This window comes from Peromyscus leucopus, chromosome 9 (genome assembly GCF_004664715.2).
Source record: "Peromyscus leucopus breed LL Stock chromosome 9, UCI_PerLeu_2.1, whole genome shotgun sequence".
NCBI lineage: Eukaryota > Metazoa > Chordata > Mammalia > Rodentia > Cricetidae > Peromyscus > Peromyscus leucopus.
In genome coordinates, this window is record NC_051070.1 from 44,748,216 (window position 1) to 44,820,304 (window position 72,089).

At 40.5% G+C, this 72,089-nt stretch overlaps 1 protein-coding gene across 3 annotated transcripts; it reads left to right on the forward strand.

Moving 5' to 3' along the window:
• Positions 1 to 394: 394 nt before the first annotated feature.
• Akap11 (A-kinase anchoring protein 11) lies at positions 395 to 48,867 on the forward strand. Of its 3 annotated transcripts, none has more exons than XM_028878555.2 (12): positions 395 to 510; positions 12,968 to 13,077; positions 16,353 to 16,469; positions 22,225 to 22,272; positions 23,508 to 23,642; positions 24,945 to 25,212; positions 25,737 to 30,210; positions 32,818 to 32,973; positions 37,582 to 37,668; positions 38,379 to 38,425; positions 41,567 to 41,727; positions 45,174 to 48,867. In XM_028878555.2, the coding sequence occupies exons 2-12, from the start codon at positions 13,018 to 13,020 to the stop codon at positions 45,312 to 45,314; spliced, it is 5,694 nt and encodes a 1,897-aa protein (XP_028734388.1). In that variant the 5' UTR covers positions 395 to 510; positions 12,968 to 13,017; the 3' UTR covers positions 45,315 to 48,867. The 3 variants fall into 3 exon arrangements, with proteins under 3 accessions (XP_028734388.1, XP_028734396.1, XP_028734405.1); XM_028878563.2 differs by having other exon boundaries at positions 37,585 to 37,668; XM_028878572.2 differs by lacking the exon at positions 37,582 to 37,668.
• Positions 48,868 to 72,089: the final 23,222 nt, after the last annotated feature.

The window sequence follows — 72,089 nt, forward strand, 5'->3', positions numbered from 1 at the left end:
GGACAGTCTACGGCCAGAGAGCCAGGCTGGGGTGCTTTGCAGGAGGAGGAAAGGGTTAAGCCGTTCCCAAGGCAACGGACCAGGAAGCGCGCAGGACGTCAGCGGAGAGTTCGTAGGTCAGCTTCGCGTTGAAAGCTCCCACGGGCCGGGAGGTGGGGACAGCTGGCCAATGGCAAGGGCGCCTCGGGGTCACGTGAGAGGCGCCCGGCCGCTTTGCCCTCCAGAGCACGTGGGGAGCTTTTTACCTCCACTCCTTCCCCCCCGCAGCCCCGAGCCCCTGCGCTCCGCCTTGCTCCTTTTGCGCGGGCTCGTCCGCGGGGCCGTTCTCGCGAGAGGTGCGACCGCTCTCGCGAGACTGAGTGGGCGGCGTGGGGAGGCGGCGGCGGTGGCGTCTCCGGCCGGGGCGGGCGAGGGAGGCGCCGCTGCGCTGCGCTGCGGCTCGCGCCACCGGGCGTTGCGGGCCGTGACGGGCGGGTGACATGCCCCGGAGCTGAGCGGCTGCGCCTCCGGGTGAGCGGGGCGGGGAGCTGGGGAGTCCACGGGCCGGGTCCCGACGGCGGGGGGCCGGCCGGCCGGGCGCTGTGGCCTCGCTGCTGCGTTGGGGGCGCGGGCGGGAGGAGGACGGTGCACTTTGTCCGCAGCCGCAGCATCCTTCCCTGTCCAGCGCCGGAGCCCGGCTCCCCGCGCTGCCCCAGACCTCAGGCGCCGCTGTTTGCATCGCTGTCAACGTCGCCCCCCCAGGCTGGCCGAGCCACCGACCTGCGTTGTCAGATAGAAAATGGTCTGTGGCTAAGAAGAAGCCCACAGTGACAGTCTAACCCCCTGGTCTGGCTTGGTGACAGTCCGTTCACTCTGCCTACCCTCTTAAAAAAAAAAAAAAAAACCTATTCGTTGGAGGTGGCTTAGGCTTTAGGCAATTAAGGCATTTCGTGGTGAGCAATACTGCTGAGACACATCGTTGATGGCCTTGGCGCATACTGGAATTAATATTCGCAGTTCTTTTTAGCTTTGCGATTATTCAGTTGCTTCTAAAACGCTTGTTTCCTTTCCGTCTTCCCACCTTGTTAGCAGTGTTATTGATGTTGATACTCAAATTTGCTCCGTATGAAAATACTTAGAACATAGAATATTCAGGAAAGATGGAGTATTTATTTATGCAAAGATGATTTCTTTAAATGTCTATGCTTTTTTTTTTTTTTTTTTTGTAAATGGCAGCCCAGTGCCTGCTATGACTGATGTCATTTCAAATAGTGCCACCTAATCTTTCAAAATACATGAACACTTTCCAAGGAATATTCTGGTTATTCATACTTAATGTGTTCTTCAGGAAGAACTGTGAACCATGGGTCGACAGTGACTTGAACAATTAGTTCTGCTGTCAGTAACTGACTTAGGAGAGAGAAAGGGATGTTGGGGACTTGGGGAAGAAGTGGGTTCCCAAGCCGAGCTGTGACTGATGTAGATAGCGACAATACTGCTCAACTGATCTGCTCAGTTGATCTGAAAAGGAATTGGCAGTGTACTCCATGGCCAGTGGTTTTTCTCAGTTGTATATGCATACTGTAGTCAAAGCCCCAGAACTACAATGAGAGATTTTCTAGCCTGTTCTAGCCTCTGCATTCCAGGGCTAAGTCTAGAAGCAGAAGAAGTCCTCTGGGAGCGATGATGGTACTTTTTTTAATTTTTACTTTAATTCCAAAGATTGAGTGTCTGGGAAAGGAACTCCACCAATTCAAATCATAATGTAGCCGGTTGTTTAAAGGGAAATTTCCAGTTACAACTAGGGAAATTTTAGCCATACACAAAGATTTGAAAAACTTAGGTGAATGGGCAAAGGTGATAACAAAAGTTCTCTCCCACTCATCTGGGCAAAGAGAAAAACTATTTGTTGCTAGTCTTTCTAACTTTATGGCCAGGGTTTCAAACTTTTAGGGCAATGGTTGCTTTGTCTTGTGTTTGAAAGCAGTTGGAGTAACTTTGGATGGAGTAATTACTTATGTAAACTGTTTTTTGTTTTTCTTTCTATGAAGTGGCCCCAGTAGTAAAGAAAATTCAAGCACTCTGAGAGACAGCGTTGAGACAGGTTAAGACACTAGCTTGAGTATTAATTGAGGGCATCCAGACTGGCACTGTTGGCACAGGGGGAAACGTGCTTTACAATTTTAAAAGCAAATGGGGCAGATCCATATATTTTCTTTTTTCTGCTCATCTTTACAGAAAGAAATTAATTGAAAAGAACTTCGTGGAATTAAGCATTTGGAATAGCTGGATTATTGACGGACTTGACAGAAGGAGGAAACTGAGCAATTTTGTGCTAGCCACTGCTTACACAGCATTTTTCCTTTGACCTTCCTTAATGGCTTGAGGACTATTGGGCTGCAAGAATCAAAAAGCCATTTGAATTAGCTTACTTGTAAAAGGCACTTGTCATACTGTTGGAGCATTGCCTCTAGGGCCCAGCTTGTGATTCCAGTTCAGTGGCCTGGGGACCAGAAAGTCTTCAGGTTGAAACTCACCGAGTTTTCTCTTAGTTCTCTGCTTACTACTAGTTGCGTGTTCTATTCCGTTTAAATACCTACGGTCCTTCTCTTGAAGCCTCTTGCTTTGCCAGAGTGTCCATAGCACACCCACCTTTGACTTTGCATCATGGCTTCTAACAGACCTCTTTCAAGTCTCAGTTCCAAATGTCTATAGAGAGTGAATGTTGTGGTCACCAGTTTTCCACTTCCAGCCAAGTTGGTTGTGGGTTTGGGTAGGAAGACGAGGGTAGGTGGGGAGCTATAGGTGTGCCTGGTAGTTTTTAGGACTTCCAACTTTTCAGACTGCTCCAGCAAGGTCTTTAGGACAGGGAAGGCCTATAGACCAGGAGGAAATGGTAGGTCCCTTGGTGTACTGTAGTATCTTGAGTTCTTCCCCAAGCACTGCATTGCACTTGGTCTCAGCTAGGTAGAGATTCAGTGGTCCTTTTTTCAGGACAGATTGTGCTAGTTTGTAAGGTTTGACAGGTTAACACTTTGCATGATGGGCATAATGATAATATGAGAATTGTGGATTCGTGTGTATAAACCTATTAATTTCTTTCTAGATGGCAAATGGTAGGTATGTTGCAGAAGTATGAAGGCTAGTGTCTGTTGCTGACTGATTGGGCTTCTGGAGTATTCAGATATGAGAGTAACCATTTTCCTCCTCAGTCTTAGAACATATTTAGAACTATTTTTTAAAATGGTTTTTAAGAAATAGTCTGTGTTTTAGATTCCACACAGTTGTGGTTCCCCCCTGCCCCCCTCCTTTTTACCTGCCCAGAACCATTGATGGTGATTATTCCTTTACATTCTTGGTTAATCTTACATTCTCTCCTAATCTCTTGATGAGCTTGAAACTCCGGATATATGGATGACTCTTAGCGTAATGTTTCCAGGTTTGATTTTAACTAAACCTGTGTTATTTGCTTTTTGGATAGTGCCATACTGTTGTAAAGCACCATGTTCTGCTTTTCTAAGCTGGAAACCTTAACTTTGTATTTCACACTCTTTATTCTTAATTATTCCTTATACATCCTATCAGTGAATAGCCTCTGTGCAGGCTTATGGGGTTTCTATGAGCCAAGCACCACACCTTTTGCAGAACACATCTATTCACATATTTTTGCTCCTGGCAGCCTGGGGCAGAGTCTTACTTTATCGGTGCTTTTCAGTAACATACTGTTAAGAGTCCAGAAGTTGCAGGTACCCCGATAAAGAGAAATTTGTTCTCCAGGTTAAAATTCTAACATGCTTTTGTTTAGAAATAATCTTGTAGAGGGTTATGTATAACACTACGAACATGACTTTATGGTCATGACAGTATGTTCTCCAGTTAAAAATCTAACATGCTTTTGTGTAGAAATAATCTTGAGAAGGTTATGTATAATATTAAGAACATGACTTTATGGTCCTGACAATATGGTCACATTGACAGCAACATTTAAGGTTTTAGTTTGTATATTTCTTTTTGAAGTTGTATTTACAGTTGCTGTAGAGGGAGTTTGAAATCATTAGCAAACAGTTCATACTTAGTATCTGTCAATGAGGCCCATGTTGATACTTGAAATACCAATGACTGGCTGGGCTCAGACATACTTTAGAAGAGAGGCCAAACCTGGAATGTGGTTGAAAGACCAGTGACATTTTTCTATGGCTGTTTAAGAAAACAAATATGAGTGAACTTCAGACAGTTCTTGCCTAGGTGACCCTGCTCTTTACTGGATGATGTCACTTGTTAGCACATGTCCCTCAATCTCATGTGCTTGAAATTTCCCTTCACCTTACAGTTTGTTCAGTTCAGTACAGAAAGGTTTTGTTTTTGATAAGACCTTTGAGGGATGTGGAGAGATAACCAAGGCCGGGCCTTGGATTGTAAGTGAACTCTTGAGCGCAAGGTTTTCTGCTGTTGTATCTTAGCCACTGTTACTTAGACACTTCAGGAATGGCAGTTGAATGTTGCTGGTACTTAGAGTTAACCCAGGGCCTAGACTTGTGTGCATTTAATTGTAATACCGAGTACCAAGTTAGTGCTATAGTTAGCTTTGCTCTACCAGGTCCGAGTGATGACTTTTGTAGAGTTGATTTTCACAGTGGGGTAGGTACTGCTAGCATCCAGGGGACAACAGATGCACCCTTAAACAAAGACTGGCCTGACCAAAGTGCTAGGAATGAGAACCTTTTGGAGGCAAGAACGAAATGTATCTTGTACAATGGAAGAATGGGTTGACTTAGGAATACAATGTAAAAAGCCAGAAACTGTCAGAAAGCAAGTGTCTTAGTCATTGTTAGGAATGCTCATTCTTCTTAATATAACTGGCTATTGTTTTGGAAGGCAGTTAGGATAGCTGTGGTATTTTTAGATTTAGTAAGTCAAGCTGCAGGTCTGTACCCGAGGGAGAAGCCAACATTTTCACCCTGCCTTGCTGTACATACTATTGTCACAGTTCACTGTGAGGGTGAGCCTTAGCCTCTGTCTCCACCATGAGAGGATGGCATCAACCAGTATCCCACTGCTCATTATTAGTGTTAATTCTGTTTGTGTCCTAGTGGTCACTGTGGGGTTTTTAGCTTTAGCTCAGCACAGCCTTCTCACAATACCATTTCATACATAATGTAGACATCTAATGACTGATTTTTCACTGCTTACCCACCAAATCTTTTGTTCTCTTTGTCGTGCATTTCACTTCTGTGTCTAATCAATTGCTGTTTTTTAAAATTTTTTAAAAGCGGCTATGAACTGAGGAAATATTCTTCTATCAGCAGCGTGTTATCGTTTCAGGCATTCATTGTTACTTCGGTAGGTCCAGGTTCTGTCTGTTACTGTTTTTGTTTGCCTGAAGAATTTCTTTTCATAGTTATTCTCATATGATCAGCTTGGGATGGATCCCCACAGCTCTGATAAGTGACAAGAACTTGATTTTGTCTTAATTTTTGAAAGATATTTTTTATCATGTGTGGCTGTTAACACTTTTCCCTCTGAGTTGTCAGTGCTGATGATCACGGCCCGGCTTCAGGCTGCCTCTGTGTCAGGTCCGCTGTCCTCACTCTGCACTGGGGCTCGCTCTTCCTGATGGCGGGCAAGATTTTCTTTTGTTTCTAGCAATTTGGTCGTGTTTCACTTTTGGATTTTTTTTTTTTTTTTTTTTTTTTTTGGACCTATCACTGATTTCATCAAATTTGGTACATTCTGGACCAGTTCTGGATCATTTTGCCTTCCTTTTTTTGGTTCTGTCTCCTAACTGACTTTTGAGTTGCCAAGTACCTATATATATATTAATTATTATATATATAATACTGCATATATATTAATATATATTAATGCTTAATAAGTTCTGATGTTGTGGGATTGCCTGTTTTTAAATTCCTGTGTTTTGCCTTGATAGTTTGTATTATATTATCTACAATTTTACTTCAGTGTTCAATCTGCTGTTACTGCATCTAGCATGTTTTTCATTTTAAAAATACTTCCCTTGTTTTTATTAATACAGGACTTATACATAGTATCAGAACAGTTTTGTCCATGAATATAATGTGTTAATCATATTCACCCCCATTACCTTATTGTGTCTTCCTCCTCCTCTTGGCAGCTCCTTTCCTCTTTCTAACTAGTCTCTTTCTACTTTGATATTTTTTTTTTGGTGACCCAGTGAGTCTCAGTAGGATTGCTTAAATAATGTAGGTGAGGGGTTATTTTCAGGAGCATAGCACCTCACTAGGGCTATACCACTAAAGGAAATCTCTTTCCCTTAGTACCCATTAACTGTTTGTAGATGGTTGGTAGTGGTGGTGGGACATCTCATGGGGCTGTACTCCACAGTTACTTTCAACTACCTTTAAATCCAGACAGATGTTAATAGGCCCAGTCTTGTATGGGTCTTGTATAGGTGATTGCAGCTGTTTTGAGTTCAGGTGTGCCATGCCAAGTCATGCAGGGAATACAACATTCCACCCTATCCCCATTCTGTGATTTTCTTTGAATTAGATGGACAATGCAGGTCTCCTGAGCCTTGACTGGTCATTTATTCTCATCACTGGCTGTGTTTTAGTCTGTATTTACCACTGCCCATTGCAAAAAGAACTGGTCTAATCAAAGTTGACAGCAGCATTGATCTATGGAGCTAAACAGTAATTTAGAAGATAATTTGGTGGGCATTTGTCATTCAGTAAAGCTACAGCTGTAGTTACCTCACTAGGGCCTGTGACCTCCCAGCCATGGGGGCCTTTTACCAGTTTGCAGTACTAGATGTGAACGCCCTCTTGTTCTAATTAGAAAGCCATTGGTTACTCCCATAGTTTCCCCTATTTCCATCAGTGGGCACATCTTACCTGGCAAGTTAGTAATATACAGATGAATAAGCCTGTTGATGACAGTCTACCCCCAGCAACCTGCATAGCACTTTCCAGCACTATGAGGGCTACCCAGCAGGGAGAAAGCTGTGGTTGTTTGTTTTTGCTCTTTTTGGGGGGCCTGCACCCAGCTCCCAAATAAATCACACACGGAGGCTTATTCTTAATTATGAACATGTAGCCTTAGCTTGGCTTAGTTTCTAGCCAGCTTTTCTTAAATTATCCCATCTACCTTTTGCCTCTGGGCTTTTCCAGTTCTCTAACTTCTGTAAACTTTACTATTACTATTGTGGCTTGCTGTGGAGCTGGGTGGCTGGTCCCTGATATCCTCCTCCTCTGGCTCTTCAATTTTTTTTTCACTCCTCCATCTCTTTTTTTTCTCCTCTCAGATTTCTTCTTCTATACATTCTTTCTGCCTGCCAACCCCGCCTGTCTCTCTCTCCTGCCTTACTATTGGCTGTTCAGCTCTCTATTAGCCCATCAGGTGTTTTAGATAGGCACAGTAACACAGCTTCACAGAGTCAAACAAATGCAACATAAACAAAAGTAACACACCTTAAAATAATATTCCCCAACAGGAAGCGTCTATGTCAGTTCCTGTGATCAGACCATGTGGTGTCTTCAGTAATAGGCTCTTCTGTCTAGTTCTGGTGGACAGCCACTGGAGGTGGCAGTTGCCTGTATTGTTTTGGGGGCCTTAGGGACTTCCCTGACTAACAGCCCATAAGGAGGGATCCCACCCCTGGCACTGGACTTTTAATAACCTGTGCAGGCTGCCTCTTCATACTTAGTTGTTTTTTTGTAAGTTGGCTCACCAAGTGGTGATTAGGCATGTGTATGGCTTTTCATAATCCTTGGTTTTTGTTGATCCTTCACCTCCCCAGCCCCTCCTACCTGCATAATCTACCCACCTGCAGGATTCCCCTTCTTGCATTCTTAGAAGTTCTGTTTTAGTCTTCGGAGCTTGTGTTTCTTCCTTTATCACGATCCTGTTTTCTTCAACATTAGATGTATGGAGCACAGTGTATTAGTCACCCTTAGATGTATGGAGCAGTGTATTGGTCAGTAGAGGAGCAGAACTGATTGGATGTATTTATGTATAGTAAAGGGACTTTATTAGAGTAACTTACATGCTGTGGACTAGCTAGTCCAACAGTGGCTGTCCTAACAGAAAGGCTCAAAATCTGGTAGTTGTTCAGTCTACGATGCCCAGTGTCTTGGCTAGTCTTCTGTCTATGCTGGAATCCTCAAGAATTAGGTTCTCAATACCAGTGAGGAAATACCTCAGCAGCAGGATGGACGAACTTGCGAGTGAGAGTGTGGTCAAGCAGACAAAAAGCCAAAGCTCCCTTCTTCCGTGTCCTTTTATGTAGGCTGCGATTAGAAGGTGTGGCCCAGATTTAGGGTGGGTCTTCTGACCTCACATGATCTGGATTTAAGGTGAGTCTTCTCGCCTCGAATGATCCAAACAAGAGAACCCCTCACAGGTGTGGCCAGCTGCTTGGGTTTGCATTGATTCCAGATGACAACTAAGATCAGCCATCACACACCATTACACTGTGGTTTCACAATGTCTTTCTGCTTGAATTCTCAGCTCTGTTAGTTTTTCAGTGTATCACTTCTAGGTCTGCACTTGACTTGTTGCCTTTTTTCCCTCCCAGTTAGGGACAGATTTTCCTCCTTTGTATGCTCATCTTTTATTGCTGCCCATAGTTGAGTTTTTTGTTATTGCCTGCTTGGTGTGCACTTTTCCAGAGAGCTGGCTGTGGTTGGAGTACAGTTAGATTATTTGGACTCCATGGGGTTGTTTTGTTAGTGGTGATGATTGGATTCCCTAGGTGGGAACTATCTGTTCCTGATGGGTCACAATAAGGACTTCTTTTCCCTACTCTGCTTAGTGAGAGTGTCAACTGTTCCAAGCCCTGTCATTGCATTCTCCTTTAATACTCTGACCTATTGTATGAATGAGCTTTGTCTCCAAAACTCACTGTGACTGCCAGACTGCCTGGCTTTGCTGTCCTGTGTTGTGACCTGGAAGTAGCTGGCAGGCAATGTTTCCTTTCTGAGGTATCAGTCACACCCTGCATTGCTGTTGGCTGATGTTTGAAAACCAGTGTTTCCTATGTATGTTGTACTGTTTTGTTGTAGTCCAGTGGAAAGTTAATTTTTAACACTTGGCCATTTGGTATGTGTTAAAATATATTTTGAGAGTCTTGCCTAGACCAGCGTTGACCTTCTTAGTCCTGTCTCAGCCCTGAACCTAAGATTACATGTGTGTGCAATCATAAGCTTACTTTCTATTTAGCAAGTGTTTGAATCCTGCCATGCTCAAATACAAATTTGAGCTCCTCGAGCTCACAAAAGAGATGTGTGCAAACAGTGGCACCTGAAAATTAAGGGACAAACCACTTGGAAAGCATAAAGGAGATGTTAGATGTTGGGAAGGGGGACAGGGAAAGATGAGAGAGGAGTCAAACTTTCCTCAGAGATCCTTGAAGATGTATGAAGAGTGAGTGTAGGTTAGCTAAATGAGTAGTTTTAGAGCATAACACCAGGAATTGGTAATTTAGGAGCTGTGATCACCAGTATGTTTTGAGGGAATTTGTGGTTCACTATATGGTGTTGATTTGTTGGCTTTTAATGAAATAGAATGGAGAGTGTTTAGAGAAGTTTTATTCAAGTTTTAAGCATACTTTTTATCCTTGGAGACAGGATTTCTCTGTGTAGTCCTGTCTGTCCCAGAGCTCCTTCTATAGACCAGGGTGGCTTCTCTGTATTGGAGTGCTGGGATCAAAGGTGTGCACCTCCACACCTGGCTTAAACACACTTATTTTTATAGTAACTATACTTGGCTTAGTATAGTTTTGTGTTGCTGTAACAAAATACTTGAGGTGAGCTATTTTCTAGAGAGAATAGATTTATTTAGCTTGAAGATTTACAGACTCAAAGTCCCAGATTGAGCAGCTCCAACTTTTCAGCCTCTAGTCCGGGCTTTCTAGATAAATCACAACATAGTAGATAACACCATGGCCCGAGTGTGTGTGTAGAAGAAGAGATTGAATGGTGGGACTGGAAGCCAGAGAGCTGGAAGGAGCTGCTTTAGACCAGCTCATGGAGTGCTTAATCTAGTCGCATGGGAGCTAGAACTGCCATGGAGCAACAGTAATTTATTTGTGAAGGCTGTGCCTCCAGGGCCTAGAGATCCCCAGAGTCACACCTCTTCAGTGTGCCACTGTCTCTACCATACTGATGACCAGCTCTCTAGGATGTAAGCCTCAGGGGCAGGCCATATCCAAACCCTAGCAGAGATGCTTAATTGTAAATGTCTAGTAGAGCATTTAGATAAGAGGAATTGAAACTAAAGCATAGGACTGAAGTGAAACTCTACATTAGGAACTTCATTGTGTGGTTCAAACCACAGGTAATGTACCTTCGGAAAACTAAATAGGAAGAAAACGTGAGGACAAACAAGGATTAAGGAAAAAATAGTATTGATGAAACTGGATCTTCTAAGTATGTGGCTTTAGAAATAATCTGATTTATAGGTTGTGATTTGAGAGCTAGTACGGAGGGTGAGTCATGGTTGCAATTACTGTTGGGAAGGTGTTTTATGCCTGAGTCCTCTGATTATAAAAAAGGTCAAGTTATAGATGGTGTTGAGTTGAACAGTTCTTAAGCTAGAGGTGAGGTAAGAAGGCTTGGGAAGTTGTGTTTTTTTTAATCATTAAGAATTTATGTGCATCTAGAAAAATATAAGATTATTATCCATGATAAAACCACTATCTGTAAGGTATCTACTGTGTGTGTATTTACATTTATGCACACACAGTTACAGATTTTATACTGAATGAAATAATGCATATATGTTGGAACTGGCCTTATTTTTCTTGATAATTTATTATCTTTCCATAAAATCAGATAGATGGCATTTTGTAACATTAAAAAAATCCTCTTTTCAAGACCTTTCCTAGGCTTGTGCAACTGCCTTTAATTTCAAGTCATTTGCAGCATTCTGAAATCTGCTTCTTCACTCATGTGTATTATTCAACCCCACCATTTCCCACAGCTGGGTAATAAGTGACTTTCTTTAAATGAAGGAACTTATAGATTACTTTTAGTTTTTTCTTTGGTTCACTGACTAGTCTTGCACTATTTTGTGAATTTTGCGGAAGCAGGTATGCAGGGAGGTTTTGAGAGGTGAAGTCACAGAGTCAGAGGTGTGTATATTTATTCAGCACTCTGCATCTATCTCTGTTCCGTGTTTTATAGTTGTTTCTCTGATTGTTTTTATGTCTCTTTATGAATTTTATGACTTTTTTCTTCTAAATATGTATGTACAGTTGTTTATTAAATCTGTTTTTCCTGATGCACGCTGCTTTTGTGCCGTTCTTCACGAGATTTACTTTATTAGCAGTGCTGTTTTTTTTTTTTTCCTGTTTCTCGGCTGAGCTCTAGCCACTCCACTTCCAGCTATTTGCTTTCTGCTTGGCTTGTCTCTCATCACGTCTCTATCATATCAACTAAGTTCCCTCTTATTTCTTTACTATCCTCTGATTCCTTGCTTAGAATTCTTCTCTCTTCATCCAGAAGAGGGCATAAGCAGGTGTCGGGTGTGAAGATTGTTATGACAGTTTTTATGTTTGGTCTTGTGCAGCTGTAAACTAGAGTAACCCTCCCTTGCTGTTTTTCTTTGTCTTCCACCTGTCTTTGCATTTCCAAAGGTCTTTTGTTTGTTTGTTTGTTTTCCTCAGAACAGTGCCATGTAATTCCATATTGATTCTCTTTTACATTGCACAGGTAGTCTTTTGGTAGGTATGTGAATTAAGTTAAATACAAAGTGGCATGTTTCTGTGCTCCCTGCCATGATGGTAATGGACTAAATCTCTGAAACTGTAAGCAAGCCCTCAATGGAATGCTTTCTTTTATAACAGTGGTCATGGTGTCTCTTCACAGCAATAAGACAGTGTCTAAGAGAGATGATGTGTGACATACACTCACACCTCAGTTTTATCTCTGTAGTAAAAGTATAGAAATAGAAGATGAAATTAGAACTTTATTAAAATTTAGTCTTTTTAGAATCTGGGGAGGAACTAGAATGAAGTTATGCTGAAGTGAATGACTTAGAAACCTCAAATAGGCATGCCTTGAAGAGATGGGCTTGATTAACTGAAGATACTGAAACTTAAGTAAGCTTTTCTTAAACGTTTATTGCTTTAATTTTTTGTTTTTTGTTATTTACAATTCAGTTCTTAGCTTCTACCCTTTACTGTAATCCAGCATTTCCCCATGAGTCTTTGAATCCTATAGGACCATTGTTTTCTCACTGTCCTTAGTGTGTGACACAAGTAGGCCTTAAATGACTGGACAGGATTCTACACTCAGATGCAGCATTGACTGGCTGCTTGTTGTTCTTAGTTGGCTGAAGTCCCCAAAAGTTTTTATGAAAGCATCATTAAAAAGTTCCGTATTAGGTTTAGAGATTTGTGGGTGAGGTGTGTAATTCTTCTAATCCTTTTCTGAACTCCAGTCATTGGTATACTCTTAAACTTCCAGATAAGGATTTCTGTTTTGTCCATTTGTAGTATAAGTACAAATTTCACATTTGCATTTGTGTAGTTTTCAAACCTTCTCTTGAAGGAATAATAATGCCTACAGCGTTTAGTGTTGCTGCAGGGATAGATGAGTGGCTTGGGCTATGAGAGGGGATTCTTTGTGACAGAGTCCAGGTTTCTAAAGATTCCCAGCAATCTTTGTTGAGATTTTGCAGTTAAGAGGGGCAGTGAGATTGAACGTAATAGCAAACTATAATTATGAGCCTAAAAGGATTTTGTAATACTTTTATATCTCATTAAGGTATCCATTTTCACCTCTTTTTATACTCCTCCCCCCACATAATACACACACACACACACACACACACACACACACACACGCGCGCGCGCATGTGTGTATATATATATGGTTGCTATATATAGTCTCAGTATTTTTGTTCATATTTTTCTTTAAATGCATACATTTAAAGAAATTATTTAGAAAAAATGCTTGCTTGAATCACTGATTAGTAAATAAGTTGTTTTCTTTTAATATGTCTCCTTTAGGTGTTTTGTGGATTTACCCTTCAGCGATTACATACTACAGTAATACCATTATGGCGGCTTTCCAGCCTTTCAGGAACAGTTACATAAAGAATAAAGCATCTGTCCGAAAAGTAAGTCCATAGTATTAGGTTCCTTTCAGTGGTAATTAAAAAAATAGTGGGTTCTTTCATAGTTTTTAAGTGAATCTTAGTATTTAACTTACAGCATTAATATACTATGAAGATGAATGTATATGAAAGTAGTGATGTGAAGTCATGATTATAATGTCAATCTCTGAAATCTTATTTCTCAGAGCACAATGCCTCCTTCCCATTTCTTCACAGACATTTTCCATCTGGTCTTTTTTTTTAGTTAACTATCTTACATTTCTTATATACCTTAAAGGTATATAAGAAATATTAATCACTCATTTATTCAGCATCATGAATTTGAGTGCTTATTGTATGTCAGGGCTCTGCTAGATGTTGAATAATTAGTGAGCAAATGAAAAATTACTTTTCTGTGTGTATGGTGCTGGGGATTGAACCCAAGACCTTGTACATGCTAAATAAATTGCTCTATCACTGAGCTGTATTCCTAGCTTCACATTCTCTTCCTACCTTTTGGCTTTTTATTTTGCTAGAAGGTCTCAGTACATTAGTTAGGCTTGCTTTGAAGTAGCTTTATATGCCAGACAGTACTTGAGCTTGCTGCTGGTCCTGCCTTGTCCTCCTAAGTAGCTAGGATACAACCCTGCATTACAGCAGACTTGGCCATTATTTCTCATCTGAGGGAGAACGACATACTCCTCCTAAAGCAGTTTGGTTAGTCCGTATCTTGACTTTGATTTTTTTTGTCTTTGCTATAACTTTGGGTCATCACTAGAGGAAGAAGAAAGGGGACTAGAGGATGTTGTCTGTTAACAGTGTGCCTGGACTTTAGCCTCTTTTCATGACACTGTTGACCTTGCCCATGAAGACCATCTTTGAGTTCAGGAAGGTGTTTTCCTTTTTTATTTTGATAACTCTTCTCTCTTTTGATAATGCTTATAAAGTGAGAAGATAACTCATTTAAGGTGGATGAAGATGGGTAAAAGCCTCTTAATTACCAATTGTCAGCTTTATGACCTTTATGACTTGTATAATACTCGTTTCCTATGGTGGCAAGTACATTATTTACCCTCACTCATTTATTATTTATTTATATTCCTCTGGATTCACAGGGTTTTTTTCTTATAAACTCTTGAGTTTATATTGATAGTTCAAACTCATATTTGTATTCTTTCCTTTTTGTGTTCACAAATCAGTGTGAAAACCTCTATTTATTAATGAAAACAAAACTAAATATTGGTTGTTTTAAGGCCTACTGAAAAAACCTCAGAACAATAAGCAGCTCATATATTTTCTACTTGGATTCACCGTCTGTTAGCATCTTGCCATACCCATTCTCTTCTCTGTGTACACCTCACATTGCTCTTTATAATTGTGTGGAAATGCTTTTTGGAGCTTGTTTTATATGTTAATGTGATTACCACTCCTAAGAAAACCATTTGTCTGTAACTTCATCTGACGTTTAGTCTGATAAATTCCCCCCAGGTGTCTCAAATATCCTTGTAACTTCTTCTTGTTTCTTACCTAGAGTCTACTCAAGGTTTTTCACATAATGCATTTGAGTATTTTGATTACCACCGTTCTAGACCATTCTGTTGGTTTAGATATACCACATTTTTGGAAAGATCTGAGATAGTTGTCCAGTAGAACATCCCAAGTCGGTTTTTAGTGTAGTTTTCTTCATCAGGAATACCTCAAAGACTTCGTTTTTTCATTGCTCTCTCTCAGGTCAGGAGAAGCATATTGTTGATGTTTTTGAGGAAGTGGTCAGAATTGTAACCATCTGTTGTTGCCAATGTAAATGCAGAATAAATTTGATTAAATGCTTAGCAAGGAAGCTATGTGGTGATAGTTTGAGAAATGTGAGTAGCCTGTCTCCCAAAAGCTTTTAACCCAGCAGATTTAGGATACATTAATAATTCTTTCCAAATCAGTAATTATGTTGAGAGTTACAAAGAGGATTTTCTAATGGAATCAGTTTGTCCATATTTGTCAACTAGTAATCATAGGTAAAAAAGAATGCTGTATTATTGAATGAAGGAGTTACAGTACATTACCATTTCTGTTCTTTTTGATGCCCTGATTATTCCAGATTTAGCCAGTGGGGATTCCTGGTCAATACACTGAACTCTGTGTTCCTTTGAAATTGCCCAATTAGTCTGTGAGTACTCCCTGTAGTCTGGCACAGTTAAATGGTATAGCCTCTTTTGTATGTTCTCTGTCTAGGATCTGGAATCAGACATTTTTTTTTGAGGAGCTCTGGGTATTTTAATTGATGATTGGTATTTAGAAACCAAAATCTGGATATGGGATCTGCTCATTGCTACTTGGGGGTCATTGCTTCCAAGCTCCTTCAGTGGAAAAGGTAGTATATGTGTGTGTATATATATATTTAAAGAAATATGGGCTCTTCTTGATAGGTGAGATTGAAATTTAACATTATGTACTTTTTTCTTGAATTCTTGAATAGTATTATCTTTTAGATAATAGATTTGTATTCAATGAATTTTTTATAGTTAACAACTCTTTGTTGACTTCATGTAAAATGTGAGGAGAGAAAGTGAATGGAATGTAGTTTCCATGATTTGGTTCAGTGGGTAGAAAAGATAAACATATGAATATTGTAATCATAATATGCTATGACATAGGTCAAATGACCTTAATCTGCAAACAGTACAGGAGAAGATTAGACTAAGGGATGGGAAAATCTTCAGTCTTGGCATGGATAGGATTTCTGTGGACAGGAACTGCTGAGTAAGGCGTTCCCACAGACTAGAGGAGCAGGTTACATACCAGCAGAGGAATAACGGTGCCAGAGGGAAGTGAGTGTTGCCTTTCGGTCTGACTGTAGTGTTTATTATTTCCTCCACGTCCTCTTCCTTCCTCAGGTCCTCTCCATTTGTGACAACTGCCTTTCACAGACCTGGAATCTCTTCCCTTATTTTCATCATACAGCTGCCTTAAGACCTCTGGAAAAATCTTATTTTTAGCTACTTTTTTCTTTGTCTCTCAAGGGAAGAATCATGGATGCTAATGTGCTATTTTCTATCTCCTATATCATCTCACTCATTATATGAATTATTTTGTTCTGCTAGTGACTTGGAAATAAGATAGGCAATTTATTAATTTTAGTGTAAGGTAAGTGTAAGTAAATCTGGAGCATAACTGAGTCCAGCAAATAATATAAAAAAGTGCCAAGTGAATTAATTGGAGAATGAGTAGCTATGTAAAACTCAGTATCTGTAAACTCTCTTACATGTCTTAGAATTCACGTGTCTTGTTTGTTTATTCCCCAGAGCTTCAGTGAAGATGTGTTCCAGTCTGTCAAGTCTTTATTACAGAGTGAGAAGGAGCTATGCAGTGTATCAGGAGGAGAGTATTTAAACCAGGATGAACACTCCCATTTAACTGAGGTTTGATATGTGACTTTTGACCCTTTCCTAGTCAAGAACACTGTGTTCTCATGCACCTTCGTAGGACTACAGATTTAAAACATCTGTACATAGTACTAACATAGGTATTAGGAGACACTTGGTTTCTCTGGGGGTGTGACCTCATAGGTTGACCATGCTCCGGTACAAGCCTCATACCGGAGAGTATGATTTTTTTTTTTTTTTTAAAGAGAACACAAGGTTGAGTGGGTAGGGGAGTTGTGGTGAATCTGGGATAAGTTGGGGAGGGTGAATAAGATCAAAATACATTGTGTGAAATTCTTAAATAATTAGTAAAAATGTTATTTAAAAAGAAATGCAAGCTGGGCAGTGGTGGCGCACGCCTTTAATCCCAGCACTTGGGAGGCAGAGCCAAGTGGATCTCTGTGAGTTCGAGGCCAGCCTGGGCTACCAAGTGAGTTCCAGGAAAGGCGCAAAGCTACACAGAGAAACCCTGTCTCGAAAAACCAAAAAAAAAAAAAAAAAAAAAAAAAAAAAAGAAATGCATGTTTTAAATTGTAGCTAACATCATTGACTGACTATTATCAGCCTATTGGTAAGTGCGCAAGTGTTACTGGCCTCTCATTGGCCAGGTAGAGCTAATTCTAAGTAGCAGCTAATGGCTGCTACTGTTTCTTTTATCCTGAAACATGAAAAAAGATACTTATTTCATGTGGTCCCTTTTTTAGTTCTTTTCTTGACTATTTGATTTAAAGTTTAAAGTGGTGGTAAGTTTGTCTTTGGGATTAAGATACTTAACTACTTGGGAATGTGGTGTGTGTGTGTGTGTGTGTGTGTGTGTGTGTGTTTGTGTGTGAGATCTCACATATATATATATATATATATATATATATATATATATATATATATATCTGCAATAGCCAGTGTTTTCATCTCTGTTTGAATTTACTTTATTTAAAGGAGTGATATTTAAAGCATCTGTGTACCATCATCACATGCATATTACAAATTAAGAAATGTGGTATTGAGGCTAAGAGTATAGCTTAGGGGTAGATAGATCATTTGCCTAGCTTGTGCAAAGCCTAGATTAGTACCCCAGATCAGAAAAAAAAAAGTGATATTAGGTCTTCACAACCTAAAATTGGTACTCAGACTTTTGAAATGAGGTTTTTTTTTTTAAATTAAGAAATTTTCTACTCACTCCACATATTATCCACAGATTGCCCCTCCTCCCACCCCCTAGCCCTCTTTTCCAAGCTGCCCCACATCCCCCAAATCGAGGTCTCCCATGGGGAGTCAGCAGAGCCCAGCACACTGAGCCTAGACAGGTCCAAGCTCCTTCCCACTGCACCAAGGCTGTGCAAGGTGTCACACCACAGGCACCGGGTTCCAGAAGCCTGCCCATGCACCAGGGACAGATCCCGATCTCCCTCCTGGGTGCCCCCCAAACAGTTTGAGACAAACAACCATCTTCCATATCCAGAGGGCTTAGTCCAGTCCCATGGGGGCTCCACAGCCACCAGTCCACAGTTAATGGGCTTCCACTAGTGTGGCTGGTCATCTCTGCACATCCTCCCATCATGATCTTGACGACCCTTGCCTGCAGTATCTCTCCTCTCTCTCATCAATTGGATTCCTGGAGCTCAGCCTGGTGCCTGGCTGTGGATCTCTGTATCTGCCTCCATCTGTCACTGGACAAAGGCTCTATGATGACAGTTAGGTTATTTGCTAGGCTGGTCACACCCTCTGGACCATTGCCAGTAGACCAAGATAGGGTCAACCTTGTGGATTCCTGAGAGCCTCCTCAGCACCCTGCCTCTTCCCTATTCCCATGATGTCCTCATCTATCATGGTATCTTCCTTCCTGCCCTCCCACTCTGTCCCATCCCTGTTGCAGCTTGACCCTCCCATTTCCCTTTGTTCTCATCCCCCACTCCTTACCCTCTTACCATGCCCCCACACCCAGTCCACTCATAGATCTCATCCACTTCTCCTTCACAGGGCCATCCATGTGTCCCTCCTAGGGTCTTTCCCTGTTAGCTAGCCTCTCTGGAGTTGTGGGTTGCAGTCTGGCCATCCCTTCCCTCACATTCAGTATCCATTTATGAGTGAGTGTAGCTAGAGTTTTCCTGCCTTGTCCACAGTCAGGACAAATCTTTGTCACCAGCCAGTCCCACAGCTGCTCAGACGCAACCAAGTAAACACAGAGACTTATATTGCTTACAAACTGTATGGCCATGGAAGGCTTCTTGCTAACTGTTCTTGTGGCTTGTGGCTCGTGGCTCGTGGCTCACCGGTGTCTTCACATGCTGCTTGTCATGGCGGCAGCTGGCAGTGTCTCTCCCTGCCTTCCTGTTTCAATTCTCCTCTCTGTTAGTCCCACCTATACTTCCTGCCTGGCCACTGTCCAATCAGTGTTTTATTTATTGACCAATCAGAGCAATTTAACATACAGACCATCCCACAGCAAGTGAGTACATACTGTTTGTCCTTCTGAGTCTGGGTTACCTCACTCAAGATGATATTTTCTAGTTCCATCCATTTGCCTGCAAATTTCATGATATCATTGTTTTTTAGTGTTGAGTTGTACTCCATTGTGTATATGTGCCATATTTTCTTTATCCATTCTTTAGTTGAGGGGCATCTAGGTTGTCTCCAGGTTCTTGCTATTACGAATAATGCTGATATGAACATAGTTGAGCATGTGTCCTAGTGGTAAGATTGAGAATTCCTTGGGTATATGCCCAAGAGGGTATAACTGGGTCTTGAGGAAGACTTATTCCCAATTTTCTGAGAAACCGCCATACTGATTTCCAGAGTGGCTGTACAAGTTTGCATTTCCACCAACAGTGGAGGAGTGTTCCCCTTGTTCCACATCCTCTCCAACATAAGCTGTCTTCAGTGTTTTTGATCTTAGCTATTCTGACAGGTGTAAGATGGTATCTCAGAGTTGTTTTGATTTGCATTTCCCTGATGACTAAGGATGTTGAGCAATTCCTTAAGTGCCTTTCAGCCATTTGAGATTCTTCTGTTGAGAATTCTCTTTTAAGCTCTGTAGCCCATTTTTTAATTGGATTGTTCAGTATTTTGATGGCTAGCTTTTTGAGTTCTTTATATATTTTGGAGATCAGCCCTCTGTCCGATGTGGGGTTGGTAAAGATCTTTTCCCATTCTGTAGGCTGTTTGGTCTTATTGACTGTGTCCTTTGCTCTACAAAAACTTCTCAGTTTCAGGAGGTCCCATTTATTAATTGTCGCTCTCAGTGTCTGTGCTACTGGTGTTATATTTAGGAAGTGGTCTCCTGTGCCAATTCGTTCCAGACTAGTTCCTACTTTCTCTTCTATCAAGTTCAGTGTAACTGGATTTATGTTGAGGTCTTTGATCCACTTGGACATGAGTTTTGTGTATGGCGACAGATATGGATCCATTTGCAATCTAATTCACAGCCTAAAATTGGTGCTCAGACTTTTGAAATGAGTTTTTTGTTTGTTTGTTTTTGTTTGTTTTTGTTTTCAAGATAGGGTTTCTTTGTATAAGAGTCCTGGAACTTACTTTGTAGACCAAGCTGGCCTTGAGCTCACAGAGATCTGGAGTCCTGGAACTTACTTTGTAGACCAGGCTGGCCTTGAGCTCACAGAGATCTGGAGTGCTGGGATTAAAGGTGTGCGCCACTACCGCCTGGCTGAAATGAGTTTTGTTTTCTTGCTTGGTAGTGGGAGGTTCCTATTCCTGAGGGATTCTTTACCTGATGTCATTCCCTAGAAAGAGGAATGAACCTGTTAGGTGAGGAGTGTTCTGTCACCTGACTCCCCCCACTTATGGACTGACTAATTGTGGCACTTTATTTATCTTCCTTGCCTCACTCTTTCACTTTATCTAAGTAGGTCAGAGCCCTCTTATCCACTCAGTTGTTACCATGTGTGACCTCTCACCCTCAGTTTTGAAGCCCATATTCCCTGGTTGTTCCCATGCCCACGTTCCCAGCCTGTTCCTTCATGAGGTCTTTCTTGTCACCCAGAAGAAGCAGACTGACTCCCTTGGTATCTCCAGAACTCAGTGACAGCTGTTTTTCTCTTTTTGTTCAGCAAGGAAACTTGAAAGAAGAGATTTCTGTCCCACTTTAGGGTATGGATATCTCAAATACCTGAGGGTTTTTTTTTGTTTTTGTTTTTTTTTTTTTTTGCTTTCCCCAGTATACTGGTTTATTTTAAGCCAAGTATTTCTGAGTTCCAAGTACTGCTGCAGCTTGGCAGTGGCTGACTTAAAATTTTGTTGTTGTTGTTGTTGTTTTCTTACAGGTATATATTATATATCATATCTATTCCCCTATACCTTAATACTCACACCTTCTCTCTTTACATCCCCTTTTTTTCTGTTAATCCCATTCCTCTAGACAACTTTACTTCTTCCATTTAATAGAGAAATACATGCTTTTATGTGATTGTATAAAATATAGGAACATAAATATCTGTTTGAAAAAAGGAAAGAAATAAATGCCCATGTTTTAGTGAGGGAAGCTATATTGCCTGGAAATGTTATGAAAGATAGGCTTCTACAGGTTAACAGTTTGCCAGATCCCTAGAGGGTGCCTAACACTCCATTGAATTAGTAGCCATAATTAATTAAAGTGCCAGGATAATTTTAGATTCTGATTAGCTTCTGAGTTATTAGAAAGGAATCAGGGTCTTCAGTGTAGTCTTATATTTTAATCATCCCACTTTCCCCCAGTTTGTTAATTGCTATTATTTAAATATTTTGTGTTTCTAGATAATTCACTATTTTTTTTTCCAAAAGGAAAGGTGCTAGTATGATGACAAGGGAATAAATATAACTTTAAAAAAGAACTTTTCAGTTTATATTCTTTGTAGAAAAATTCAAGTACTGGAAATTTTAAAAAGAAAGTGACTATTGTTTATCCTGTGATTTAGGAAGAAGAGTACAGAGGACAGAAGTAAGGAAAATAAGGTCATATGAAAGAAACTTCCAGTTAATCACTGATGACTAGTTTGGTGCAGTGCCTTTCAATTCAGTATTCAATAATTTAAGAATAAGGAAGAAGTTATGGGCATATTACATTTTTTTTTTTTTGTAATTTGTGCTTTTTACTCAATAATGTATTTCCTCCTGCCATTAGAGAGGCCATAGACATTTGAAATCTGTGAACTTGGGTAGGGAGTAGAAGGAGGGTGTTGAGAATGTTGGTAGACTCACACCCAATGAGGAAGGAGCCTGGGGGATCTACACAAGGAAGGTCTCTGAGAAGGCTGCTGCAGCAGCAGGAGTAAAGAGGAGCCAGGCCTAGAAGTCTGAGGAAGAGTCCCATCAGGGGATACAGCTGCGGGAGCCTGAAGCAGTCATGGACAGGGCATGTGCTAGACCTAGAACGGGGCCCTGGGTTTGAATGAAAATGAGGGCAGGCTGCAGACATCTCCTAACCCTGGGAAGCGTGGACACGTGGCCTGACAGTGGACAAGCACTGTGGTGGTGGAGGGAAGAGGAAGGCATGGCAGTGGGGATGAGATGAGTGGGGAAGGCATGGCAGTGGGGATGCTGAGCGATGCTTTGAGGGTATAGTTGCTTTAGTTTGCTAGAGGGAAAGGTGCATGAGGGCTAGATGAAGTTCAAGAGCTATAGTGTGGTGGAAACCTTGCTCACTGGAAACACTGCCTGCCCAATGTACTCAGCATACTTCCTCAGCACGCTGAGACAAGACTTTAAAAAGTAAATTACTAGAGATTTCTTTTTCTTTCTTTCATTCTTTCTTTTTTTGATTCAGGTCACGTTTCTGGGCTTTAATGAAGAAACAGATGCTGCTCATATACAGGTGTGGTCAATTTATTGAATTCACAAAGACTGTGGGAGACTAAAAAATTTTGGAGACTGAAAAATTTAATGCTCAAAATTTACAATAATTTTAAGGTGTCTTTTAAAGTTAAAAGATGACATTTGAAGCTAGGTGTGGTGGTGCATGCCTTTATTTCCAGAATTCAGAAGGCAAAGGCAGGCTGATCTTTGAGTTCAGGGCTAGCCTAGGACCAGGCTGGTCTGTATAGTGTGTTCCAGGCCAGCCAGGGCTACATAGTAAATGCCTCCCTTTTATCCCACACTCCATCTCCCCCAAAACAAAAATGACACTTGAGATCAATGTTTTGAATGTGATCTGTACATTTTCACTTTCAACATTTTTATTAAGGATTCTTTTGTTATTTTTGAGATAAGGTCTTGTCATATATCCTTGATCTGGCCTTGAACTTGTAGAAATCCTCCTACTTCAACTTCCCACATGCTGGGATAACAACTGTGCTGTCTTGCCTGGCTTTTGACAATAATTCTTGCTATGGAAAGGTGCTTTAGGTTCGACTATAAAAATCATTTGTCTGAAAGCTTTAAACCACAGGCTGTTTTCTTGATTCTGTCCATTATCTTGCATGTACCATTTGTATATTTTGATAGTTTTCATAATTTGACTTTAGCAGTAAAAGTTCTTGTATTTTTATTGAAATAGAATTAAATATAAAAGATCAAATTTCTAAAGTCTCAGTTTTTGCACATTTATAAACTTGTGCACATGCTGATAGCCTGTTTCATTTAGGCGTTTATAGAGAGATTGGTATTTGAGGTTGGGGTCAACGAAGGGGAGCTTGACAATTGCGCAGGTCACTGTGAATACAGTTTTTCCTTGTGCTGCTGTAAGAAAACTGGTAACTCTCCATTAGTGCTTCTGGTGAGTATGCCTGCAAACTCTAGTCTGTCTGGATTTTCTTAGCTGAAAGGCAATAGCTTGGACAAAAGGAACAGACAGGGCACACTCTTCAGAACAACATACAGTGTTTAACAGACTTTGCAAGGCTGGTGCAGGAGTGTGTCAACGGTGAGTTAGAGTCCAGACCAGCCTGAGGAGACTATCTGTAGATAAACTGTATATGTGAGCTATTGGGAATTGGTTTATTGACCAGTTTTATGGTTGTTTTTTTTTTAATATGGACAACATTGTGAACACCTCGACAGTGTTACTCTATAATGCTGCTCATTGCTGTCACTGTTACTATTTAAAATTAGGATCTAGCTTCAGTTTCACTGGAACTTCCAGACCTTCTGAATTCGCTCCATTTCTGCAGTCTAAGTGAAAATGAAATCATTTGTATGAAGGATATCAGTAAATCGCCAGATGTAAGCAATAGTCCTCTAAATCAGGTAACTGATGGATCATTTCTAATCAGTTTTTTCAGGTTTTTACTATATTTGCTCAGTAATAGTAAACTTGTAAGTGTTGACGCTTTTCTTGTTATTTTAATTCAGTCTCAAGAAAATGATATTGATCAGAAGTCTAACAGCGCTTTGTCAGCCTTGAAGCATAGAATCATTTTGATCATGACTTATAAACTAACTTCCCACCTGTGAAGTTCTATCAGTGTTATGCAAGCACACACTAATTTTTTAGTGAAATGTTACTGTTCAGATTTCTTTGTATAGCTGGAGTGACTGCTCCTGCTTCATGGCTATCCCATATTTACATGGGTTTCATGCTGCATGTTCTAGCAAATGGACTTAAATTAACTTTCTGGTTAAAGATTTTCCATGCAAAATGGACAATGATGTTGTTTTTCTAAGACAGTCTTTAGTTCATTAGAAGTATTTTTGATATAGTGAGAAAGAAAAATGCTTTGCATCTTATGAAGTATGACATTTAAAATTGTATGAATAGGTTTATAATTGGAGAACTTACTCCAGCTATAAAATGCTCTTTGTTCATCTTGAGGTCTAGTGATTAGAATTACACCTTGTTTCCTGGATCATGTGGTTCACTCAGATATAACTTGCTTTATTTGCTGGAACATAAAGGGTGATTAACTGTTACATTTGTTTTCCCCTTTTTGAAAACAAATCACTTCTCAATGTTTGCATTTAAAAATACAGTGTGCATAGGGAAAACTAATGACTTGTGCTCTTAATCCAAGCTAGAAGCATGATTGGAAGTTTTGATTCCAGAGAAATAATGTTAAAAGATAAGGATAGTTCCTTTTTGGTAGGAGGGAAGGTGATATGGCTGGGAGCTATAAGACAATGGAATAACAAGTAAAATAGATCTGGCTCCTGCTCTCAAGCATTCACAATGTAGTGGGTGAGTTTGGTAAATGATTGAGAAGGACACATTACAAACATATACAGTAATATAGAAAACAATAATTGCCCAAGAGACTTGATTGATAGATTTAAGGAGATAAATTGGGAAGAATTTGAATACATGGGAGAAAAAAAGATTGATAAGGAAAAAAGGTTAAAGTGAGATTTAAATAAAAATAAATATTCTTTTGATAACTTCAGGAAAATTAAAAAAAATCATTAAACATTACAGAATGAAGGAACCTTTCAGGATGCATGCGTTTCTTGCTTCCCCCCACCTCCTGCCCACCGGCTTATTTCTTGGCTTCACTTCCAGGTAATGTTTTATATTTACATTTAAAACTGATTTTATCTTCTTTCATCTCTCCCAAGAGTCATCATTCTGGAATGCTTTGTGTCATGAGAGTGTCACCTACATTACCAGGACTCAGAATTGATTTTATCTTTAGTCTCCTAAGTAAATATGCTGCTGGTATAAGACACACCCTGGACACCCACTTGCATCAGAAGCATCGCCTTGAGACCACTGATGAAGATGATGATGATGATACGAACCAGTCTGTGTCTTCCATAGAGGATGACTTTGTCACTGCTTTTGAGCAGTTAGAGGAGGAGGAGAGTACAAAGCTGTATAATGATGGTGTGTGCCCTTTACTAGACTTTGTCCTAAAAGATGAAAGTTCAGTTTTGAAGATTTAAAGGAGACTTAACAGTTGAAATTTATTTTGAAATTTGATCCAGTTTAAACATTTTAATAATTTTTCTTATTACAGAGGAATAATTTTCCTGTGATATTTAGGTTCATTATTAGCTATATTTTAATTTACTGTTTCTCTTATTATTGTTTAAGCCTTGTTTAGCTTGTAACCTAGTATCTGGAACTTTCTTGTGTTCAAATGTCAAAACAGTTAGCTGGTAGTCACTAGTAATTTTTCTAACATAAATGTCAACTCACTGAGCATTCCAAAGGTCATATTCTTGAAGATACAGGGCAAAATGGGATTGTTTTAGTAAAAGGTGCATTTGCTTCTGGGTGTTACTGGGAATGAAATTTCTGTTAAATACCATAGTATAGGAAACATGATGTAAATATTTTGTATTTAATGTCAGTTTTTTAAAACAAGTTTTCTAGAATAATGTAAGGATTTTATTGTTTTCCCTTAGAAATAAATATTGCTACATTAAGGAGCCGGTGTGATGCTGCCTCTCAGACTACTTCTGGTCACCATTTAGAAACCCATGATTTTAAAGTGCTGGTCAGTTATGGACCACAGAAATCACTGGCTAAGCCTTCATCTTCAGTACATGTTCTGGGATGCAAAGAAACATCTTCTGTGAAAACATCGGTTACAACATCAGTTTCAGAGCCCTGGACCCAAAGGAGTCTCTACAGGTCACCCAGTGCTTCAGAAAAAGGCAGGGACACACAGGAGATACTCTTTCCTTCTTCTCCTGCCCACTCCTCAGAGTCTGAGTGCTCAAGCCCAAGTCCTGTAATTTTTTTGGATGAAGAGGGATATCAAAAAAGTTTAAAAGCAAAACTTGAGCTGCCTGAAATCCCTGTGACAAAAGATGATGTAGAGGATTCAGACTCGGAAGTGAGTGAGTTTTTTGATAGCTTTGATCAGTTTGATGAACTAGAACAAACTTTAGAGACTTCTTGTTCATTTGTGAAAGATCCTGGCATAGGGAAGTCATCTCAGAAGATAGGGCACAAACATGAAAAATCTTGCATGAATCCTCAAAAATTCAAGTTTGAGCGTCCAGCTCTTCCAGCTAATGTTAGAAAGCCAACTCCACGAAAACCTGAATCTCCATATGGTCACCTGTGTGATGCTCCAGATTCCCCTCGTCCAGTGATGGCGTCAGAAGACAGTGGCTTGTTCAGCCCTATTCGAGCCTCTGCTTTTAGTCCCCCTGGAAGCTGTACTCCTGCTGAATGTTTTTGCCAAACAGATATTGGTAGAAATAGGATTAATGAAAATCAGGATCCTATTTATTGCACTTATGAAGATTATGCAAATAATCTTTCATGTGAAGTACTAGGCTCAGTTCTTCATACTCAGTGTGCAAATGCAATGTCAGATATTAATAGTATTAAAAGGGGAGAAAATTATACTGTAGCTTTTAAACATGGAAATTCTGATCAAAAAAATAAATGTAAAAATAAATCTTCAATGATTACAGACAGCGTTCAGAAGTTTGCAGCAGATCTTGTAGGAAAAAGCTTTGGCAGTGCGTTTAAAGACTTACAGAAAGGAGTTTCTTCGTGTACCAATGCATTGTGCCACTTAGCTGTCAAATTGACATCGTCTGTTTTTCAGATGGCATTTAATGAACTTAGAAGGCAATGTGCATTTTCACTGAAAGAACGAGCCATCGGTAGCCTGGCTAGTCTTTTGGTGAGTGAAGCCTTATCAAATGCCTTGAAAGATTTACAGTATGTGAAAAAGCAGATGTTTACAAACACAGTCGCTAGATTTGCTGCGGACCTTGCAGAAGAGCTTGTTTTTGAAGGCATCATGGAAGTGTGTCAGTTTTCATGTCCTCCAACACCTGCATCCCAGCACTGTCCGTCCTTTGACTTTGAAGAAAAGGTCGTAAAGTCCTATGCCAAAGATTTGTCTGAATCTGTAATACAAGAAGCATTCATAGAGCTGTCACAGAGTGATGTGACCTTCACAACGGAGGCAGCAGCTAATATTTCTATGGGTAATGTCAAGTATGTGAGTGCAGAAAGTGTAGTGCCACCTACACAGACCTGCACATTTTCCTCATCCTTTAGCAGCCAAGCAATTATGATGACAAAACCAGTGCAGGAGCATAAGAAGGAGTACACAGTGCAGCAGGCCTTGTTTTGTACTTCGGGAATTGTCACTTCCATACCAGTACCCTTGGCAGGCAGTGCCCTTCTCCCCTATCATATTTCATCGACTTTGTATCAGTCCAAGTCTCACCCGTCATCTGAGCATCGTAAAGCAAATGGTGGCTCTACCCCAGAGCACATCACCACAGAGAGCAGGGAAGAGGAAGTGGATTGTCTCAGCAATAGCCTTCTACCTTCAGTACTCAGTCCATGTAACCAGTATGACTTCAAACCAACCAACGGTGAAACTGACATACAGAGTCCTTCAGAATTAACTAGTGGCCCTGTGATTATTAGCAACTTCTCTGCAGCAATGGTACATACAATAGTCAATGAAACCTTAGAGTCTATGACAACCTTCAAAGCTACAAAAACTGTTGATGCACAGGGAGATTATTTAATTAAAACAAAGGGAAAAGCCTGTCCTCCTTCCCTTTGTGACCAAGCAGCACCACAGCAGAGCAAAGCTAGCAGTAAGGACATGTTTGCTGAGCAGTTATCAAAGTCTATTATTAAACATTCCTTGGATAAAAGCAAATCAATGCTTCCAAGTATAGATAACAAAACAGTTAGTAAGGAATGTGTGCCTGTTCTTGGGGAAGAATCAGAATTGATCTTGGAGGAATCTCCCAAATTCCTTGACTTTGCAGATCACTTACCTCACGGTTCACTCTTGGTCGGAAAGCATTGTGTTCCAGAATGTAAAGATTCTGTGGGTTTGGGATTTTCTTCAGAGACACTGCCACCTTGTCCAGTGATGACAAGTCAGAAATCTGACTTGAAAGAACTTGTGAAGGATAAACCAGTGAAAAGGCATACTTTGACTAATACTGCACTTGAGCCCTTGTCTTTTGGGCAGGAAAGCTCTTTCCGTCACTCACATGCGTTATCATCTGCAGTGCTTACCTGTGCAGATGGTTTACATGTGGAAGATAAACAGAAAATCAGAGACAAAAATGTAATACCTGATACTCCTCCATCAACTCCTTTAGTGCCATCCCAGACTAGTTCTGAATGGGACATCAAAAAGTTAACTAAAAAGCTCAAGGGGGAGTTAGCCAAAGAATTTGCACCAGCAACACCCCCTTCTACACCTCACAACTCCTCTGTTGGTAGTTTGTCAGAGAACGAACAAAATACTATAGAAAAGGAAGAGTTCATGTTGAAACTCATGCGGTCTCTGTCAGAAGAAGTTGAAAGCAGTGAAGGTGAAGAGCACCCCGAAATGGATGTGAAGTCCGAGTACTCGGGGAAGAAGGTTCAGTTTGCAGAAGCATTAGCTACACACATCATTTCTCTTGCAACTGAAATGGCAGCCTCCCATTTAGATCATGAAGTGACTCGAGAAGCCAAGGTTCAAACCCCTCACTTAAATGTGCGGAGTCAAAGAAGTGTGCTGCCTGCTTCTTTAAATCACTCGGAGGAAAACATGCAGACATGCAGCTTTGCAAGTGACATGGCAGCTGATGTCATTGCAGAAGCCGAGAACATTGCAAAAGCTACATGTTGTATGCTTTTCAGGCAGGAGAGGAACAGTTGTCATGTTGATGCTGGCCGAGATAAAGCAGAACAGAAGCTGGGTGTGGAGAATGTCGCACATCCAAGAGAAGTAGATCAGTTTGTTCTTTCATTACCAAGTTGTACGCCAGGTCTGACATGCAGGTATCCCAGTTGTGAAAGTGTGACAGATGAATATGCAGGTCATGTTATCCAAGTGCTGAAACAGGAAGGAGGCAATGGTGAGCTAATCATGGATCAGTATGCCAGTAGACTGGCCTATCGATCTGTGAAGTCCGGAGTGCAAGAAGCAGCTAAGACTGTAAAACTGAAGTGCAGTTCAAAAATGTTCCCTTTGCACAAGTCTTCTGTGAAAATAAACAAAGAACTGTTGATGTCCTCAAATAAAGAACATCACCAGGAAGTAGATAAAAAAAGACAAAGAAAAAGAAGTGGCGGCCATCTTTGCAAATACCAACCATGTGAAAGGACACAGGATCCATGTAGAAACGAACTTTCTGGACTGTACAGTTTTTCAGCCTCTCTTGCTAGCATCATAACAAGAGATGTTAAGAAACAGCTGACAGCACCTACAGTTGACTTGCCACAATCCTCAACAGATTCCTATCTTTTTGAAAAAGCTACATGTATTGATAGGGGTGAGGATATTACTGAACCAGAATTTTTGAAGTCTCATCAACCTTTGCAAAACCATGGATTCTGCCAGAATATAGGCAGCTTAAGTGGACATGGGCATGGAGAGAAAGCTCAAGCTGTAGAACAGTATGCTAAAAAAGTAGTGGATGACACTTTAGAGCTAAGTTTAGGACCTACAGTTTCCCACATTCCAGAGACCACAACATCAGCAGATAGACTCACTTATGCAGAAAAATTGTCACCACTCATGAATGGAGCTTGTAGATACTGTGACCTTAAGGAACTCCATGGTTGTGGCAGAAGCCCCTCTCAGCCCCTTTTAAAGCAGAGTGTGTGTGTAAGTGCTAAGCCAGGCTCACATTCAAAACTTAGTAGCATTCATCAGAAATCGAGAATTTTTCATCTTGATGTGCCTCAGATTCATGTTAATCTTGATAAAAGGGCAGTGCTTGCAGAGAAGATAGTTGCTGAAGCTATTGAAAAAGCAGAGAGAGAGCTGAGCAATACCAGTCTGGCAGCTGATAGTGGAATCGGACAAGATGGCATTAGCTTTGCTGAGAGCCTTACCACGGAAATCATGACATCAGCTATGACAAATGCTGAGCATGTTGTTAGCAGGTAGGTTTCAAATTGTCTTCGAGGTCTTGTGATACAATGAAAAGTTAACCTTTCCTCTGTTCATTTGTGTATGGCTTCATATCCTGGGCATGGTTTTCACAGGAAGTATTTGTTTCCCAGTCTCTTTTGAGGGACATGATCATCCATTTACAGGGCTGAAAGATGAGAGAGTTAGAGGACACAGAACTAAGAAGCAGGTCAAATTTAATAAATGGGTGAATTTTATTCATGAATTTAGACTAGTATATTCACTACCCTTGAGATTAAAGTCTGTTCTGTGCTTGAAGCAGCTTTGTACACATGGCCTTGGACTGTTGTTATTCGTTCTCCCTTATCATAGCAGCTTTATAAGAGGAAGCTAGGTGGAAGTTCCTAAGCCCTCACTCCGGGACCTAGCAGATAACTTTGCTACTCCTCCTTCAGAATATTCATTGTCTTCTTTAGACCTGGCTACTACTATGCCTTGAGTTCTTCCTGTAAGTTTGTTCTTATCAAGGCTCATATTTGTACAGACTCTTCTTTCGACTTGGGTTCCAGTGTCTCTTTTGTCATTTGTGCCAGGCTTCTCTAAGGACTGTTCAAAGTCCATGCGGTTGTTTGGAGTTCTGCTTCACATTTTGTAAAGTTAAAATGATTTAAGGTTGAAGAATGATTGATTCAAATAGATTATTTGCTAAGATATTAACTGAATGGTTTCACTAATGTCCCTTTCCTCATAAATATTTAATTAATGAAAGCAATCATAATAGTAGAATATATAGTTGAATGCCACAAACCCATAATGCTCACCAGGGTGCCATATGAATATCAAATAGGAAAGCATACTATAGAGGAGTTTTAGAACAATAATATATGTAGACTTCATTTTCAGTTACTAAGAGCCCAGTTACCTAGCAGTCATTACGCACCCTCCTTTTAAGTTCCTCCTGTGGATCATTTTCTTAAAAAAAAAAAAAAAAAAGTGGTAGATAAGAGGAAAACGTGTTAAATAAAATAAAGTTGTGGTATAGGATGGCTATGTTTGGAATACTAAACTTAACTGAATTGTTATATCCTAAATACAAAGTGAGAATTGCCTAAAGAGTGGGGAAGGCAGAGACAATTCAGGGATTATTTTAGGTTTTAGGGATATAAAAGAAATTGTGTTCCCTGAGATCTTATATTATAGTAGAATAAGACAAACAGCAGATAAATGAGCTGAATAAGGATAATGGACATGCTAATGTGGACAGGCAGAAGCCCACGAGGCCTCAACCCTACCCAAAGAGCTACGGGAATGCTGAGAGTGGGCCATAGAGTCTTCCCCAGGTAAGAGCTCACCAACTAGTTATCCAGTCCCAAATGGTTAGCCCTGAAACATACAAGGACTCTTATATAGACCAAACAGGCTGAATTTCTGTATTAGGAATATGTATGTCTATCCATCTCCATATATGTATGTAACAAAAGAAGGTCATGAATTTGAAAGAGAACAAGGAGGGGTATATGGGAGGGGTTGGAGGGAGGAAAGGGGAAGGGAGAATTATGTAATTGTATTATAATTTTAAAAATACATGTTGTAAGTTCCTTACTTAAGAAAGGGAGTGTTGTTAGCAGAGATGAGCAAGAACTGTTGGGGCTGGCTTGCATTTTTGAATTAGGTAGCAGAGAAGCAAAACTAATGGAGTTAACACTTAAGCCAAGAACCAAAAGTCAAGATAGAATAAATGATTGGGAATCTAGGGGTGCTGGGATCTAGGCAAAGAGGTGAGAGTGCATGTGTGGGATGCAACAGAGAGCTTGTGTTGCTATAAGTGACTTGGGATTGTAGGTGAGCAAGTGGACCTTATGAGGGGATCATACATCTTGATTGCTTTGAAGCCACAGGAAGGGTCTGATCAGAAAACTGGTAGTTTTTCTCTTCCTGCTGAAAGCATCACTGTTTAGAACTGTGTAGAATATATACATACACAGATGGGGCAACTAGTAGAGTTGCTCTAAATGAGCCTTTTTTTGACTATGTCATAAAAATATGAATGGCCCTTCATTTAAAAAAGTGAAAGACTTTTTTAAAGATAAGGTTCTTACAATATATCCTTGGCTGGCCTAGAACTATGTAGACCAGGCTGGCCTTGAACTCACAGAGATCTGTTGTCTTTACTTTCCAAGTGCTGGGATTAAAGGCCTGTGCCATCCCTTCCTGCTAAGAAAGATGTTATGATTCATTTACTGAAGAGATTTGTCTAGTTTGAATATAGGCTTGGTTGAGACAACTAGAATTTCAAGCTACTTTTCTTGTTCTAAAAGCCAGAAGGAGGCTCCTTCAAATGCAAATGAAAGTGCTGTTTTTACAGGGCAGATGATGCACTTAGACTTTGTAGTAAGGTGTGCTTCTGATATGTGTCCTGTTGAAAATGTGAACCCAGAATGTAGATTAAACGATACATAAGGATGTCTCTCAGGTAGCAGACTTAGTCTCATTATTTTCAGATGCAGTTAAGTGTTCAGAGGATGTTGGTATGACTTGAAATATAATTTCTTAGAGTCATCTTTATCATTTTACTTCCTCATTAGAATCTGCGTTGCTTCAATTATTTTTAAAATTATTACCATATGTTCTGTTCTTAGTTCAAAAGAAGTAGAAGATTTTCAGTCCACTGAGTCATTTGGCAGCCAGCAGCTGAATCTCAGTGTTGGTGAGGACAGTACTGGTAGCTGGTCCAACTTAAGTTTCGAGGATGACCATCCAGATGAAAGCAGCAGTTTTCATCATCTCAGTGAAAGGTAACTCTGATTTTATAGTTAATTATGGGGTAAAGGTCTGCAGACTTCAGCAAAGTGAACAATGGGTTTACATTATTAATATTTGAAAATTCTCAATTTGACAATCTGTTCATACTTCTAACATTTTATTACTTCCAGTTTGCCTTTTTTATTTGATTTTATTTTAATTCTTTTTGAGGGGATGGCTCTCTTAGTGTTCTTAGGCTGGTCTTGAAGTTAAGTTTCTCCCTCAGCCTCTCAGGAGCTGGATTATAGGCTTAAGGAGGACTATATTGCTGTGCCTGGCTTCTGAATGGTTTTGTCACATATTAAGTACAATAGGGAGCAGAGCTAATGTTCTTTGGGTGTGCTAAATGCTGACTTGAAAAATTATTGTGGATACTGGAATTTATTTACGTTTTAAGCTTTCATGGATGTTTTAGGAGTATAATTTATCACTTTAAAGAGCATACTTTCTTTCATTAGTGAGTGAAGAAAAGGACAGTTAGGTAGCTGTACGAGGCATCAAGATAGCCCTATAGTTTTCTTGATGCAAACTAAAATAAATATTATCTTTAGGGGCAGGAAGAAAGGGTCCTTAGACTTGTTCTGCTAGGAACAAAATGGTGATCATTTATGTAACATCTTAGATTGAAAATACAAAAATTGAATCTGATAAAGTAAGTTTTGTATACCTGAAGACATTTACTTCATACGTAAATTTTCTTAATTAACTTTGTAACAGTCATCTTTGAAATATTTTATTATGATATAATTGTTTCTTATATTCCCACCTCTGCCTAGAGGCATTCTTGGTTAGCTTATGAATTCCTATAAAGTATTTACTCACACTAACTGATAATTGAAATAGTAAGTTACATCCATGTTGAACCCTAGGGAGGGAGAGGTTCTCAGCATACTTCTACCAGGAGGTATGAGTGGAAAGGACCGTGTGAGGTTCCTGTTGACAAACCCTTGGAATGTGCTTGCTGGAGAGGCAGGAAGATGGCTTGAAGTTGGAGGAGAGGTTAAGGTGGCCGGCCGAAGGAAAGGAGATAACGGTTAGAGCACACCAGAGCACACCACCTTAGCCTAAGACTTAGAGGCTTGGTTTGGAACTTGGATACACATTTTTTTTTTCTTTTTCTTAGTTACTATGTTCCCTATGCTATGGGAATCATCGATATTTCTTAAAATTTAGATGCAAAAAGTAGTTTTTAAAGTGGGTACAGGGTCACAAATCATCATTTGCCCTATCTGGAATACTATATTAACATTTAAATTTCCTCTCTTCTTTAAGAAAAATAAACTTCTGAGACCTCAGCAGAGCATGACATTGTGCCTGGGAAATCTTGGTCTTTAGTTAAAACTGGGGAGAAGCCAGTGGCCTTAGGAGGATTTGTAGAAAGCCGAGTAACTCAGAGAGGCTTCACTGTTGTGATGTGAGGGGAAGCATTTACTGGGCTCTAGCCTTCGCTCTGCCTGTAGCATTAGTTTATGTATAGTATGAATGACTCAGAAACAAGGCTGAAATGACAGTCTCATAACAGAACCAATACCAAGTCAGGTTGAAGCTGAAATAATTTATACCTAAAATGAGCAGAAGCGTTTAGGTTTAGAAATTATGTGAACTCAGGTAGGGAGCACATCTGGCTTGAGAGAATTTGGTCAGAAAAAGATCTGTGCTTCACTTGTCCACTGTCAGCATCAACTAATGATGCTACATAGTTTTAAGATTTGGGCATGAAGCAGCTCCTAGGCTTCCTGGGTTGATAGTGTGCTTGTTGAACACAGGTTTCCAGAGCCTCTCTTCCAGAGATTGACTCATTGGGCCAGGCAGGGTTCTGAAAATCTGTCCTTGATAAGCACCTCAGTGATTTCAGTGTTTGGAGACCACATTTGAAAGAGGTAGCTTTACAGGTTACATCTTTTAGCGATCTTTGCTGTGGCTCCTGTTCATTCAGGTACATATATCAAGGTGAACTTTCACTCCAAATAGGAAGTTCAGTAAAGAGCAACAATTTTAAAAATTAGATTTTAACAAAGGTTTTGAAAGTATGTGTAATTAACTAACCAGTCACAAAGAGAAGCTGGCCCCTGTATGTGATTTTCTTGTGATTTTTTAATAGCTTGTGACCTTTTTAAAAAGTTATAGTAGAGGCAAATATGTTGTTTTATGTCTGTAACCCTCTGAAGGCTGAGGCAGGAGGATTATAAGTTCAAGGCTAGCCTGGGCAATTTAGCAAGACCCCATCTCAACAAACGAAACCCAATTTAGAGTTGTGAAGTTAAGAGCTCAGTGGTAGAGCACTTTCCTACATTTGCAAGGTTTAGGTTCAGTTCCCAGCACATCACACATACACAATTTATATTTAGATAAGAGAGGAGGCCAGAATTGGACAGCTCTTGAGATAATTTTTATATCAGAATATATAGTAGTCATGATAGGAGTCAAAGCCACAATGAATGATCTCAGTATTTAACTATCACTGCCTTGAGCGTACACCTGCTCTAGAAATAGGCTATGAAAAGACAAAAAGAAAAAAGTGGATCAGGAATAGCATAGGAAGTCCACTAAGAAGAGAAAAACAGCGCCAGGCGGTGGTGGCGCACGCCTTTAATCCCAGCACTCAGGAGGCAGAGGCAAGTGGATCTCTGTGAGTTCGAGGCCAGCCTGGGCTACCAAGTGAGTCCCAGGAAAGGCGCAAAGCTACACAGAGAAACCCTGTCTCGAAAAATCAAAAAAAAAAAAAAAAAAAAAAAAAAAAAAAAAGAAGAAGAAGAAGAGAAGAGAAGAGAAAAACAGGCTTTGCTTTACTTTTATGTTGGCTCAAGGTAGGGTGATCGCTCATACTTTCTGGTTTGCTTGTGTGTGGTATACTCATTCAACAGTAACCCCTTCCATTGGAAGTATTCTACTTAGATGAAATATCACAGTCTTAGAGGGAACTCTATTAGCTAAAAGTATGTACTCTATAGATAACTGACTTCATATCTGAACCACTTTGAAAAATAGGAGCAAGATGAGGCTAGAGAGATTTTGCTCTCTATTCTTTCTGTTACTTAGATGTTACTTCTTATCTAATACTTAAATGATGGATTTTTATTACTGAATAGATTGAAAAATCATTGTTAATAGAATATGGGTAAGAATTGCATGTTTTTCTTTGTTTAGAAAACCATTTTCTTAAAGTAGATAAGGTTTGAAATCATTAATTCTCTCTTTTTTTTGTTTAATGTTGTCTGTTCTGTGCTACTGTATTTTCTGTGTTTTAGTTTGCCTAATGACAGACTGATGGTAACACTTTGGTTATTTTTATGGTTTTATAATGGAATTGTATTCGTTTGAATATATGTTGAAAAGATGGCATAGTTTTACTTTTATTCTTAAATGTAATTTGTCAAAGTTTGATATTGTTAAAGTGAAAATGGGTAAGTAAATTACTTGAGAATACTTAGAAACTACTTAGAATTTTAGGTAATCATGACTTTGGTTACTTTGACAACGCTTACTGATGCAGAAAAAGTGAGTTCATGTTAACCAAAATTTAGGTTTGTATAGATGATAACTTATGGTTGACTAGCTGAGAGTAGGAAGTAAAGCTGCTTATCACTGCAAACTAATGTGCTTACTAATTATTGTAATAATTAGGAATGATTAGAATTTTTAAGTTGCATCTTGAAAATTTTAATCGGAGAAATAGACTATAATTTTGTTTTTGAATATGGTTGCTTTTCCCCCCTCTACAAACAATGCTTTGCTGCAGTTGTAGATACAGTGGTGTCCTCCTTCTTTTGGCTAGGTAATATAAGAAGTTCGAGCTGTGTGTGGCTTTGGTGACCAGCGAACTAGCCAAGCATATTGCTTAAATAAGCCCTGCTTATTCTAGCTTTCTTCTGAAGAAAATATGTGCTGTTTGCCACCTGCTTACTGTGTGTAATGTAAGAAATAAAGACAATTGACATATTATTGTAATGAGCTCTTTAAAATTAGAAGGCAAGGAATGTTTGAGACAGTCTCCCCCACACCTTATCATTGTTTTGTACTATTCAGAATCCCAGAGGACCTCAACTTGTCTCTTTTCCTTTTTAAATTTTGTCCAAATTGAGGAATAGGAAAGTGTATTGGTTTTTTTTTTTCTTGTTCTTGTTTTTTTTATAAATTACATGTTAAGATTTGTCGTGAGATATTAATTTTATCATGCAGTCTTTTGTGATTCTAAAAATTCTGTTGTCCTAATCTGCAAAACAAATGTAAATTTAGAATAATTCCATGATGTTTTGAGGACAATGAAAAGAATCTCTAAGCGGCAGTGGTGGCATACGCCTTCAATCCCAGTGCTTGAGAAGTGGAGGCTGGTGGATCTCTGTGAGTTCAAGGCTGGCCTGGTCTACAGAGCAAATTCCAGGACAGGCTACACAGAGAAACGCTATCTTGGGAAAAAACAAAACCCTAGTCTGCACCCCTGCCAATTACCCTTTATGAAATAGCAGTGACAGTCTCTTGTCCCCTCTAAGGATGCTCCACTCCATTGTGGCAGCTTTAGGACAGAAGCTGTCCCAAAGAAACGCAGGTGGTCTCTCTCACTCTTCATTTTCTAGTTCAGCTCTGTTCTTTTCTCCCTCCAGCAGTAATTGTAACAGCAGTAGCTGGAGCAGTCTTGGTTTAGAAGGAGATTTGTATGAGGACAATTTATCCTTTCCAACATCAGACAGGTTGGTCCAGTTTAGACATTTAAAAACTGATGAGTCTTTCACCACTAATGCATGATGTCATGTTCTTAAGAGAGCCAATATGTATCAACCTGCTTTTCTCCTGAATTTTGACATGATTCTGCTCGATACATTTACATCTAATGAAAATTTCAACTAGCTGAAATATAACTGACATCTAATTGCAAAATGTGTGACTGTTTGCATGGGTTGCTCTGCTTGCTGTTTTTCATTCTACCAATGATTTCATTAAAAACGAGCTTGCTTCCTACAGGATTTCTGTTGTTTTGTTTTCTATAATTTTAATAAGTTTAATTTCATATATAATAAGAGTAGAAAAATTGTTTTAAAACATGTTAAATGGCATTAGTAGAAGCAGTAATACTTCACTATTCACGGCATCTATGATCTTCAAATAGTATATTACTTAAAACCAAATTAGAATATTTCACCTTCATTTGAAGTTGCTTGGTTTTAAATGTCATGATAAGGAAGGGCTTCTGTAGGCACTGTGTGCAATCCAGATTTTAACATGAAATAATGTGAGAAGCAAAGCTTCCTTTTGATTGTCATTTCCTCCTTTCTAAATGTCATATGTCATACTGTAACATTTCATTCCTTACTACTTTTCTGAGAAGTGGTTTTAATCTATTACTAATTAAGCTTCTTCTTTTTTTTTTTTTTAAACTACTTCTGTTATTTTCTTTGAAAAGTGATGGACCAGATGATAGAGATGAAGATCAGGAGGATGATGTGGAAGGTTAGTCACAGTTTGTTTCTCTAAGCCTTTGTTTGTGTAAGTCCTTATGGTTTGTATTTATGCTCCTTATAGATAGATTGGGATTGTTAGTATGAAACACAACAAATCACCCTGTCTCAGAGACAGAAAGTTTGAGGAAGAAGCTTAGGATACATTTTTTTTCTTTTCAAAATTTAAGTCTAAAATCCTTACTGATGTTACAGAATTAATTTATTGTAATTGCAGCATATGTATTACTCTGTGTGTTAGTTACTCTGGCTGTGACCAAGTGCTTGCGGAAAGGGAAGGCGTTTCAGGCAGGCATGGCAGTGGGACCTGGTATCTGGAGGAGGGGCAGACAAGAACCCAGCAGGAGCAGAGGGTCTGCAATCCTCAGAGACCTACCTAGTGACCTGTCTCTGTCAGGCTCCAAGTAATCATGATTTCACAATGTGTCAAAACAGTGCTACTTAGCTGGGACCAGGAGGTCAGTCAAACTATAACTCCTGTGTTTTCTTTAAATTGGTAACTTACAGAATTGCTATTTTTGTCAAACTTACATGAGCTGGAAAGTAAGCGTGGAAAGGCACTTTAAATGTCCTTACCCTCTCCCTCTTCTACTTCTGTGCTCACACACACATATTTGAAGGAAACAGTCCTTCCTTTAGTGAACAGAATTCTTCTTATGCCAACACTAGATATCACTGGCTGCAGAGCTTTGAAAATGGTTTGTGATCTTAACTCGTATACTAAAATACCCAAGTGAGCCTAGAGACTTCATTCACAGCAAACCTGTTTTCAGTGTATTCAGATAGTTTTTGAACTGTGTCTTCCTCATATCTTCCTTTTTTAAAGTATGAAAATGATAATACTCTCTATAAAATAGCACATTTGAATTGAACTAGTGAAATTTTGTTGTTTCATTAGAAGTAGGAAAACTGAGGGTTAGGGATGGCTTAGTGTGTTCTATGTTGAGAGTACAGCCCTGTACCCTTGTGCCAAAATGTAGGCACACTCAGACACTGACAAAATGTTAAATAGAATTTCTTGAGATACAGAGTACAACCCCTGAGTTTGCAGCCAGTTTATCCACAGTGTTCTTTTTCAGCTGACATTGTCAGATTTAAGATTACTGCTATTTAAGAATTTTTAAATTACATTTATTTGTTTTGTATAAGTGCACATGTATGTGTGTGCATAGCTGTGAACACATGAATGCCTCTGTTGATGCTTCTCACATGGAGTCAGTTCTCTCTACCATGTGGGACCTACAGGTCGAACTCAGGTCATCAGGCTTGGCAGCAAGTGCCTTTACCAGCCGAGTCATCCCACTAACCCAGATTATTTATATATATAAAGATTTATCTTTATTTTATGCAAATGGATGTTTTGCCTACATCTGTCTGTGTAGTACCCAAGAAAGCCAGAGGAGAGAATCAGATTTCCCTGGAACTGGAGTTACAGACAGTTAAGAGCTACCATGTAGGTGCTGGGTGTCAAATAGGTCTCCTCTGCAAGAGCAGCCAGTGCTCTTAACTACTAAGTCGCTCCAGCCCTTGTTATAATTTTTAGAGTCAGAGATAGTCTACGTAATGTTTGCTTTACTTTTGCTCATTAATGTGTTGGTCTTTAAAAGTCATATACCTTTCCCTAATAACTCGTCATGAACATAATTATTTCATGAACATGGTTATGCATGTCATGTTATTACTTGGTTACTGTTATTCTTATTTATTACTCAACTAATTTTGCTGAGGAATAATTAAGAGAAGTGGTACAAGTTAATATGAATAAAATAATTCGTTAAAAGAATTAATCAGTGGGCCTGAGAACCTTTTCTGTTATGTGGAAACCAGGAATTAACTGTATGCGGTTGTGTCTTCCTCAGCTCTTTGTTCCATTAGAAGATTGATTGTTTTAGATTTACAGAAAGCCTCAAAATTAGGGAATTAGAGAAAACCTGCTTTTTAAACCTTTTTATTCATTTTGGTTAGAAGGCTTCAGCCCTAACTTCTGTTGAATTTCCCATCAGGCCAGGCAACCAGCAGACCCTAACCAAGGAAACCCAAGCAATGTGGAGAAGCGCTAAGTGACTTAGTTTCCAACCCTAGAAACACTGCAGGGCTTACAGGGGGCCTTAGACACTATTTTGTTCCATAATATATCAGATCTTTAAGACAGACAGACATACAAACCATTTCCTAAATTAATTTTAAATGAAGTTTTATGTTTAGCATACAAAGCAATGGATGGGGTCCATGTTGGTCTCTGAATGTGTGTCTTTGTAGTTTCCTCTTACTCATCCCTGTCTCTCATTGTCCTTCATTTCCTGTGCTTCTCTCTTGTTGGTCCTTCTCCCTACCACAGAACCTTTCTTGTGCTCATGTCACATGACTCCCATTACCCTTGCTGCCCTCCCCCTTGGGATGTTTTCCTTTCTTCTCAGGGGTCTTCCTTCTACTTTCATGACCCACACAAACATACATACATACATGTATGTATGTATGTACATGCGTAATTTTAAATGTTGATTCTGCATATGAAAGAAAACATACACTAGACCTACCTTTGAATGAGACTAACTGGCACAAAGGGAGAGAAAAGATAAATTCCTGAGAATATCATGGATCAGATTTTTACATTAAAAATAAAGGGCCAACACAAATTCTAAAAATGATTTGTAGTGGTTTAGGGTTCCTTGTATACTTTAACAGAAAAATGTCCATCAACAACAAAGAAATCCATCAACATTTCCATTATTAGTACATACTGGCTTGCGACTGTTAGCATGCCTTAAGTACTTCTTGTACTCAGTCATCAGGAGTATTCAACATGATATTGGTTCCATCAGCCAGCTAGGATATCACCTTTGTATTCAAAGCATCATTCTCCTTAAAAAGAAAATAAACTGGAGAGCAGTGACTTTCTGTATTATATTTAAATTCACTTCAAACAGTATTTTACATTTGTCCCATCAGTAAATAATCAAAGTTACTCCTTTGTTTTAGCATTATTTTGTCGTTAAGAAATGCTTTATTTGGTATTATGATATTAATAATATAAAAGTTAAGGAAAGCATTCACTGGAATCTTTAAATTGAAACCAGAGTTTTGAAAGTTGAGTTGATGACTTTCACTTCATATTGTTTAAATTTACTGTTAGATTTGCAGCAAAATGGAAGGACTCTACTAATTACAAACATTGACATGGAGCTGGGAGCAGTAGACCCTCAACTAAGGATTATTCTTCAGTGGCTCGTTGCCTCTGAGGCTGACGTTGCAGAACTTTATTTCCATGACTCTTCAAAGAAGGAGTTTGTATTAGTAAGTACCTCCCTTCTAGAGCGGTTGTGAGGAAATAGTAACACTGTGTAATGATGTTACCATATTGTTGGTTTAGCAGAATGCTTGCTGATTGTACAATATTAATACATAGGCCATGGAGTCTCACAGTTGGGGTTCAGATGTCAACCCTTCCACTTTCTAGTAGGTGTAACCTGGGACAGATGAGTCAGTGAATGCCTCAGTTTTCTTAGACCTACTTTTGAATGAGACTAACTGGCACAAAGGGAGAGAAAAGATAAATTCCTGAGAATACCATGGATCAGATTTTTACATTAAAAATAAAGGGCCAACACAAATTCTAAAAATGATTTGTAGTGGTTTAGGGTTCCTTGTATACTTTAACAGAAAAATGTCCATCAATACATTGTGGGATTAGAGGATATAGAATTTACCTTCTGGTTTGTGAGGATTAATTAAAGTACTATAAAAAGCAAATGCTTGATCTAATGCTCTAACCCTAAAATTTAGATATCAGTAATAAGCAGCTAATGTATTCTTAAGAAAAGATCCAGCTATTCTATTTTACTGATTCATAATTGTACCTAATTAATTAGGTCTTTCTCATCTTCATGCAAATGAGAAGCTAGTATAGTGAAAAACCAATAAAAGATTAGATAATTTCTTGAGTACTTTTTAGTATGTACCAAGCATTGTATTAATAGAGATTTTTAGTTTATAGTTTTAAAAGTGTTTCTCTCCTGGTTTTCCTTATGAAAATTTGTATAATCTTAACATAGGACATAAAACAGTCCAGTGAATAACCAATATAGATCTATCAATAAAGACAGAAAAGGAAAACCCAAGTTACTCTTAGTTTCTGGTTCAGAATTGATGACAGTATTGTTGGAAGATGTCTGAAAGATGTGGACACTCTGACATTGTCTTTTACTTAGACTTTATTGCCTTAAGGATAAATGGGAGATGACATACAATTGTATGTCAGGAAGATATAAACATACTTATATGTCACCAGGAAGTGGTGGCGCATGCCTTTAATCCCAGCCCTTTGGGAGGCAGAGGCAGGTGGATCTCTGTGAGTTCGAAGCCAGCCTGGTCTTCAGAGTGAGTTCCAGGACAGGCACCAAAACTACACAGAGAAACCCTGTCTCGATAAACAAACAAACAAACTTATATAAGTGGCAAAAGAGAAGCTAGATTAAAGACTTACCCTGAAAGACACTGTCAACAACGTGAGAAGACAATGTACATATGGAAGGAAATACTTGAAATTGCCTATCTGGTAAAGTTCTTAGACCTAGCACATACAAAGAACTCCATCTTAAAAATAAAAAGGCACACAGTCTAACTTAAAAATGGACTAAGAGTTATTACTACATGTCTTAGTTAGGGTTTTTATTGCTGTGGTGAAACACCATGACCCAAAGCAAGTTGGGGAGGAAAGGGTTTATTTGGCTTACCCTTCCATATTGCTGTTCACTAATGAAGAAATCCAGGACAGGAACTCTAAACAGGGCAGGAACATGGAGGCAGGAGCTAATGCAGAGGCCATGGAGGCATGGGGCTTCCTGGCTTGCTTCTCCTGGCTTGCTCAGCCTGCTTTCTTATTTATTTATTTAATAAATATTTTAATTTTATAATTAATTTAAATTTACATATCAGCCATGGATTCCCCTGTCCTCCCTTCTCCCATCCCCCAGTCTTCCCCACCCCCAAACCACCCCCCATTCCCACCTCCTCCAAGGCAAGGTCTCCCCTAGAACCCACCCACCATCAGCTCGGCCCTCCCCCATTGATAACTAATTGAGAAAATGCCTTACAGCTGGATCTCATAGAGGCATTTTCTCAAGTGAGGCTCCTTCTTCAGTGATGGCTCTAGTTTGTGTCAAATTGAAACAGAACCAGCCAGTACACTGCATGTCTTTGGAAAATAAAAACATGAAAGGGTGTTTTACTAGTCATTAGGAAAATGCAAATCAAAAGCACTGCACTCTTCACACCCTGTAGGGTAACTATCAAGGTGGGTAATACCAAGTGTGGGAGAATGTAGAGACACTGCATCCTTAATACAGTTCTTGGTGAGAATCTAAAATGGTGAAGCTGTTGTGGAAAACATCTGACAGATCCCCAAAATACAAAGTACAATATTACCATGTTACCCAGCATTCCACTGATCAGTGGTGTGCACTTGAGGGACATGAAAACATATGTGCAGAAAACATATCTACATAAAAACCTGTGCAGAAATGTCCATGGCAACATTATTCATGGTAGGAACAAAGTAAGAATGTATTATAGGCCTATAATCCCAGCACTGGAGGCAGAGGCAGGAGGATTAGTGTATATTTGAGGCCACCCTAGGCTACATAGAGAGTTCTGGCAAGGTAGGGCTACATGTAAGATTCTGTCTCAAAGAAACAAACCAGGAGAAAACAAAAAGAGAATTCTCCACCTGTCCATCAGCTAATGAATAGAGAAGGGGCTTTGGTGGTTAGTACAAAGTAGTAGGGCATTGAGCTATGCTATACCATGGTAAACCCTCAAGATAACTATGCTGAGCAGAAGACCACACACACAATTTACATTTACATTTCTATGAAATGCCCCCAAATACACAAATCTATAAGATACAAAGTAGATGAGTGCTTTATCTGAAGGTGTTAGGGGAGATGAAGAGGAGCTTCTGATGTAGAGGGCTTCCTTCTGGTGTGAGGAGAGAACATTCCAGTATAAATTGTGTGGTAGTTGTCTTCAGTTCATTGGTATACCAAAAACCCATTGCATATGAATTATATCCCACAGCTGTTTAAAGAAAAGAACATTTGCAGTAAAATAGTTTTTCAGAATTTATTTTATAGATATTTTCAAACTTAAGAATTCTTACAGAGTTGAGTAGACAGAAAAGTGAGTGAGGCCATTCTGTTTTGATGTGGTAGACTTTGTTTAAACCCCTGTTTACTCTTTTGCTTGCTTTTTTTGTTGAAGCATTACATTTCTTAAGTTAGAAAGCCATGTTTCCGTTGGGGCTGGAATGTTTTCCAGAATACAAACCACACTACATGGTGTGGAAAGAAAATCCACATCCTTTATTAAGCTTGACATTGTCGTTATTATTTTATGTTCCTATTGAGGGTGTGGCAGATGTATTTAGTTAGGTGAAGAATTTCCTGTAGGCGGTTTGACTCTGCACTCCCTCCCACACAGACTGCGCACTGCCAAGGTTTGTGTTCTGTTTCTAGCAATCCTGAAGTGTCATTCTGTGGAGATGTGTTTATAAAGGGCGAGAAAGGAAAATGTTTAATTTGGGTAAAGGGGTGGTGTTTGAGGAGAAATCTCATAACTGGGAAAGAATATTTCATTGTCAACAGCAGGTTCCCAGTTTTGTTTGAAGATAAAAATGAAAACTCATTGGTATGGCATTGTTTTCTGTTGATGTGTGTTAATGTTTGTTAATCCTTCTTTCTTAGCTTTCAAAACAATTACAAGAGAAAGGATGGAGAGTGGGAGATGTCCTGCAGGCTGTGTTGAAATACTACGAAGTGCTGGAAAAATCTTCAAGGGAGGGAAGATGCAAATCGCTCTTCGATTGGCTTTTGGAAAACGCCTAGAACAACCTCCAGACCAGTGTATTTGAATGTTTGTTTTAGGAAGTAAAGAAACGGATGACTTAGGTTTAGGGTGAAATTCAAATACAGAATATTAACATTTTAATTGAATTGAGAGGAAAGTAAGAAGCCTTTTCAATGCTTTCTGTCATCATACTGTATATGGTTCATACTTTTGTAATCTTTGTCAAAGTATTCTCTTTACTTACTCTTCTGTACGTGTGTTTGTGCTGTGAGGCTGAGAAATGTCTGTGAAGGAGGATCTAACCCTGAGGCTGGGACACTGTCTGACAGCGTTTGTTTGGATCCACATAGTGCTGCTGCTGCTGCAAACAGGGCTGAGGCGGCTGGCCCGGCCCATGTGATGATCTTGTTCCTTTGAAAACAAGTGGCATCTGATGATAAGTCATCTGACATCAAAAAGATATTTTGTTGTTTATTTATTTCTGATAAGTTTGTAATCTTTATGTACTATTCTTTCAGATCAGCTTCCACAGTTCAGCTATTGGTACTTGTAGATTTCCCCAGATATTTAATTTGTTAGCATACTCCTTAGTGATTGAGGATTCTGTGAACACCATAAGTGAGTTTCCCTAGGCTTCCATCAATGATGTTATTTGTTAATGCTGCCAATCATTCTGGAGTGAAAAAGAAAAGGGGGTGGGGAGAGGTGTTGTGAGAGAGTGTGTGTGCAAGAATAAACTGGAACTTTGCCACTAGTTTATTTTCTTTTACTTTAGTAGTTTCTTAGTTAGAAACCCACCGTTAACATTAAATCAGATGTCTAGATATTTATTGTGCAGTAAGAATTTTGTCTTTGATTTATTCCACAAATAAAAATTCAGGTTGTAAAACACATTGAAATTTTAAAAATTAATGTGGAAATACACTTAGAGGAGCCTAATAATGATTTTTCAGTGTTGGATTTTTGAAGAAAAAAAAAAAAAGACCCACTTCCCTAAGAATAATACTCTTTTAGCACAGTAGGTACCCCTCCCTCAATAAAATGGATGTGACTGTGATGTTTCCTCACATCTTCTTTGGCTCCATATTCCCTACTGTGGTTTTAGAAACTGCATGTTGACGTGAGTGAGACGAACCAGGCTCTGTCTCAGTTACGTCTATGAGGTGTGCAAACGCTGTATGCATTTCTTCCACTAATGGATTCTGGAATCAAGGGTAAATCATTTTTTTGTGTGTGGGGTTGTTGATTTTGCTCTATTATTTTCTTTTTCCCCCAAGCTCTGACTTTTCTAGAAGCTGCAGTGAATAGAAGGCATAGCACCTACCAGGACACTTGCATTAATTTGCATTAGTAATTATGGTAGAGAAATGTATTTTACAGAGAAAGCCTCACCTTTGCTTTAACTCCAGAAACAATTTAAGTATTTTGAAACTACATTATGAACTTTAGTTTTTCTCAATTTAACATAGAGACGCAGGGCCAGCCTTAAACATACATTTTTCTAAAGTTTATTCAAGTATTTTTCAATATGGGGAAATGCAGGGAATTATACCCAGGTGGCTTTCGTGAAGTTGTGGGCTTATACTATACTTGTAAAAGGAACTATCACACTGCACTTATGTAATTTGGGTGTACGTCTTGGTTAGATTAACAGGAAAGCTGAGTTCTAAATTCTCTGAAGTGGAAATGACTATATATTGGATTTATTAAATGGAAACTGCTTAGGCTTATTTTTGTTAATGGTATAGTCATTTGAGGCAAGCTTCCCGTTCTGCTCCTGTTTCTTTGGCATTTTGGTAAAGCTGCGTTATGCCCAGTGTTCTTTATTTAAGTGCTACCTGGTGACAGCAGTCAGAGGCATTGGTCTGAGTGGTAACACTAATAGCAGGACTCACACCTGTGTCAGTTCTGTGTGCAGGAACACAGAGAAAGTTACAGGTATTGGCAGGGTGAGCAGAAGTATGGGTCATTTCCCTGTAGAAAGTGTTGGCATGTAGAGCAAGGCTGTGGGCCAGGTGCAGTGTAAAGCAAGCTGTTCTGAAGTATTCTGTGGTTTTCCCAGACTCGCTCCATCTGTTTGTGTGTTCAGTCTTCGGAGCTCCTCTGTTGAGGTAGCTCCATCTTACAGATCTCTTGACATATTTATATTGGAACATTGTATACTGCCATTATGTATATTTTTGCTTCTAATGAAATACATTTCACTAGAAACTGTTAAAATTGTGATATGCAAGTGAGCTGATTTGCCAATTTTAAAGGCATTTTGTGATAGACAGAAAGAAAGTGAGAGACCTCTGCAGAGGAGCTTCTGGACCTATCTCACAGCAAAATAGTGCATTTGTTTGTGTCCATCTTTTCCTAAGTTGAATTTAAATGACATTTGTAATTTATGTGTTATTAATGTTGATTTTGAAAATTATTTTCTCACTCAAGAGGAATATTTCACCAAAAAAAAAAAAAAAAAAAAAAAAACCCACAGAAGAAATTGCAGTAGAGATGGGCTGGCTCCTTGCGATGTAAAACTAACATTATAACAGCCTTCGTGAACACATGTAGTGTCTTTGTACTTTGAGAAATGCTTCATTTATCCCTGAAGATATTTAATGTGAATTAGTTTAATTCATACTACTATAATTCTGCTTAGCAAAGGATTTATATTACTGGTAGGAAGAAGCTCTATGTATTAAATGCACTGTGTAGAAAGTAATGATAATTGACCCCTTTGACAGCTGGCAGCTTTGACAATGGTGGTGCATGTTCTCCATCATCGGTTCCAGAGCCACGTGACTGCCTGCTGTTTCTCCACAACTATCACCAGTTTCTAATCAGTGTATTATTTTGTAATTTTTCAGAGAAATCTTTACACAGAGTTTAAATATGCTGAGTCCGCACATGGATAGGGAAAATGCTTTCTATTTAAAACCCTGTCTGCCCGTCACCAGCACACAAGAAGTTGAGAATGTCTGTGGGAATTGGAAGGGCCATACTCAAGTGAGGTGCGCTTTTCTCATTTTCAGCACAAGCCCTGTAGGCATCCTGTGTTTACTGTGTGCCTGCTCTGCACAAGCAGGCACGGTGCTGGTCACTCCTGTCACTTTATTTATTTATTTTGACCATCTGTACATTCCTTTCATGTAGTTAGAGCTGTTGTTCTACAAGTTCTTATTTCAATTTGTTGTACGGTTTGAATACTATTTAATGCCAGGTTTATATGTTGCTGGATTCTTGCTGCCTTTGGTTACTTGTGTCGTGTTCAAAGTAATCTGCATTCTTGTTCAGTTACTGAATATTTAGTAGAAGTGACTTAGAATAATTGTGGCCATCTATTTGAGTTTGCTCAATTAGTGCATTAAGTCTTAGAATGTGTAATAGTAACTCCTCTTTTTGCTCTTGAGTAATTTAATCTTCATTTACTAAAATAGGAACTTCAAGATGCACTTAAGTTTTGTTTTAGCAGTGGCTCAAAAAACATTTCAGAAGTTACTTTTGTAATAATTTGCAATTAATTGTTCTTTTCTCTTTACTCTCGTTCAAGCCTGTGATCTTTCCTCTCCCAGCTAAGAATTATTCAATAAATTTAAGAACTGTCAAGCTGTGGTTTTCATTCTGTAGCATCCTGTTCATTCTGTGTTGGACTAAAACAAAGGCATTCAAGACTGCTATGTTAGAAGACACAAGAGGAGCTAAATGCTTATGTCATGGCTTTGTTTTGTTTTGTATTTTGAGGCAGGGTTTTGCTGTGTAGCCTTGGCTGTCAAGGAACTTGCTCTGTAGACCGAGCTGCCCTCAAACTCAAATAATATTTAATATTTGAACACTAGATTCTAACTATTTCAGAGAGGCCTTTAAGAGTACTGTAGAGATTTAGAAGCCAGGCTGCCCATTTTGGATTTGATGCGAAGTTGAAGGATGTTGCCTCAAACATGAGCATGATTCTAAAATTCTTTTGATCTAGTTTGTGCATTCTTTGGTAATGTACAGAGATCATACCCCTGACACATCAGGTATGTGAGAAAATACATGGGAAAGTTAGCTCTTGGTTTTAGGTATTAACATGCATGATAACAGTAGTAGTGGAACTCCACACTTACATAAATTGCAATAGGAAAACAGAAAAAAATAGTATTGGTAGATGTGAAAGTATGAGTTAAATTTATAGTGGGGTTTTACTAGTAGAATTTAAATATTTTTATTTTTAGAAATATTGAGTATGGGGGAAATGAACTAAAAGTACAGTTGTTAATTTATTCATACCTCACACTTTAAACTTTCTTCATTATCAATATTATATCTCAGAATGAGACCATCTGTGAACCTACAAGCCCATGGTTTATGTTAAGATTTACTCTTAGTATTACATATCCTGAGTTTGGACATACACATAATACACCATTGTAGGATCATACAAGTACATCCATTGTCTGGTAAGCATTTGATACCCAGAAACTAGAGAACTCATTAATGCTTCAAAATGCTTGGAACTACTAGCAGATATGTAAATCTTGGGTATTAAGTACATTATGCTCATAAAGAAGACTATTAAATGCTGACACAAACTAAGGAAGATTCCAACAAGAAAGGTCCCAAAGAATAAGACATGTAGCAGGGTTTTTTGAGTGAGTTAAGGCAGGAGATCATTTGTGCTTTGTTCTGAGTACAGCATGGAGAATGAGGCACAGGGCGTGAAGCATCCACACAATTTCCTGAGTGAAAGATGGAGATCTCGTTGGTGTATGCAGAGATGAGTACTACATGATGTCCTGCACTGTGAAAAGGATGAGGGCAGACACGCAATGGAGAGCAGATGTCATACCTTTCTCTCTTGTCCTTTGTTCTGCAGTTGTCACACTTTCGTTCTGTAGGCCAAGGATGGAAGTATGCAGATTGAAAGGAGTGACAAGATTTGAGAGGGAATTCAAGGGTCAGTGAGATGACTCAGCAGGGTAAAATGCTTATGGAACAAAGCCTGAGTTCAATCCCAGAACCCTTGTAAAGGCGGAGAAGAGAACTGATTCACATAATTGTCCAAATACACAAATGTGTACATACACACACAAACACTTAACTAACACTAATAAAAAGTTTAATTAAAAATAAAACTGAAAAGGGCCTTAAGCCCCAAGTTTGTCTTTAGCTCTTCCCTATGTACTACCCCCCTTTAAATAAATACCATAATGGATTTCATGTTTTATAGTAAGTGATTGAGATTGGACTTTAAATTTTTTTTTTTATTTTTGGTGGAGTCACACATCACAGCATTCATGTTGAAATCAAAGGACAATTTGTGGGAGTTGGTTCTGTTCTACCTTTTAGGTTCTGGGGATCAAGCTCAGGTCATCAGGCTTGGCAGCAAGTACTTGTGCCCACTGAGCCAGCTTTGTTAGACCAAGGCTGGACTTTATTATAGAGTTCTGATATGTTTGGCTTGATAGAAGATCTTTTTAAAGTAAGTACAAACACTAAAGGAGAAGTTGCATTTAAATATGCTTTGAATTAATCAGCTTAATTTGAATGCTCAGGAGCAGCAATATAATAATAATCCAGTAGGAGATAAGTGACGATTGTCCCTTGTTCCAGAGCAAGTTTTCATTACTTCTGGAAGGTCATACTCTCTGTCTTGCTCCTGTTTCTTGGGGCCTGTGCATAATGTGTTTTGTTCTGAGACAGGAACTCCCTTGGGTAACCCAGGCTGGTCTCTTAACTAGATGCTTCCTTGCCTTAGCCTCTGAGTCTGAGAGAAGGGAGGGTCATTTGTGAGTTCCAGGCCAGCCGAGGCTACATAGCAATATCTTATCTTAAGAAGCCCAAATAAGTTAAGTTTAGAAGACTGTATGTACAGGAGAAGGGTAAAGTTAGGGGCAAACAGGAAAAAAAAAATCCACAAGTTTCTGTTGGATCTTTAGAAGTGAATAAAGGCGGGGAAAACCTACCCCACAGTTCATGAGCTAAGCTCCTATGTGAGCCTGTGGCCTCAGCTGACCCTAGTGGGTGATTTAAAGTCTTCAAAGCAAGGAACTGCTTTAACATTCTTCTGTTAGGTCTCCATGCCTGTCAAAGTGAAAAAAAGATCTTGAGGAGCCATCTTTACCCCAGACTTCAGTTATTTCTAAAGGCTCTAAAGTCCAAACCATAAAAAGATAGGAACATGAGAAATAAAGTTTAGTTTTTTAGGAAAAAAAGAATTTTAAACCATGAGTGAAAGTGATGGAATTAGAACCAGCTCACAGACTGGTGTAAGAATATGAAGTAGCTGTCACTTTTAAGACACAGGATCCAGGTGGTGGTGGTGCACACCTTTAATCCCAGCACAGAGGTAGAGGCAGGTGGATCTCTGAGTTCGAGGCCAGCCTGGTCTACAGAGAGAGTTCCAGGACAGCCAGGGCTACACAGAGAAACCCTGTTTTTAAAACAACAATAAGAAAGACAGGAAAGCGTAAATATGAGTAGAAAGCTACTTCACATCTACTAAGATGGCTAGAATAGCAACATAGATAATACCAAGTGTTACCAAGGTTATAAAGAAAGTGAAGCCTATAGACACTGCTGCTGTTGACAGGAATTTAAAATAATGCAACCACTTCAAAAATTCTTTGTCAGTTCAGCTTCTATGTAGTATGCCATGTACCCTAGCAACCTCTTTCCTATAGATATGCCCATGAGAAGAGAAAATGTCTCCACAAAAACTTGTAAATAAATACAGTATTATTCTTAATAGCTCCAGAGTACAAACAACCCAAATGATAACCAGTTGAAGAATGCATAAAGAGATTGTGGTTTATTTGTACAATATTATTTAACCTTTAAAAAATGAAGTAGAGATCTGTGCAACAGTGTGATTGAGCCTTGAAAACAGTATGTTAATTATAAGAAGTCAGGTACAAGAAATCAACTATTGTATGATTCCATATACATATATATAGTATATATCATATACGCACACTATGTATATAGATTGTGTACAATAAGCAAATTTCAGCAGGTTGTAGGTTAGTGTTTGCTAGTTGCTGGGGGAAGAAGGTGATGAGGAGTGACTGTTTCGTCCTACAGGGTTTCATTGAGAATGATGAAATAGTTCTAAAACTAGATCTGATGATGTTAACACAGTTCTTTGAATATACTAAAAACCCACTGAATTGTGTATTTTAAAACAATGAATTTTATAATGTAGGCCATGCCCAACAAATCTTACAAGGGACAAGAAAACTAGTTTTTAGAAGCAAGAATGTCTTTTAAATGTAAGCCAGAATAACTGAGACTCACTATTTGATATAGCTGAGAGAATTGGTGAATTGGAAAACACTATACAGACTGTTTCTCAAAGTCAGTGATGGGGTCGATATACAAAAGAGGATGGTGTAAAAGTGTTAAGGGAGAAGAATCTAACAGAAAAAAAAAAAGAAAGAAAATCCTAAATAATGGAAAAGATTGCTGGAAAAATCTCAGAAACAGCCATTCATAGACTTAATCTAAATACCTTAAAACCTGTATTGTCAAGGGATGTATGCATGCAGGCATGTATTTTTACTTTTTAGGACCATTCAATAAGCTAAAATTTCTAGGGTGACTGATAAAAGAATAGACGTATTAAAAATTAGTAGAGGGAAATATAAGTGAAGTTAAAGAAAAGAGAAAAAGAATCCAGATGTGTCAGTGTAGAGACTCAAAACTGGACAAAGTTCTGAGAATAAGAGACTGCTGGCTGCTCAGTCCTAAGCAAGTCATCTGTATCAATCCCCCCTCCCCCAAGGCGCAGGGAACAGTGTGAGAGGAAGCTGAAAGAATAAGCCAGAGGAGGAGGTGGCATGCTCGGAAACATGGTCTTTGGACCTGGGATGGTCATAGCACTTAGGTACTCACAGCAGCCATGGCTGCCTGCACGAGATCAAGTGAATGAACTCCAGCGTGGATGTGGGAAGGGTTCTTGAGGTTCCACCCCCAAATTGATGAGCTATTGGCAATTTGTGGCTGATGGGATAGGTGAATCAATTTTCTCTGGGATTGTTTGCCCATGTTCATGTAGCCAGCACTGATGGACTCAGTAGATTATTAAAAATCAAGAGGACATGAAGGTGGGAGACAGTGTTGGAGCAATGGTGGGGTGTTGGGGTAGATACGATCAAGATACATTTTGTGTTTATGCATGAAATTGTCAAAGAATTATTAAAATTTTAAGGGTATAAAGAAACAACCTGTCTACCCCTCAAATGTAATCAAAGATGCTAGATCTGTAGTAGTATTTTTCTTTGGGCCGCAAGCTCACAAAAAATGACATGGAGACTTACTAATTATGAAAGCTTGGCCTATAGCTTAGGCTTGTTCTCAACTAGCTCTTATAACTTAACCCATTTATATTAATCTACGTTCTATCTCATGGCGTGACCCCTCTTCCATCTTGTGTCTCCTGTTTCCATTCCATGTCTTCTGTTTTCTCCTGCCCCTCTATCCCTCCTCCTCATTCTTTTCCTGGAAACCCTGCCTGTACCTCCTATCTAGCTATTGGCTATTCAGCTCTTCATTAAGCCAATCACAACAATGTATCTTTACACAGTGTACAAATATCCCACAGCATAGATCTAAATCTCAAACACTTTGTTCCTCACAGTTGTTCCTGGGAGTCTTCCTCAATAAGCTTCCTGTACAACATCTGGGTCTTTTTATGGCAGTTCAATTTATGAAAGAATAAAAATTAGGCAGACCACTTCGCAAGATAATTGGGCATGACGTAGTTAAGTTGGACTATGACACACAATATTGTTACATGTAAACTCCAGAGAAAACTGACTGTGCATATATATATATGTATATATATATATGCATACACACATATATATGTATACATACATACATACCAGTGAGCATTAAAAAAAATTTAGCAGAACTGTTATTAACAGGAAAACAAGGTATTTATCAGCAGAGACTGAGATTGTGATACACAGTTGTCATCCCCTTGCACAGGTAGAGAGGTCTACATTGGAGGATTTAAACCAACCAGGAATCCAAGACACTTGCAGAACAGTGGCATCTGCACCTAACATGTGCAGACTTCTGTTTCCTAAACAGTGCAGTTGAATAATTATTTAAAGGGTATTGTAAGCTATCGATTTAAAGTGTATAGGAGGATGTGCATAGGTTATATGCAGATGTGACACCTATAAAGAAGATTTACACATCCTATGATGCTGGTGTCCACAGGGCAACTAGAACCAATCACCGATGTGAACAGTTGGCCGTATTCATCAAATAGAATTTAAAATAGAAAAAGTTATACAGCTATATGCATCAATTTGGAAGCACTATAAAAACATAGTAGCAAAAAAAAAAATCACAGCTGTCACAAACATTTCAATAAGGGTCAAACCAGATAAAACCAAACATTATGGTAAATAGAGAAACCAAACATATGGCAAATAGACACACATAACTTGATAGTCATATGTGTATATATACATATTGATATATTACTATCCAGTGTTGGAGAAGATTAATTCAGAATCCAGGGTAACTTCCTGTAAAGGTGAGGGAAGCGAGGGAGATACAGCTAGGTGTGAATAAAGGGTATGTCTCTGGATACTCATTTTTCTTCAAATTATGTAAAATCTTTATGTAATATTTTAAATGGGTTTTTATTACTTTTTGAAAACTTCATACATACAATGTATTTTAATCATACTCAAAGCACAGTCCTCTTCTTAATTTCTCCTGGGTCCACATGACACCTTTATTTATTTATTTATTTTTTCCCTGAGACAGAGTTTCTCTGCGTAGCTTTGCACCTTTCCTGGAGCTCACTTGGTAGCCCAGGCTGGCCCCGAACTCACAGAGATCCGCCTGGCTCTGCCTCCCGAGTGCTGGGATTAAAGGCATGCGCCACCACAGCCCGGCTGACATGACACCTTTTATTCCCTCTCCCAACTTAAAAAAAAAAAATCAAACCACGAAGCCCAATGTGTGTGCTGTCCATAAATGCATGGGTATGAGGGCATCCAGTAGTGCGTGGTTAAAGAAAATGTACTTTTTCTTGGTAGCCATCACCTGTCAGTAGTTCAGCAACATGTAGGAGCTCATGAGCCCCTCCCCCATCTGCGCTGGGATGTAGTGGGTGGCCATTCCAGCTTTGATCTGGAAGTTCCAACCCCCATTGAGGCTCTGGTAACTGTCACACCTACAAGGCAGGGCCAAGAGAGGACTCTGAAGACCCAAGATCTGGATGGGCCATCTCTCTTGGTTCCTGGACCTTGGATGCTGGAGGTAGATTGAGCAGAATTCTCCAGAGAACACCGCCGGCCAGACAGCGCTACATCTTTCCCAGACCCTGTGACCTACCTATCCCTTCATTTGTAAGTTATGCCCACAAAATAAACCTCCCTTTTAACTGCGTGGAATGGCCTTAATAATTTCGCCAATACCGGGCTGGTGACTGGCTTGATCTTACAAAGCCAACTGCAGCTTCTGTGAGTGGTGAGTGCAGTGGTCCTGTCATATCCAGAAAACACTGTTTCACCCTGATCTGTGGCTCTTAGAATCTGTATGTACATCCCTTCTTCATTATGATCCCTGAGTTTGGGAGTAGAGAATGTTGTAATAGAGGATACCTATTTAGGACTGAGTGCTCCATAGACACTTACTCTTTACAGCTTGACTTTGTGCTTTTGAGTTTCTGTATGAACTGCTGTCCACTACACAAAGAAGCTTCCCTGAGGAGGATCAAGGGCTGTGCTAATCTATGGGCACAGAGGTATGCATTTCGAGGGGGTCTTAGGGTTTCTGTGGCTGTGGTGAAACACCATGACAAAAAGCAACTCTGGGAGGAAAGGGTTTATTTCACTTACAGTTTCATATAATACCTCATTATCAAAAGCACTGTGGACAGGAACTCAAGTAGGAACCTGGAGGCAGGAGCTGATGCAGAGGCCATGGAGGGGTGCTGCTTCCTGGCTTGCTCCCCATGTTTGTAGAACCCAAGACAACCAGCCCAGGGATGGCACCACCCACAGTGGGCTGGGCCCTCCTCTATTGGTCACTATTTAAGAAAATGCCTTACATTTGGACAGAGGCATTTTTTTTTTCAACTGAGGCTCCCTCTTTTCTGATAACTAGTAGCTTGTGCCAAGTTGACATAAACTAGCCAGTACGGAGGACAATTTGATACTATGTCCATTTAGGAAAATAACAGTATAGGTTTATCTCTGGGGCCTGTAAGCTCCCCAGCCGTGGAGTCTTGGTTAGATTTACAGTACCAATCATACATGTCCTCTTGTGGAGCTGGCTGTAAATCCACTCGGAAAGGGATTGGTTACTCCATAACATCCATACCACTATTGCACCCATGGGAATGCCAGGCTGGTTGTTATCGTAGCTCACAGGGTTCACAGTTAATACTACTCATGACTTCTCTCCCCCAGCAGTCCGCATAGTACTTCCTATGTCTATTATAGCTAGAAGGAAGGGAGGAAGCCTCTGGGTCAGTATCAGCTTGATTTCTCCATGTTCTGTGACCCAAGTGTGTGGTGGCGGCTTCAGCAAGTGTCTCACCACCAAGTGCTGGTGGGCAACCAAGAACAATGACAGTTGCTTGTGTTGCTTTAGGGGTCTCCAGGTCACCCTGACCGAGAACTCAAGGTGAAGTATCACACACATGGCCCAAACCTGAAAATTAATTTAAAAGCTGTTACTTAAAAAGATTTGTATAAAGAATTAATGGGTATGTTTGTTGGATGGCTTCTGAAATTTTTGTAAGAAAGGAAAGCTGAAGAAGGTTTAGCCACGACTGAAAATTATTAAAACTAAAACACTAAAATCAATATCTTCGTACTTTCTGAATTGCTTCCTCATGAAAGCACACATTTCAGGGTTTGTCTGTGGCTCCTTAAAATTGGGGTGGGTGAGCCGGGCGTTGGTGGCGCACGCCTTTAATCCCAGCACTCGGGAGGCAGAGCCAGGCGGATCTTTGTGAGTTCGAGGCCAGCCTGGGCTACCAAGTGAGCTCCAGGAAAGGCGCAAAGCTACACAGAGAAACCCTGTCTCGAAAAACCAAAAAAAAAAAAAAAAAAAAAAAAAAAAATTGGGGTGGGTGAGGGGAGAGGCTGCTACTCCCCTACTGCAGCCAGAGAAGTTTCCTCTGTTTGCAATGCCTAGGTCTTATTCTTAGTTTGGATTCCCACATCTACTTCACATCTACTTGATTTAGAGACCTGGACTGCAAACCTGGACTAGCTCTGAGGTCTGAAGGAACAAAAGGCTGTAGTCCTGTAAAGAGGTTGGGTTAGAGAAAGGGGTGGTGGAACTTGGGTGGTGTCTTAGTTAGGGTTATGATTGCTGTGATGAGACACCATGACCAAAAGCAAGTTGGGGAGGAAAGGGTTTATTTGGCTTACACTTCCACATCACTGTTCATCATCAAAGAAAGTCAGACCAGCAACTCCAATAGGGCAGGAACCTGGAGGCAGGAGCTGATGCAGAAGTCATGGTGAGGTGCTGCTTACTGGCTTGTTCCCATGGCCTGCTCAGCCTGCTTTCTTATAGAACCCAGGTCCACCAGCCCAGGGATGGCCCCACCCACAATGGGCGGAGTCCTCCTCCATCAATCCCTAATTAAGAAAATGCCTACAGGCTTGTCTACAGCCTGATCTTAGGGAACTATTTTTTAAGTTGAGGTTCCCTCCTCTCAAATGACATTAGCTTGTGTCAAGTTGACATAAAACTGTCCAGCACAGGTAGGGGCGGAGGAGGCTTTCGGCCAGAGCAATAGTAATACCGAGGGAGGAAAGCTGTTCTTGCCAGGGAATGGAGACGCCAAAGCTGCGCCCTGGCCACGCGGATCTTGCGACACAAGCATTAGTGCTGATAGCCGCGGGGCTAACGTGTGAGACTCGGGAACTGAGAGGTTGGAGCGCTGGCGAGCCGGCCCAGTGGTATTTTGGCAGTGTGCTCTCCACAGTGGTTCCCGTCCGCCTCCAGCCAGGGTGGACTGGTCCCAGAGCTACAGGGCTGGCTGGCTGCTCTGGGGACACACTGCCTTCCCACAAATAGCCTGCAGCTTGCCCTTCATGGTTCACTCAAGGTAGTGCTTGTGACCAGTTTCGGAGCACATACTGTTTCAGTGCAATAAGCGGGAGGCTTTGGAACAGGGCAGACTGTGCCCCAGCCTGGATGCTAGCTGCGATCCCGAAGCTGCAGTGTCTCTGTGTGCCTCAGGGTGGTACAGCAGCACAGCCTATGACTAACCTACGCCAAAGCTTCCTGACTACAGCGAGCCGGGTCCCAGCCTTCCTTAGTCTCCTACGTTTCTTGTTTCAAACACGCCGGTTCCTAAGTTAGTCTGTATTTTCAGGTCTTTTCTTGCGGCTCTGTTTCCATCCCCAGTCAGAATTGGGGCGTTTTCTTCTTAAGTTACTAAAAAGGAAGCCCCTCTCGGCCCAAGTTCAGCTTCAGTTTCAGGGTGGCGCTGCTCCCTGTGGTCACTGAGCCTGAGCTGAGCCCCACCACCTGGTGCGGGCCAGGCAGACCGCAGAGCGGAAGTCAGAGCCGCCCTGTGGATGGTCAGGTGAGCTCAGACACAGGGCACCCAGCACGCTGCACCCCAGCATTCCTCCTCTCTGAAGGGAGCACCCTGGACTTCACGGCCTAAAGTTCCTTTCCTAATAGGTTTTGGTTTTCTGACTTCGCTTTTGAAAGGAGCCAAAGCCGTAATCCAAGAGGCAGCCTTCATTCTAGACAGGAAACTGCGCCGTCACGGAACACTTGAAAGGTGCATCTCTGTGTGTGTACAAACCTATAATTGCTTCATAACTTTAAATCCTTAAATGAGTTATTCTCTGACCTATACAATACTGATCTTATTGTTTTTTTCTGACAAAGATTTTTTTTTTTTTTTTAAAATACACTTCATTTTGGCTGTTGCTGGATTATTTCTTTGAACTAGTGGCATTATTTCGTGAAAGATGATAGATATATTCTTAGTGTGTTTCCAATACGATAAAGGATTCAAATTAAATTCATAACAAAAGGATCCCCTTACTATTGCCTTCTGTCCTAATTTGTCTTGCTATGGGCTTGTAAGTTGTGTTATAGGATTGATACATGCTGGGATCTAGAACATACTAAAATATGGTTTGACTAGTCAGCAGCGTGCAGGAGGGAAAAATTGTATACTGGGATATAGTTAAAACTTCATGAAAGTGGCTGTTAGTTAAAAGAGGGAATCTTGTTCTTCCTAGTCAAGCTGAAGACTTCACTCTTGATTTTTATCTCTGTTGTTTGTTTTTAACTCTTTTGGCGGGGGTGGGGGGGTTGTTGTTGTTGTTGCTGCTGGTGGTGGTGGTGGTAGTGGTGGATATCCGCCACCCAGTTCCCAAATAAATCACACATGGAGGCTTAGTCTTAATTATGCGTGCTCGGCCTAAGCTTGGCTTGTTGCTTGCCAGCTTTCCTTAACGTAAATTATCCATCTACCTTTTGCCTCTGGGCTTCTCCTGTTCTCTTCTGAAAAATCTTACTCTTACTCTGTGGCTCTCTGTGTAGTGGATGGCTAGCCCCTGTTGTCCTCCTCCTTCTCCGGCTGCTAGATCCTCTTTCTCAGATACTCTCATCTAGATAGTCTCTCTGCCTGCCAGCCCTAGCTATCCCTTCTCCTGCCTTGCTATTGGCCAGTTCTTTATTAGACCATCAGGTATGTTATACAGGCACAGTAACACAGCATCATAGAGTTAAACAAATGCAACATAAACAAAAGTAACACACCTTAAAATAATATTCCACAATATATCTTTTATTTTTTTATTATTTTACTAAATTTTTTTATTATTTGTGTTCGTGTGTGCATGGATCTGCATACTATGACATGCACATCGAGGTCAGAGGACAACTTCCAGTAACTGTTCTCTCCTTCTCCCATGTGGGACCTGGGGATGGAAGTCAGGTCCTCAGGTTTGGTGGCAAACACCTTTACCCCCACTGAGCTCCCTCGCCAGCCCTCCCCCTTTATTCTGCAAAAAAGCAAGACAGAACTTTCAGTTGGCAAAATAATGCCTGCCCCAATATGCCCAGATACACAACCCTGGAATCTTTGACTCTGTTACCTTACATGGTAAAGGGAGATTTATTTCTTTACTTATTACTTATTTATTTATTTATTGGTTTTTCCAAGACAGAGTGTCTCTGTGTAGCCCTGGCTGACCTAGTACTTGCTTTATAAACCAGCCTGGCCTCAAATCCACAGCCTCTGCCTCCTGAGGGCTGGGATTAAAGGCGTGCACGATCACACCCTTGCTTTCATGTATTTATTTTTCTTGACACAGAGTTCTGTAGAGTCCAGGTTGGCCTCCAGCTGACTCTGTAGGTGAGAATGGTCTTGAACTCCTGATTGTTCTGCTTCCAGATGTCATGAAGTTAAGGACCCTGAAGATGGGGAGATTAACCTCAATTATTTATGAGAATTCAATGAATCTCCTTAAATTGAGAGCCCAGGTCCGGCCTTTGGACAGTGGGATTGTGGAGCAGGGGTCCGAGAGGGATGTGATAAGCTTGCTGCGGAGGCTGAGGAAGGCGCTGAGCCAGAAAGTGCAGGAGTGAAGGCAGAAATGGATTCTAGGCGTGTCTGCAGGTGAAGGGCATCCTCAGGACACAGCAAGACTGTGTCAGATGTCTGACCTCCAAAATATCAACGCGAGGTGCGTATTTAGGTTCCATACTTGCGTAAATTGTTAGAAAAGCTGATTCAGCATGGCAGCCACTAGCCATGTGTGGTTGGTGACTGTCTGAAATGTGACTAGTCCAATCTGAGAAGTGCTGTAGATATCAAATGCAGATATATTTCAAAGCTTTAGCGTAAAAAAGCAAAAAAGAACAAAATCTCTAACAATTTATTCCTGTTGATTACACATTGAAATGGCACTATTTTGAACTTTTTTTTTTGATGAAATAAGACATGTTAATTTTTGTTTCATTAAAAATGCATTTAAAAATGCAACTGATAAAAATTGAAAGTGCAGCTACGGCTTGCATTCCGGGCCCACGTGATCCTTATACTGGGCAGAGCAGTAATGTCAGATCTCTGAGGTATCTCTGAAGCAGTCGTCCTAATGACTGGCTGTTCTCTTACCAAGTGCTGAGCAGTGACGGTGTTTGAATCCAGGCTGGGTTCTTAGAGGAAAACCAGGTTTCCGGTCTCCTCTTGGACTGGAGCACAGGCAAAATACTGGATGGGTCTTTATGTCCTCAGTGCCCAACAGAATGTCCAGCACATGCTCAGAAATGAACAGAGCATGCAGCATTAGTGTGGCTGAACCTACAAAGTCCTTTGATAAGACAAAAACTGACCAATTCTTTCAGACACAGTTGCCCAAAGTATCTAGACACCGTGATCTAATGGAAAATGGGGTACAGCGAACTGGGGTTTCCCCCTTTTGACCAGCATTTGTTGTTCTAGCTTTCCCTTCCAGAATGGGGTCGTTTACCATTTCCAGCAAAGAAAAATGTCCAGGAGAGAAACCAAAAGGCCACCTTGTAGTCATAGCCCAAATACCAAGGAGCATCCACATACAGCCTCTGACTTCTGTGTGTGACAGTTTCCCAGCAGGTGAAAAAAAAAAAAACAAACAAACAAACAAACAAACAAAAAAACGCCTGAAGCCCAGAATCAGGGGACCAACTTGGCCTTTGAAATTCTGATTCTCTTCTGATTTGCTCCATGATCAATTTAGCATCCCTTAATCCCATTATCACAGCTGCTAATGTTTACATTTACTGGGGCTGAGAACTGTGGTGGTTCATTGGTGAATCTGCTTAGAAATATTTTTAAATATCAGAAACAATTTGCTTCAGTAATGAGTTGTCCTTGGACAGAGTTTGAGAATATTATCAGTTGGTTCACTACAGCCCTAACATTGATGTATGGAATCTGTGGTGGTTCCATGGGTATCCTAGGTCCAAAATATACTGTTTGAAATGTGTCCACCATAGTAATATACAGCTAAATGTTGCTTCCTCCCCCTTCCTGTATGAGGTCACTGCTTAACTCAAATGAACTTTGTGCCATTAAAAATGGGGAAGTACAGTTTATTTCATTGCCATTTGAGTCTGCTTTGAGGTATTGTGGACGGAAATATCCTGGTTACTGGGTTGGGATGATTCATGGAGTGGAACAGTCTGGAACCAAACTTTATCTTGTCTTCATCTTTATTTTGTTTTCTGTATGGAAACTAATCATTTGAGGTTGGCAATATGGATCTTGGCTGAATTTCTTCAATAATTTTTTCTATGTTTCTTCACCTCAGAACAACAATCTCCAAACACAGACTGCTTTCCAATTGCAAACCTGTTCGCAGCCCCTCTAAAAGGCTGCTAACCTCTTAAACATTATAGTAAATGTTCTCTGGTGTTGATTAAGCTGTGCAGTCCTTGCTTTTGGTCAAAAGCAGAGTGTTACAATGTAAATCCAGAAGAAAGAGAATTAGGAATGAAAACATTGCCAGTGGAGACAGTATACACACCACACCACACACACACACACACACACACACACACACACACACACCACACACCACACACACACACACATACACACACACACACACACATCACACACAAACACACACATACACACCACACACAACACCACACACAACACACCACACACACACACACAACACACACACAACACACACACACAACACACACATACACACACACACACACACACATACACACACACACACACACATAACACACAACACACACAAAAACACACAACACACACACACATACACACACACACACACCACACATAAACACACACACACACACCACACACATCACACACATATACACACATACACACTACACACATACACCACACACACACACCACACATACACACCACACACCCACACACCACACACACACACACACATACATACCACACATACACACACACACACACACACATAAACACACACACACACCACACACATCACACACATATACACACATACACAACAACATACACCACACACACACACACACATAAACACACACACACCACACACATCACACACATATACACACATACACACTACACACATACACCACACACACACACCACACATACACACCACACACACACACACACCACACACATACACACCTATACACACACTACACACATACATACACACACATACCATACACATCAGCCCCCTGTCCCCTACCCATCCCCCCCTCCACACACACTACTGGCTGAACTCATTAGTCTGGTCCCCAGGCTGGGGTATTATATGGGAAACCAAAGAGATAATGCTGGTGGCCTGGTAATTTTTGTTAACTAAATTATTTTTTGTTTTGTTTTGTTTTGTTTTGTGTTTTGAGACAGTATCTAACTGTGTAGCCTAGGCCTCCTGGAACTAATATTATTATGTATCCCAAGTTGGCCTTGAACTGAGGCAAATTCTCCTGCTTCAACCTCCCACAGTCTGAGATTACAAGCGTGACCCACCATACCTAGTGATAGCTTAGTTCTTGAAGACACTATGTCTCTGTGTTTAGAACCTGTGCTCCAATCGTGATCTTTGACAGATCGTAGGGCCAGTGTGGTGCTTTGATTGGATGTCGTTAATACTCTCAAGCACTTAAATACTTGGTCCCTAGTTGGTGGAGCTGTTTGGATAAATGTAGGAGGGGTTGCCATGCTGAGGAATGACGTCACTGGGGGTGGGCTTTGATGCTTCAAAGCTTCACACCATTCCCAGTGCTTTCTGGTGCTCCATGCTTGTGGATCAAGCTGAGGTCCCACTCAGCTTGATAGTTCAGCTACCAGACCTGCCTGCTACCGTTTCTTCCCTATGTGATGGTGATGGACTTTCATCCCCCTGGAACCATAAGCCCAGACGAACTCCTCTATAAGTTGCTTTGTTCTTGGTGTTTTATCAAACTGACAGAAAAGTAGTTAATAGAGCTAGTTTGGTTAAACACACACATGCATATGCACCCTCACCCGCACCAGTATGATTTGTTGGTGTGGGTTTGAACGCCATAGAGTGCATGTGGCAGTCAGGGGACACCTTTGTGGAATCACTTCTCTCCTACTTTTAAGACGGTTCCAGGGACTGAACTCAGGTTATCAGCCTTGTGCTATGAGCGCTGTATCCTCTGAGCCATCTCAATAGCCCTGTAACAGGACTATACGTTCATCCTAGGGCTGGCTAGTTTGATGTCAACTTGACACAAACTAGAGCCATCAGAGAGGAGGGAGCCTCGATTGAGAAAATGCTTCCATAAGATTCAGCTGTAGGGTATTTTCTTAATTAGTGATCAGTGAAGGAGGGCCCAACCCATGGTGGGTGGTGCCACCCCTGGGCTTGTGGTTTTGGGTTCTCTAAGAAAAGCAGGCTGAGCAAGCCATGAGGAGCAAGCCTAAGTAAGTGGCGCTCTGCATCAGCTCCTGCCTCCAGGTTCCTGCCCTGTTTGAGTTCCTGTGCTCACGCTTTTGATAAGGAACTGTCATATGGAAGTGTAAGTCAAAGAAACCCTTGCCTCCCCAAGTTGCTTTGGTCATGGTGTTTCATCACAGCCACAGTCACCCTGACTGAGACAATCCTCTTCAAGTAAACTCCTTTATTGGCCTCAGAAGACTTCTATTTACCATTGAAGACATTCTTATTAGCTCAAATTGCATTTTAATTAATCAGCTATAAAATACGTATCTGAAGGCTTTGGAGAATCCCATTAGGCTAAGCACATCTATACTCAGCAGAACGAAGCTTTGAAGCTGTGCATCCTCTCTCCCCTCTGTGGCTCCTTTTCTGGTGAATGGGTGGCTTTTGTCCCTGCAACATGGTGCTCAGTTTGAGGGCTGCTGGGAAGCAACGCCATTTATTCTGCTTTCGATTTTTCTTTGCAGGCTTGCAGAGCTGGGGGTCGCAGGGCAGTCTGTAACCGTCATTGCTGTTGAGAGCCTATTCTCTATGGATGGGATTCTACGTGGGGATTGTTGATACAGAAGGGACTGTGGCCTGTGCTGAATAGCCAGGGACCATGCCACAGTGTTTTCAGAGTGGCTCGGCGTGGAGAATAATATTCATTGCCCAAGGAAGGAAAAGGAAGCCAGCTTTTCTTTGGAGCTCCTGGCACTCAAGGGTAGAGGGAAGTGGACAGACATCTCAGTAGCCAATTTCTTTTACGGCTGAACAAGTGCATCTTGGATTGTAAGCTTTTAAAAGACCATGCATACAACCCACAGTGCTTAGCGCTGCCTCCCTGCAGGACTGTCGAGACCCAGGACAGGCCTACTGAGTCATAGCCTCTAGAGGTAAGACATCTGAGAATCTACACTTACTACAGTTTACAGAGAAGTTGAAAAAAAAAAAAAAAGCACAGGCAGTTTTCTTCACTAAAATGCAAGGTATCTGTGGTGCTATGCTGTATGTCTATGAAATCTTTTTAGGGAGGAAAGATATTTTCAGCTCATGGCTTCAGGAGATTTTAGTCCCTTGACTGAGAAAGCACCACCAGCTGACTCTTCTCACTAGCACTCACCTTCATTTTTAATCTATACATACAAACACCAACATCGTATACAACAACAAGGCATTATTTAGTGTTTCAACACATGTATACATTGTACAATATTTTAATCAGGTATCTCTTTCCACCTCCTCAACCATCTATCATTTTTATGGTTAAAACATTCAAAGTCCTTTCTCCTAGCTTTTTGAGATACAGTATGCAATTGCTATCTGAAGTCACTGTGTCATGCAATAACACAGCACAGCTTCTCACTCCCATTTACTCCGTGAAGCTTACTCTAGACTCTGGCAGTCACCATTTTGCTTTCCAATTTGAAAACTTATTTTAGATTCCACGCATGAGAGAGATCATGTGGCATTTGTCTTTCTGTATCTGGCTTATTTCTTTTAACATGGTGGTCCACAGTTCTGTGCCTGTCATACTAACTGATAGGATTTCATTCTTTTCGGTTTATGCAATTCTTTTGTGTGTATGAACTTCATTTTCCTTATTCATTCATCATCTGAAGGTTACTTAGGTTGTTTCCATTTCTCAGCTCTTGCTGATGGTGCTGCATAAACTTAGACATGTAGATGTCTCTTCAACATACATATTTCACGTGCTTTGAGTATGCATGCGGTAGTGGGATTCCTGAGCTCTATGATGGTTCTCTTTTTAACTTTTTTGAGGAACTTCCATACTGTTTGCAGCAGTGATCTTAATTCCCACCCTCAGCATGGAAGGCCCCCTTTTCCTTCCGGCCTTCAGCAGTGACATTCTCTTCTCATTGGGGGCTTTGTTTGTCTTCCTGATGACTCGTGATACTGAACATGTTTTCATAACCACTTTGTGTGTTTTATTTTCGAAAAATGTCTACTTAAGACTTACCTGTTTAAAGACCAGTTGAATTTTTTTTTTGTACTCGAGCCTTTTGAGTTCCTTATGTATTCTTGATGTTCCAGCTGTAGTTTGTAAAAAGTTGAGCTCATTGTGTAGGCTATCTCCTCGCTCTGATGCCTGCTGCTCTCTGTGAGCAGCTTTCTAGTTTGGTGTGTTTGTGTATTGCTGCATTTACTTCCCAGGCTTTAAGAAGTCTTGTCCACCGCCGCTTCCTGTTCCAGTGTCCTGAAGCACTTCCTCATATTTTCTTCTTAGAGTTTCATGGATTTAAGTCTTACACGTACATCTTTAATCTGCTTTGAGCTGATTTTTGTACCTGGGGTGTGTGTGTGTGTGTGTGTGTGTGTGTGTGTGTGTGAGAGAGAGAGAGAGAGAGAGAGAGAGAGAGAGAGAGAGAGAGAGAGAGAGAGCGACAGAGAGAGAGAGAGAGAAAGAGAGAGATCTGGTTCCATTCTTTTGTGTGTTCATCCCAATTTTTCTAGTGCCTTTTATGGGAAGCTTTGCTTTCCTGTACAGTGTGTCCTCAGCGTTGTTGTTGCAGGTCTGTTGGCTGACAGTGTTTGGGGTCACTTCCAGGTCCCCTATACTGCTGTTTCTTTGTCACTTCTTTCTTAGGGTTTGGGGAGCCTTTCTGGATCATTCTGCCACCACAAGAGACTCCAGGAATACACATTTAAACAAGCTTGATTGTGAGCTAAAATTCAAGGTTTGTCATTTTCAATTAGTTCAGCCGGGAATTTTCCAAATGCTCTGCATATTGTCAGGGACAGGATTTTTTTGAAATGTCATAGAAGAATTTGTATGTGTCTTGAAATTCTCAGTTTACTTAGTATTCTAGTTCCCTTTCGCTGCCATGACAAAATACACACCAAAGACAGCTTGGGGAGGAAAGGGTCCATTTGACCTACTTATTATTATTATTATTATTATTATTATTTTGGTTTTTTAAGACAGGGTTTTTCTGTGTAGCACTGGTTGTCTTCGGTCTCCCTTTATAGACCAGGCTAGACTCGAACTTAGAGACCCACCTGCCTCTGCCTCCTGAGTGCTGAGAATAAAGTTGTATACCACTTTATCTGACATACACTTCCAGGTTATAATTCATCCTCAAGGGAACTCAGGGCAGGAACTTGGAGGCAGGAACCATGGGAGAATGCTCCTTACTCTCTGGCTCAATTTTGGACTTTATACACCCCGTGACTACCTGTACAGGGCTAGGGTCACCCACAGTGACATGGGTCACCCAATATCAATTGATTATCAAGACAATCCCAGACAGACATGCCCACAGACCAATCATTAAACAGATATTCCATAAGCATAAAGGAATGCAGCACATCTTTACCTAATATTCCACAACAGGTGACTCTAGGCTGTGTGAAGCTGACAGTTAAAATTAGCCAGGACACTTGGTCATATCTACCAAGAGGCAGCTGTTCTAATCTAATCAGATCCTTATGAAGTTCAATAGATCTATTATACAACATAATGACTACTCAGCAATATACTGTCCAGTGAACAATGTTATTTAATGCATATGTTAATTAGCTGACTTAGCCATTCCATATGGTATACATATTTTAAAACATCATGTTTTTATATCGTAGATATGTGATTTTTATCAATTAAAAATTTAAATTATTATTAAATGTGTGTGTGTATGTTTGTGTGTGAGTGTACGCACACGCACGTACACGTGTGCATGTGCACAAAGCACATGTGGAGATCAGAGAACACCCCTGTGGGGTGCATTCTGTCCTTCCACTTTATGTAGATTCTGGAGATTAAGTTCAAGTTGTCAGGCTGGTACAGCAAGTGCTTTTCCTGATAAATGACCTTTCAGACCTCCCCTCCCAATACTGTTTTTAAAATATCTATTTTTTAAGAAGAGAAAGGGTAAGGACTCAAAAGCATCATCAGTGAAGGGTTTTCTAGGGGTCTCAGGGTTTGGGGTCACATGCACCACTGAAGTGGATGTGGATGGTGGTTATTCTGCACTAATCCAGCCTCTTCAAAGCAGACATTGAGTCATAACAACTGCTCCCCGTGACTTCTCTCAGTTCTACAAAGAAAAGACTTAGGTCTGTGTTGTGGAACATTTATTTCATTTGCTTCTGCTGCATTTGTTAACAATGTAAAGATATATTTGTTTATGCTGCATTTGTTTAATGATGTAAAGATGTGTTGCTGTTTTACCTTGCCTGCCTAAGGCACCTGATTGGTCTAATAAAAAGCTAAACAGCCAATAGCTAGGCAGGAGAGGGATAGGTGGGGCTGGTGGGCAGGGAGAATAATTAGGAGGAGGAATCTAGGGTTGGGAGGAGGAGAAAGAAAGGAGAAAAGGAGCACAGGCAGGAGCAGCAGAACCAGAGAGCAGAAACCACAGCCAGCCAGGCAGCCACCAGCCAGCCAGGCAGACACAAGCCAGGCAGCCAGCCACCAGCCAGCCAGGCACAGAGTAGGACATACAGAATGAAAGAAAGGTAAAAAGCCCCAAGGCAAGACATAGAGGAATAGAAACAGGTTAAATGAAGTTCTAAGAGCTAGTGAGACACGCATAAGATAAAGCTGAGCATTCACAACTAACATTAAGTCTCCATGTCATGATTTGGGAGCTGGTTGGTGGCCCAAAAGAAAGTCTGTTAGAGGTCTAAGAAGGTGATGGTTGGCTGTGGATTGGGGCTGGGGATCATTCAGCAAGGACCAGACAAGGGGGGAGGCCAGTCTGTAGGAGTGCCTATGTTGTAATATAGGACTCCATGTTTGCATAGGGTATTGAGTGTGTGTGTGTGTGTGTGTGTGTGTGTGTGTTTTGTGTGTGTGTGTCTCTGTGTCCATGGAGATGTGTATATAGATGAAGAGTGCTTCTATCTATCTTGGAAACTGCCATCCACTCATAACTAAATTAGATTTCTGGATCGCAACAGTGGCCCAAGCAGGCTGTGTTGACAGTGAATGGCGAAGCTACGCTCGGAAGCCATTTTCGAACTTTTTATTGATCGCTTTACAGGGTATTGAAAATACACACCGTGCCGGGCAGTGGTGGCACACGCCTTTAATCCTAGCTCTTGGGAAGCAGAGCCAGGCGGATCTCTGTGAGTTCGAGGCCAGAACAAGATCCAGGACAGGCACCACAACTACACAGAGAAACCCTGTCTCGAAAAACAAAACAAAAACAAAACAAAAAATTGAAAATGCACACTGCACCCTCTCTGCAGCAGCATGGAGGTAATAGCTGTTGCTTCTCTGGGCTCTTCCTTGATGCCATGATTGCCTTGGCTTCTCTGCTATAGCCCCTTAGCTGTTCACCTTTCAGAATGCATCTGGCAGTGTTCCTACCAAGCGTACGACAACTCATTCGGATTCTTAGCTCTTCAGACATTCTGAAAGCACTGAGCGTCTGCTCTTGTGACTGAGTCTCAGCTGTTGGTTCTTGCAATGGAGACTCCCAGTCACCAGGTTGATGAATCTTTCTCTTCTCCGCCTGTGCCCCGCCTGCCTCCAGCTTCCTATACCCTCTCCCACTCCCGCAGAGGAAATGTAAGAACTCTCTACATGTCAACAGCAGCTGGCCTCCAGGTATGGTTCCCGGCACACTCCGTGGCATCCTGGAAGCATGGGTCCTCTTAACACGTGATGGGAATTATTATTTTTGTCAGGGGCCTGGGTGCTGAGGTGACTCATTGGGCTTTTCCACAGCTGCTGACAGGCTTGAATTTATGGCAGAGATTCATATGAAATGTGATTTTTGTCTTTTCTCCTTTTTTTTTTTTTTTTCTATTTCAGGCAAGAGTACAGATGGGCCGTACTTTTAATTTTCTTGCTGCCACCTGGGAAGAATTTGTCATTTTGTTTCTAAAGGAAAAGGAAAAAGAACCGCATATGACATAATCTGATGCAGATCTGCACCGAACACGTCCCAGGACTCCAGGAGAGCAGTTCTGGCAATTTGTGTGATTATCTGTCTGTATGGCACCATCACGAGAAGGCTGTGGTTTCCACGCAAGTGATTTTTCCCTCCATATTCATAAAGCTTCTAAAGGTGTAGAATGAGAATTGGGCTGAAAGCCTTGCTGGGTAAATAAAACAAAGTCACCAAACTTGAAGGGAGCTGCGATAGAGTGGATAGAGAATTGAAGGAGGGAAGCTCTTTGCACGTCTCTGAATTTGAACAAAGCGCTAGGCGGAGCCAGCTGCCCAACCTCCAGGCCTAGAGCAGGCCCCAGAGGGCAAAACTCCGGTCTCTCCCGGGGCGTCTTCTGTGGCCTCACTTCTAGCCTGTGTTTTCCCTTGCCAATTCCTCTTCAGGCCTGCCCCTCCACCGAGGAGGTACTTTCCTGTCCCTTTCCCCAGGGGCTCTAGGTTCCTGGCCAATCAGCTCTGACCTTGTAATTACCTTTGCTCCCTTCCTCTGGGAGGCTCAGTGTGATTGGACCCCAGCCCCTCAGCCATTTCTTCTTCCTCAATTCACAGAGGTCATGTAGAATGCTACTTCATGGCCTGCTGGTTCTATTCTTCAAGGAAGTCCGGCTCACACATTCACACGTGACCAGGCTCTAGGGGCTTTCCTGGCAGTGGCTGTAAGCACCCAAGGGTCGGCTAGCCCATTAGCAGAAGGGCCCCTGCTCCTTGGAGGTTAGTTGGAAACACCCAGGGTCACAGGATGCGGTAGGGACTCCTTCCAAGCGCCTTAAGAATTCCCTTAAGAATTCCGTTTGGATGAGATAAGCTTACCTTGCCTGTGTTTAGAGTCCCTTTTCCTCTTGGCCTTTCTTACACCTTCCCTTTCTCCCTCTGTCCATCCAGTTCTACTCCATGCAACAACAATTCTTGTCTAAATATAGACAAGCTCTGATGACTCTAGATTCTTAATGTACTTCAAAGCTACGACCCCCAAGATCAATTCCGATACTCACCCCCCACCCCAAGCCTCACAAAACATTACAAAACACAACCCCATTTTTGCTAATCACAAACTTTAGATGCAGATTATATAGGCATCCCCCCCAGCATGTATATGAAGGGTGAGGCTGTAGACAAACTCATCTTTTGCTATTACCAGTTTTCTTGGGAGCTTGAGGATTCCTAGTCCATCCAGTTTTGGAGGCTTAAAGATAGCATCACACAGACCTCACCATGACAGAAAATATATGCCTCCATCACCTCTTATTTTCATTAAACACACACACACACACACACACACACACACACACACACACACACACACACGTCCTTTGGTAGCTAACAGCTTCTTGTGTGAGGATTATGTGCTTCTGTCTCATACCCTGGCATGAGCAAAGATCACCAATAGCCCAAGCCTGGCCAGGCTTACTCACACTGACAGCCCAAGCCCAGGGCCAGGCTGCTCACACCAACAGCCCAAGCCTGGGCAGGCTGCTCATATGAATCATTTC

What these genes read in the sequence shown, in the direction of transcription:
- Akap11 (XM_028878555.2), top strand. Translation starts at nt 13,018, where the DNA reads ATGGCGGCTTTCCAGCCTTTCAGGAACAGTTACATAAAGAATAAAGCA. An exon ending in CAGATGCTGCTCATATACAG is followed by an intron (nt 22,273 to 23,507) that starts GTGTGGTCAATT and finishes ATTTAAAATTAG; the next exon opens with GATCTAGCTTCAGTTTCACT. An exon ending in GCAATAGTCCTCTAAATCAG is followed by an intron (nt 23,643 to 24,944) that starts GTAACTGATGGA and finishes ATCTCTCCCAAG; the next exon opens with AGTCATCATTCTGGAATGCT.